The following is a 72,089-nucleotide window of genomic DNA, read 5'->3' as shown; positions in this document are numbered from 1 at the left end:
GGGGTAGCCATTGTAAAAATGGTCAACAATAGCACTGTGTATGTGGATGAAAACCAGAAATTCAGATAGCACAGTTTAATTGGGATCCAGAGACTGTGGGTCTTTTCCATGGATCTTTTCTCTGGGGTTACATTGTGACACAAATTCCAGGTGGCTTCATTTCCAACAAGTTTGCAGCAAACATGGTACAAAACTCCAACAGTCATGGATTTCTTCCTCAGGCCGAGATCAGTAGGCTTGTAGTTGTGGGTGAAGGAGATGAGTTGCACATGTGAAGGGAATCCTGAAAATTAAATGTTAAGGACTAGAAAGAGAGAAGGAGGGATAAGAAAGACTAAACTGGGGAAGATAAAGTTAGGAAAAAGGGAACTATATACAAAATATGCAAAACAGACAGACACTGAACAAGACATACACATACAGACTTCACAAAATATATGGCCACAATACTCACTCATACCAAAAAATATTTGTTGGAAAGGATCTAAAATAGAGCAAAAAAAAAAAAAAAAAAAGAATTCAGCTGAATCAACTAAAAGTGCTTTAAAATGTAAGAGCCAGCAATGTTTAGATGAATCATTTCAAATTCAAAAAAAATTTTTTTAATGGCAGAGCAGAGCAGATCTGAAAGAGAATTTCATGAATAATACAAACATGGAAAACTCTACTATAAGTATATAACAGTATATATGCAAAGTTATTGTATAACAGTAACTCTATGATAGTCAATCATAGGCGAGAAGCACTGTGAAGAAAGTCCACCTAAAAAGTATCATTATGTCAGTGTCTTAAAACCTAAATTAAGGGAAATAAAGCAATGATGTTAAAATAAAAAGAGTGAAAGTGAGTATACCTAGAAAGAAAAACAACATTAATATGATGAGAAATTTTTCTTTCAGGTGAAACTTGACTAAATTAAATTGTAAGATTTTATGATTAACTGAGACCTAGAGCAATAATGAAATTAAGACATAAATCCACCATACAAGGAAACACATTGGGGGTCCATGAATTTCAATCCTATTCATTGATCATGCTTGTGGAAAGAATCATAGAGCATTAATAGCAACTGATAAGGAAGTGAAATCATTATCTGGTGTTCATTGTAGATCTTTAAGAAGTATAAAACAGGATGTATGCTGCTATGGATTTCACCAATGTATTAGGGACTTTTTTGATCTTCTTGTCATCAAAATTGATCCAGTGTTGTTTTGCAGCAATTTTACAGTAAGAAGTACAGTGTCCATAATGAACTTTACCATAATGGTTTGATACTGATGATAAGTTTTATTTCTTAATTTTGCTTTTATTCTCTAAAGTGAATTCTACTAAGTTGAGGTCTTCTATAGGAAAATCCACATACGTGTGCAATTTTTTTTATTTGTTTGCCAGCAAAAGCAAAACGTTTCAAGTGTATTTTAAGTACTGGTGACAGTTTCCATAATTACGTTTTCTTTGAAAAATCTCTTCTAGTTTTGCAGCTGTTGCACTGAACTTTGTTGTCATCCCTTAACTCTTCTTCTTTAAAAATTTCAGAGAGGCATTCCTGTAATGTACATTTATCTATAGCTGTAACAGTCAGAGACAAATGAACAAATGTCTCAGAAACCTCAGGCTTTTGGTGGCATGTGAGACACTGTAATATAGATTTGAATTGTCCTTGAAAGAGATCATAAATAATACATTTGTGAGCCTTTTGTTGTTCTGGACTAAATTGTTTATAATTTTCACTTTCCATAAGATGTAAAGTTTTATCTGTCATTAGATTTACAGTAAGCAAGTCCTGATGTAGTCCCTCTATTAGAAACATCAGTAGTTCGTGTGGATCCTGCTGATTGTGTCCAGAAAACTGGTCATTAAGTAAACCAATTGTTACTTTGAAGCTTTCAGGGTTAATATATCTATGAAATCCATTTCCCATGGTTTTGATGAGCCGACCAAATTCTTCAGCTAATTTACCTTCATGCCCCATTGGATTTTTCTTGTTAATATCCTTTTTATAATGATCTTGATAAAAATACTGAGTCAAGTCTGAAATATTATACAAGCATTGCAATATTTAGTTCATGTAGCAAGAGTTTCCTATATTTTGGAGCCCAGTTAAGACAGTTTCCTGTCTTTCCTTTTGCATCTCAGAGTGTAATGGTTTATTACTACTGTCAGTCTCACTCAATGTATGGTGTGTGACATACATAAATCCTTGTTCCCTGCCCCAGAGACCTCAGCAATATTACTGTTGTTAGTGTCTGGAGTATTCTGTTTTTGCTCTAAAGGGAAGTTTATAGTCTGAGCCTGATCATTTGTGCTAGCGTGATTTCTAACAAGGCATAATGGAACCCAAAATTTCATGAGAAGGTTGTCATTTGTAGAAACATAGGCATAACCCTTCTTCTCAGGAGAAGATGTTCAGCTATTCCATTTTCATCCTCCTTGATCCAAATAGGTTTATGGGTTGTTTTTTGTCTCTGAATATCTTCTTTAAAATGTCTTTCCGCTGCAGTGTAACTTTCCCCTTGGGGTAAGTTTAAGTAATTAATGTGATAAGAGTCAAAGATAGCAAATCCGTTGGTGGTAAACCTCTTTTTCTATTTTTTTGTATTGAGTTTTTAAGGTTCTGTGAGTTCTTTCTACAATGGCCTGTCCCCTACAATTGTAGGGAATTCCTTTTATATGTTTTATCTGCCATTCTTTACAAAAAAAATCAAAAGTTTTGCTAACATAGGCTGGACCATTATCAGTTTTTATAGGATATGGAATACCCATCACAGAAAAACATTGTAAGAGAAAACTACAAACAGCCTTAGATTTTTGAGAAGACATAGGAATTGCCCACATAAACTGAAAATAAGTGTCCACCACAACATGAATATAAGGTTTTCTTGGAAATAAATCTGTTTGAGTTATATCCATTTGACAAAGTTCGTTAGACTGTAAGCCTCTTGGATTTGCTCCTACTATGTGAGTTTTTGTTAACGGTGCACATATGTTGCAGTTTTCTACAATTTCTCTAGCTTGCCTCCATGTAATTTGGTAATTCACATTCCAAAGGTCTTGACTGTTGCATGGAGGCCCCCGTAGGGGTTTCTATATTAGGGAAGATAAACAAAAATACCTTTTCTCTAGGGATGAATCTTAAGAGGAATAATTTTTGTAATCTGCTCAAGAAGATGTCCAATTCATTTTTGGCAGCTATTGTTAAATTTCTCAGGCTATCTAAGACTGGGTCACGCTCCAACATTTTAAACAGATTAGATAACTCTGCATTCGGGATGCCTAGTGCAGGGTGGAGCCAATTTACGTCACCTAAAAGTCTCTGAAAATCATTAAGTGTTCTGAGGTGTGTTTTTTTTTTTGATAGAAATTTTTTGTGGATGTATTGTCCAGTCCAAAATAAAAACCAAATATTGATACGGTGGCATTGTGTGTATTTTTTCTAAAGCTATTTTCAGTCCTGATGTTTGCAAACTGCTAATAACACAAGAGTATAAGTCCTGTAAATTTGTTTCATTGTTCATTGTGAGCAAGATATCATCTGTGTAGTGAAATATCATGGCTTGAGGAAATTTTTCATGATCAGGGCTCAAAACCTTATCTACAAAAAACTGACACATTGTTGGGGAATTCAACATGCCCTGGGGGAGAACGGTCTATTGGAAATGTCTGCAGGGATGGGTGTTATTGAGAGAAGGAACTGAGAATGCAAAATGTTTTTTATCATCTGTGTGAATAGGTATATGGTAGAAGCTGTCCTTAAAATCAGTTATAATTAGTGGCCATTCCTTTGGAATAACTACAGGTGATGGTAAACCAGTCTGCAATTTGCCCATAGGTATCATGGATAAATTTACAGCTCTAAGATCCATCAAAACTCTCCATTTACCAGATTTCTTTTTTATAGTAAATATAGGTGAATTTCATTTAGAAAAGATGGTTCAATATGTCCTAAGCTTAGCTGTTCCTCCACTAATTCTGTCAACACCTTTAATTTATCAGTTTTAAGGGGTCACTAACCTCTCCAAATTGGTTCATCAGATTTCCACTTTATTTTTATTGGTGCTGGTGTTTTTATGGTAGTGGCCCCTACTAAACATTTTGGGTTTTTAAATAAAAAGATGGTTCAGGCTCTTCTGGAGCTAATGGAATGTGGAATTCTGCTTTCCACTGTTTTTGTAGGTCCTGGCCCCACAGAGATGGTGAAAATAGGCCCACGTGAGGTCTGATTATTGCTTTTTGATTTTCTGGGCTGTAAAATATCATAGTCCTCGTACTCAACAGACAGGAGCTCAGGCCTCCTACTCCTTCTAGCGAATACGGGATTTTCTAAAGAGGCCAATTTTCTGGCCATTCTTTATCAGAAATTATGGTAACCTGAGCCCCCGTATCTATCATGCTGTCAAAGGGTTGCCCTTCCAAGTGAAGTTTGATCATTGGGTGTTCATCTTTAAATTTAGTAACCAGAGCCACGATTGGGTTTTGAGCAGCACCTGGATCTATGCTTCCAAAACCTCCATTTCTAGTCTTATCTGAAGTCCCAAATTTGACATAAGGCACTATTACTATCTGGGCAATTGCTTCTCCTTTTCTAAAGGTTCATGTAACTGGTACGGTAATAACTACAATGATTTCTCCCATAGAATCTGAGTCAATGACACCAGTGGTTACTGATATACCATTTATGTTGAGGGAACTTCTGCCAAGAATCAAACTCATAGTATCTGGGGGTGACGGGCCCACAATGCCAGTTTCTAACATGTAAGGGCATGCTCCTCGGTAAATTGTAATGTCCTTTGGGCATAATATGTCTAATCCGGCACTCCCTGATGTGGTTGAATTAATTTCCTTATCGTGATGAATTTTCTTGGGCTGGACTTGGAAGGATTATTGTCTGTGAACTTTGCCCCTGATTTGAAAAGGCCTGGGGGGAGGCCCTGTGGGCGTTTCCCTGCATCTTGTATGTGTGCCCTTGAGGAGCTGAATTTATAAGAAAACAGCAATTCCTTTTGATATGTATGCCCCTGTTTACCACAATGGTAGCAGACGATTTGTCTCCTGGGGATTGTGTTGAAACCTCTTCTTAGGTTATTATCAATGAGGTTTTCGGATCTGCAATGGTAACCCATTTTGTATTTAGGGCAAAGATCTGGTTTATGGAAAGGACCCTGTCCCTGAGGGGAGTAAGGCATTATTTCCTTGGTTACTGGGAAGGTTTGTACAAAGTTTAAGTGGGGTGGGGGTTGGGGTTCCCCATAGATATTCCAACAGGCATAAAGAAAATCATTCACATCTGCCTTTTCATTTAATGTATTCAATACTAATCTACAGGCCAAATTTGCATTATGATAAGCCAAAGATTTTACTAGGAAGTTTCTCATCTCTTCATCTTCGACTTGTAACTTCAGAGCATCTTTAATCTTACCTACAAACTCTGCATATGGCCCATAAGGGCCTTGGGTAATTTTTAAAAGTTTCCTCTACCAATGCTGTTAGAATTAATTTTTTCCCATGATGACAATGCAATAATCCTAATTAAATTTAAGATTTCTTTAGGTAAAGCTGCTTGTGTCTGAATATTTGCAAATTGATTTTCTGCCATCAATTATTCATATGATAGAGTAACACCTGTCACTTGTTTTTTCGTACTGTCCAGGCTATAAATTTGGCTTTTACACCTTTTGAATAGTACATTTCCCATTCAGTTTGCTGTTTAGACGATAGGCATATTTCAGTGATTCTTTTAAAATTATACAAAGTCCAATATGAGTTATGACTCCAAAGTTTTAGTAACTCCACACTATGGTAATTTTGGCCCATACTCTTTACATGCTTTTTTAAACCGATCTAATTCTTCCATCTGATATGGTTCATAGTTATAAACATTTACCTTGTGTAAAGGGGATGAGGCCGGATTAGCAAAATTACTCTGAGTAGAGCTCTGAGGCCATGCATGTGGTTCATCTCCTAAATCTGCACTGTTGTGCAATTCAATTTTGTGAATAGAATCAGGCCTCACTTCTGGAGTTAGTACCAAAGGTTGATCATTGTCTGACTCACTACTGTCATGAAATTAGCTAGAATCAGGCTTAACTTTCTGAGTTGTTTTCCTTCAGCGAAAATTTCTATATTGTTGATGGTGGGGCTGGATTCATCAGCCTGCACCTTGGTCTGAATTTTCATCAGAAAGATTTCCTTATTATCCATACTGGTGTTAGCCTCACCATTTCTACACTTTCTATTTCCTAAATACCAGCCAATACCTATGCTCACAGTAACAGCATGAGCCAATACAGAAATTCCACAAACTATGATGGCTGGAGAAAATGCAATTTTCATTTAAAATATAGACCACAACCATCCAACTGCAGTGATTGTCCTTAGATCAAAACCAATTAGTTTAAAACAAAACGGAATAATCCACTTGTATAATAGAGAACCAATGTGTAAGCAAAAAGGTGGCAGAATCCACATGACTAACCACAGAAACCATTTAATTTAAATTTCCAATGAAGTATTTCACTTAAGTTTATTGAGGGTCCCTGTTCAGGTGCCATAATGTTGCAAGTCAGCCCCTGAAGAGGTTGACTGGTGGAAGGATGGAGGATGAGGCCTTTCTCCTCCAGCTCGGACCACACATCTGTTACCCTGTTCAGTCGGCAGTTCTGAGGTGAATGCGGTGGGAAGAAAGCCAACAGGCAGTCAGGCTCACGAATAAAACAGCTCTTTATTCCGTGAAGAGGCCGAAGCCAAAAGGCCTAAGAATAGGCCCAGGAACAAAGCCTCTTGCCTTCCACAGACCCTTGCTTGTATGCCCCAGAATCAGGTACCACCCAATGGTGGGAGCAGAATCAGGTACTACCCTAGGGTGGGAGCAGAATGCCAGGTCACCAATCAGGATCAGAGTAGGGTCAGTAACATGATTATCCCATTAAAATGTTTACATACACAACACAAATGGATTAAAGATATTGATATCTGACCCAAAACTATAAGGTATATAGTATAGCACATAGGTAAATCACTCCATGACATTGAGACTAGGCAGAGATAAACAGATAGTGACTAGGATACAAAAGTCGCCCAGAGAATGGGAGAAACTATTCTCCCAATACCCTTCAAATAAGGGGATAATATCTAAGATATACAGGTACTGTCAGAACTTAACAAGAAAAACCTTATCCCTATCAAAAAATGGGGAGAATAAATAAATAGACACTGCCTCAAAGAGGAAATACAAATGGCCAAAAGACACATGAAGAAATGCTCCACATCACTAATCATCTGGGAGATGCAAATCAAAACAACAATGAGGTACCATATCAGGCCACAGAGACTGACACACATCACAAAGAACAAGAACAATCAATGCTGGTGGGGATGTGAGGAGAAAGAAACTCTCATTTACTGTGGGTGTGAATACCATCTAGTTCTACCTTTATGGAAAACAATATGAATATTCCTCAAAAAACTGCTTTTTTGACATTGTATATAACTAAATTACATTTACTTGAAATTTATAATGTAAGTAGTTCCCTTTGCTGAAAAAGACTGACTTTTGCCTAAAAAGAATCCATATATTTTGACTTTGAAAGTTTGAAAAATTCTGTGCTTAAAAATAAAGAAATTTCAAAGGATATATGAAGAAGATAGGGTTTACAAAAGAGAGGATATTGTTTTATGTACCCCTTATGGTGATGTTACCTAACTCATGAATTTGTGTTATCTCAACATTAACATGACACAGCAAAAATTTCCCCCATCTTTGTTCAAAACTGCTATTGTTTTAAATTTTTCATTATTTTCTTCGAATTTTCTATAGCCTAACCTCTTTTTTTCTCAAAATACTGAGTTAATTTTCTCTCATCAGTGTGTAACTAAATGTTCTTATATTCACAAATATATCACTTGAATTTTTCTCTTCTCAAAGTCACAAATTCACCATATATAGAAAAATATTGTTCAAAGTTTTCCTAGGAGAAACTTAAATCATTTCTTTGATGAAATAAATGGATGCTCTCTGGTTTAACACTTTCTTCATTGTTTTGAAGTCTCTTATTTACCTCACAGAGGTTTAATTCTTCCTTTCTTACAAATTTTAATGCTTATTTTATTGTCCTTTTTATAAATCCTGTATTTTTATTTTGTATCTGAAACTACTAATTACCTTCCCAGTTATGCAGATTCTGGATCTGCAGTCTTAATTTCTTCTTTTTAATAAAAACTCCATTTCATTTGTCAGCATATTGTCCACTGGTGAGACTACCTACCAAACATAGAGTTTCAGTTTCCTGTTTTTGCTTGCTGAAATATGCCCTTTGAGTAAGATCTGACCACTGAACTCTAAACGTAAAAGCTGTGTCACTTTCATATCAGTTATTTGCTTTAAATTTTATATTTTTGTAGACATTTTTTAAATCATAGAGAAGATGGACAATATGGAAATTTTATAGACATGCATATATTATACATATTTACATATGTACACACATATACACCAAGGGAAATCAAGGAGAAAAATAGAGAACCTGATTTTACTTGTAAGATTAGGGTGCTATAAATACTAGCGATATTTTTGTACAAAATTAGAGAGCAGTGTGCTTATTTGAATGCGTTTACTTTGAGTTCTATTATACAAGCTGCTAAACCTGTATACCCAAACACAAGTGATAAATTAACCCCTGAGAACTAACTAGTATAGCTAAAAAAGAAAAATCTGCTTTGGGTCTGGAACCATAGCACCATGATAGGGCATTTGCCTTGCATGCAGCCAATCCAGGACTGGAAGGTGGTTCAATCCCAGCACCCCATATGGTCCCTTATCCAGAAGAGATTCCTGAGTTTATAGCCAGAGTAAACCCTGAGCATCACTGGGTGTGGCCTAAAAGCCAACCTATCAACCAAACAAACAAAAGAGTAGTCTATTTTGTAAGAACTTTTCCAGTGATTGTCTTCATTTTTGAATGGAAAAGGCAGCATTTGGAAGTCCTGGGTATTATTCTTTCTATTCGATATCAGGGGATACTGTTCCCTCATACCTTGGAATTTGGTTTTTGAAAGCAGTGCTGATGCATCTTTCATCTAACTTTATCTTTTTTTGAAACAATCTTTATGTTTAGAATCTGCAATATAACCAAGTGATATTTGTGTTGTGTGACTGCTAGTGTTAATTTGCTGGTAATATATCTCTTCAATTCTCCAAATATAGAATATTTTAAAAATTAGATAAATTTATGAAATTCCTCTGATTACTATTTACAGTTGACCTATTATGCATTCTGCTTTCTTTTGAAAATATCTTTTACATAAATTGTATTAATATTTGCCTAGTAATTTTTGTCATTTCATTTTCATTATACACTTTTTAAAACTTTTTTGGATTTCTGAGTTTCTTTTGAATGTTTTCCTGTATATCACTAATGATATATTCTGTGATGTTCAATCTGCTAATTAATTATTCAGATTAGAGCATTCTTTTTTAATTTAATGCATGTCTGTTTATCCACAGTATTTTTTCATTTTTTTCACCTGTTTTGTTTTACAGAGATTGTGTTTTTAAGATTTTATTTTCATCTATTTTTTTAGGAATATGTGAATTTATGGATAAGATGTTCTTCATTTCTGGCCTGGAAATATTGTTTCAGGTGCTCTTATTGTTTTTTTGTTGCTAAAGGTCTTAAAAATAAATAAAAGCTTACAGTTTTCTTTGTTTTCTTTTTTAATAAAAATAAACAGAATACCCCTCTTGACCAGTGCAACATTCCCACCACCAATGTCCCCCCCCCCCTTGCCTGTATTCATGACAGCATTCTATTTCTCTCATTCTTTAACATTGTCATGCTAGTTGTGAGTGTAATTATTTCCCCAATAGCATTCACCACTCTCTGTGGTGAGCTTCAAATTATAAGCCAGTCCTTCTGGCCCTTCCAGCCTTTAACTTTATTGTCTCTGGGCCTTATTACAATAATGTCTTTAATTTTTTCTAAAACCCATAGATGAGTGAGAATATTCTGTGTCTATCTATCTACCTCTGACATATTTTACTCAACATAATAAATTCCATGTACATCCACATATAGGACAATTTCATGATTTCATCTCTCCTGATGGCTGCATAATATTCCATTGTGCATATGTACCATAGTTTCTTTAGCCATTCATCTGTTGAAGGGCATCTTGGTTGTTTCCAGAGTCTGGCTATTGTAAATAGCACTGCAATGAATATAGGTGTGAGAAAGGGATTTTGCATTATATTTTTGTGTTCCTAAGGTATATCCCTAGGAGTGGTATAGCTGGATCATATGGAAGATCAATTTCCAGTTTTTTTTTTTGAGAAATCTCCATATTGTTTTCCATAAAGGCTGAACTAGATGGTATTCTCACCAGCAGTGAATAAGGGTTCCTTTTTCTCCACATCCCCACTAGCATTGTTCTTGTTCTCTGTGATGTGTGCCAGTCTTTGTGGCAAGAGATGGTACCTCATTGTAGTTTTGATTTGCATCTCCCTGATGATTATTGATGTGGAGAATTTTTTCATGTGTCTTTTGGCCATTTGTATTTCTTCTTTGAGGAAGTGTCTGTTCATTTCTTCTTCCCATTTTTTGATGAGGCTATACATATTTTTCTTAAGTTCTGTCAGTAACTTGTATATTTTTAATAATAGCACATTGTCTGATAGGTACTGAGTAAATAGTTTCTCCCATTCTGTGGATGGTTTTTGTATCTTAGGCACTATGTCCTTTAAGGTGCAAAAGCTTTTCAGCTTAATATAGTCACATTTGTTTATCTCTTCTTTCATTTACTTCGAGAGTGCTATTTCCTCCTTGAAAATACCTTTAGTATTAATGTCATATAGTGTTTTATCTATGTGTTGTTCTATATACCTTGCTGTTTAAGGCATGCTATCAAGGTCTTTAATCCATTTGGATTTGATATTTTTGCATGGTGTTAGATGAGTGTATGTTTTCGCTATTTTACAAGTGACTAACCAATTGTGCCAACTCACTTGAAGAGGCTTTCCTTGTTCCATTTTGCACTTCTTGTCCCTTTATCAAAGATTAATTGATTGTATATCTGGGGAACATTCTCTAAATACTCGTCTTTTCCACAGATTTGAGGATCTGTCTTTATTGATATAGCATTCTGTCTTGATAACTATAGCTTTGTAATACAACTTAAAATTGAGGAAAGTAATTTCTCCCATATTCCTTTCCCCAAGAATTGCTTTGGATATTCCTGGGTGTTTATTTTTCCAAATAAATTTCAGGAGTGTTTGATCCACTAGTTTGAAGAATGCTATGGGTATCTTTAGAGGGATTGCATTAAATCTGTACAATGCTTTGGGGAACATTGTCATTTTAATGATATTAATCCTGCCAACCCATGAGCAGGGTATGTGTCTCCATTTCCTTGTGTCCTCTCATTTCTTGAAGCAGGATTTTGTAGTTTTTTTTGTATAGGTCCTTCATCTCTTTAGTTAAGTTGACCCCGAGATATTTGAGTTTATGGGGCACTAATGTGAATGGTATTCTTTTTTAATGTCCATTTCCTCTCTATCATTATTGATGTATAAAAAGGCCATTGACTTTTGTGTGTTAATTTTGTAGACTGCCACTTTGCTATATGAATATATTTTTTCTAAAATTTTTTGGCAGGGTCTTTAGGGTTTTCTAAATATAGTATAATGTCATCTGCAAAGAGAGCTTGACTTCTTCCTTACCAAACTGGATGGCCTTTATATATTTTTCTTGACTAATTGCTATGGCAAGTACTTCTAGTACTATGTTGAATATGAGTGGTGAGGGAGAATGGCCTTGTCTTGTACCAGATTTTAGGCAAAAAGCTTTGTTTATATCTATTGATAATAATATTTGAAATTGACTTGTGGTAGATGGCCTGAACTATATTGAAAAAAGTTCCTTTCATTCCCATCTTGATGAGGGTTTTATCAAGAATAAGTGTTGGACCGTATCAAATGCTTTCTCTGCATCTATTGATATGATCATATGATTTTGTTTTTGTTGTTGTTGTTGTTGTTGACACAGTGTATTATGTTGATTAACTTATGGATGTTAAACCATCCTTGCATTCCTGGGATAAAACCTACTTAGTCGTGATGAATGACCTTCTTGATGATAGGAATCAAAACAAAGAAATCAATAGACAAAATTTAAGGAGAGAATTTTGTTTTTTGATTTAAATTTTTTTGTTTAAATAGTTGTTATTTACAAAGTTATTTATAGTTGGGTTTTAGACATATAATCAATGTTTCAACAACAATCCAACCACCAGTGTTAATCACCCAGAGTCCATCCAATGCCACAAACCCTTCTCCCCCACAACCCTGGGCCAGCCATCATAACAAGTACCTTTTTAACTTTGGTTTTAAAGTTTTGGTCTCACAATTTAATTATTGTTAACTCTGGCTTGGATATTTAGTTCTATTATTTCTTTTTTAATATGATTTTATTTTAATCATAGTAGTCTACATATCATTGACAATAATATTTTAGGTACATATTAACATAAAATCAGGGGAATTCCCATTACCGAATTGTCCTCTCTCCACCTTCGTTCCCATCCTATCTCCTATATCCTCCTCCCTCACCCACGGGGCTGCCAGAATAAGTGGTTCCCTCTGTGCCTAGCTAACTACTTAGTGGTCCTACATCTGAAAGAATTCATTAGTGAACCCTTCTTGGCCTGGGTTTTTGTATTTGGGAAGATTTTCATCACCATTTTAATTTTCAATTGTAATAGGATTGCTTATATATGCTATCTCATTCTTATTCAACCATGGAAGGTTATAAGAGTCCAAGAATTGGGCCCGGAGAGATAGCACAGCGGCGTTTGCCTTGCAAGCAGCCTATCCAGGACCAAAGGTGGTTGGTTCAAATCCCGGTGTCCCATATGGTCCCCCGTGCCTGTCAGGAGCTATTTCTGAGCCGACAGCCAGGAGTAACCCCTGAGCATCTCCGGGTGTGGCCAAAAACCAAAAAAAAAAAAAAAAAAAGAGTCCAAGAATTTATCCATTTCTGCCAGATTCTCATGTTTCTTGGCATAGAGTTCCCCAAAGTAGTCTCTGATTACCCTCTGAATCTATGCAATATCTGTAGTGATCTCCCCCTTTTCATTTCTAATCTGGTTTATCGTTTCTCTCTCTCTAACTTTCTGAGATTTGCCAGTGGTTTATCAATCTTATTTATTTTTTCAAAGAACCACTCTTCTGCTTTCATTGATCATTAAGATTGCTTTTTTGGATTTCCACTTCATTGATTTCTGCTCTAAGCTTTGTTATTTTTTTCTGCCTACCTATTTTTGGTTCCATTTTTTATCATTTTCTAATTTTATAAGCTGTGCCATTAAAACATTCATGTAGGCCCCTTCTTCCTTCCTGATGTAAGCTTGAGAAGCTATAAATTTTCCTCTCACTGCCGCTTTTGCTTTGTCCCATAAGTTCTGATAATTTGTGTCTTTATTTTCATTTGTTTCTAAGAATGTTTTGATTTTCTTTTTGATTTCATCTCTGACCCATTGGTTGTAAGCTCTTTAATTTTCAGGCGTTAAAGTTTTTCGTCTGTGTCTCTTTGTAGTTCATGTCTAATTTTAGTGCCGTAGATCAGCAAAGTAGTCTGCATGATTTCTATTCTTTTAACTTTATGGAGATATGTTTTATGGGCCAGCATTTGGTCTATCCTGGAGTGTGTGCATTGAAGAAGAATGTGTATCCAGGTTTCTGGGGATAAAATGCCATAGATAGATAGATAGATAGATAGATAGATAGATAGATAGATAGATAGATAGATAGATAGAGATAGATCTCTCTCTCTCTCTCTCTCTCTCTCTCTCTATATATATATATATATATATATATATATACGAGTCCACTTTCTTCCATTTCTCTTTTCAGAGCTATTATATATTTTTTTGGATTTCAGTCTGGTTGACCTATCAAGGGGTGACATGGCAGTGTTGAGGCCTCCCACAATTATTGTGTTGCTATTGATATCTTTTTTCAGATTTGTCAACAATTGTATTAAATAATTTGTTTGTCCTTCATCGGCTGTATATATATTTAGGAATGTGATTTTTTTCTGTTGCACATATCCCTTGATTAGTACTAAATGCCCAACTTCTTCTCTTACAATTTTTCTGAGTGTAAAGTTTGTGTCATCTGATATTAGTATGGCTACTCCAACTTTTTAAAGGATGTTGCTTGCTTGTATGATTTTCCTCCAGCCATTCATTTTAAGTCTATGTTTGTTCTGACTATTCAGATGTGTTTCTTGTAGGCAGCAGAATGACGAATTTAGTTTTTTGATCTATTTAGCCACTCTGTATCTATTAACTGGTGCATTTAGTATATTGACATTGAGAGAAGTAAGTGTCATGGGTTTTAGTGTCATCTTTATTTAAAAGTTTGGTGTGTCTGTTGGTCAGTCTTGTCTTAAAGTAGACCTTTCAGTTTTTCTTTTAAGGCTGTTTTGAGTCTGCAATGTTTCTGAGCTTTATATGAAGCTATGTATACTTCATTTAAACCTGAAAGTGAGTCTTGCTGGATGCAGTATTCTAGGCGAAGCATTTATTTCATTGAGTTTTGTCACTATGTCCCACCACTGCCTTCTGGCCTTGAGGTTTCTTGTGATAGGTCTGCTGTAAATCTTAAGGATGTTCCTTGGATGTAATTTCACTTTTTGATCTTGCTGCTTTCAGTATTATATTCCTATATGTAGGATTTGTCATTGTGACTAGGATGTGTCTTGGGGAGCTTTTCCTTGGGTCTCTTTTAGCTGGTACTCTTAGGGAGTGTAGAATTTCTTTGCACTTAGTCTTTAGATCTGGTAGTTTCTCTGTAATGATGTCCTTGACTGTTGATTCTTCCTGGGGATTTTCTTCCAGAGTCTCTGGGACTCCAATGATTCTTAAGTTGTTTCTATTGAGCTAAACCAAGTCTTCTTTATTCATCTGTTCACATTTTTTAGTGCTTTTTCCATTTTTTGATCATTTGCTTTAGGCTTTTTTCCAATCTCTTTTTCTGTATGGCATTATTATGCATCTCATCTTCCAGCTCACTGATTCTATTCTTTGATACTGTTACTTTGTTGAATAGGCTTTCCATTGAGGTTTTAATTCATCTACTGAATTTTCAGATGTTATTTCAGTTTGAAGTTTTTTTTATTTCTATCTTCATATCCTCTTGATTCTTTTTAGTGTTCCATTCAACTCAATATATGATTTCTTTGAGTTCTGTGTGCATCTTCCATATTTCTTATCCAAATCTTATATCTGAGAGACTAACTAGGTGGTTAGCAGTTTTCAGGTCATCAGAGTTGCCATTTTATTTTCTATAATGCCTGGTTTGGCCTACATTTTTTCCTCATTGTCACACTTATATTGTGAATTTTTCTACATGTTGTGGTGGTATTCCTCGGGTTGAACCTGGCAGCAAAGTAAAGCAGAGTGGCCATGCTTCTCCGGCTCCACCCTTTGGGGGTGGGACAGTTCACCTCTGAAGAAGATGAGCCCTCATGAAAGAATGCTGAAGAGGAACAAAATCCCAGGTCACGGGACAGCAGAGAAGACTCAAGATATCTGCTGGGTCTCAGGGCAAACAGCTAAGACCAGCTTTACTGTCTGTGGGAGGTTCGACTCACCTCTAAAGTGACTAGCTTTCAGGTAAGAATGCCAAAGGGGAACAAAATTCCAGGTCACTAGAGAGCAGAGAGAATGTCAAGATGTCTGCCGTGCTTCTAACACACAGCAGAAATCAGCCAGCTCCACTGTCTGTTGATGGGTTCTCGCCTTTGAAGAAGAGGAGCCTTCAGGGAAGAATGCCAAAGAGGATCAAATCCCAAGCTGCAGGAGAGCATAGAGAAGCCCCAAGATATCTGCCAGGCTTCTCTGTTTTCTTTTTTAACATTTATAGAATTTCACAATGTTCTTTATTTAATATTTTCTTTTTCATTATTTTATTAATATACTTTTAATCACCATGATTATAAACCTGTTTGTAATTGGGTTTCAGTTATAAAAAAGAACACACCCAATTCTCCAGTGCAACCTTCCCACCACCAATACCTTCTAATTTCCTCCTCCCCCACACTCTGCCTGTATTTTAGACAGGCATTCTTTTTCTCACTCTCTACCATTGTCATGATAGTTGTTAGTGTAGTTATTTCTCTATCAACACTTACCACTCTTTGTGATAAGCTACTTATCCTGAGCTTACTTATTAGAATTGACTAGTAACTTAGACTTAAGATCATAATTTCCTTAAAGTGAACACAAGAGTTAACACAGTATATTCTCATCCAGTAGAAACTATAAAATGTGTTTTGAAGACAAGAAGAAATTAAAATAAACCTGTTTTATGGCCATGTTTTATAAGTCAATACTTATCCAATTCTATTATCATATATTAAATTTTTTGGGCCACACAAGGTGAGTCTCAGGGGTTACTCCTGGCTATGTGCTCAGAAATCACTCCTAGCTTGGGGGACCATATGGGATGCCAGGGGATTGAACTATGGTCCATCCTAGGCTAGTGCATGCAAGGCAGAAGCTTTACTGCTTGTGCCACTGCTCCAGCCCCTATCATAAATATATTTTATGAGCATTTATGTATTTGAGAAATATTGCTTGCATACTAAGGGAGTTATAACCCAAAGTGAAATAGATAAATTAGGAAGACAATCATTTCTTTTATTGTCATCAAACTACCTGCCACATCACACACAGAGTAATTCCAACTTGTTTATATGTACTTTACTATGTGTACTATTGAGTCAAAAATGATAACTTATTAATATACTTAAGTAATTCCCATTCTCAGGGTGTTTTCATTCTAGTGGTCCAAGATGGTTAATAAACAATACACTATACCTGTAACATTTTTATAGTGTTCTAGAAAATAATAAACAAACAGAAAAAAAGTATTTGAAGGCATTAAGGTGGAAATAGTATTTGAGTTTTAACTGAGAGTCAGGAAAGCTTCTTTGGCTACATCCTGAAGGATAAAATTGTCCATCTGGATAGCAAAAGCAAAGAACAAGTTCCAATGTTTGACTGTGGATTAGAGTTTGTTAATTTGTATAGCAAGAAGCAATCTTGTGTGTTTAAACAAAATGATTTAGGGCAATAGTAGCCATGAAATCCAGGTTGTCATTGCAATCAGCTTCAGTAGGACTTACAAACTCATTGTGAGTTTTGTACATTTATTTTGCATGGGGCAGGATGCTGGTATAACTGAGTACAGGAGCGGCAGGATCTGGTTTCTACTGTCAAATAAATACTACTTTAGTCTCTTGCTTTTATTTTCTCTTTCTGCTGTATATGTTGGCATTCCCTATATATAATTGTATATTAGAGTGCATAGTTATGTATGCCTCCTCTTCCAATTTTTAGTGTTTTTCACCCTCAGACTCTCATAGTCCCCTGAACACTGTCACGGGTCACTATAGACCATAGAATTATAAATAGGCACAAAGAAAATCCAGGTATCACACACTACCACCCATAATAACTAAAATAAATACATTTATTCTGTGGTTTTGAGATATATTTAGTGATGCTTGGGGCTACTCTCTGTTATGTCCTAAGAGATAGCTCCAGAGAGTCAGAAAAACAGATAGTGCTTAGAATAAAATGTGAACCTCCTGTAATAAAGGTATGTGTTCAGCTATTTGAGTTACCTAAAACTGCCTCTTCAACTCACAAATAGAAGAGTCTAAGCTATTCTTAGACTTATTCTTATTTTGTGCAAATAACTGTTTTCAGGGCTTTCTATAGACTCTGTGTCAGAAATCACTCATGGTGGTGCTCCAGGGATCATATGTGGTCACAGGGATAAAACCTGGGTCAGATACCCATTGTGTTCTCTCTCAAACCCCTGTTTTGCTCAGATTTATATAAATTTAAAATAATGTATTTTATTAACATCGTGGTTACAGAAATTTCTTAGATGGGTTTTAGTCATAGGATGTACACATCCCTTCTTTAGTGCAACATTCTCATGATCAATATTTCCCATTTACCTATGTATCTGGGACAGGCATTCTGCTTCTCTTTCTCACTATCATTTTCATGGTAGTTGTTGGTGCAGTTATCTGCATTCAGTGCTTTTTGTGGCAATCTTAATATTATGTTTTGAACCTCTCAGCCCTCATCTCAATTGTCTCTGGATATTATTACCATACTGTATTTATTTTTTATTTTTAAAATTAATGCATTTATTTAAGAACCATGATTACAAATATGTTTGTTGTTGGGTTTCTGTCATAAAAAGAACACCACTTCTTCACCAGTTCTTCACCATTTCCATCACTGATACCCCTATATTTCCCTCTTCCCCCAAACCCTGCCTGTCTCCCAGACAGGCATTCTATTTCTATCATTATCTACCATTGTTATGATAGTTGTTTGGTATAGTTATTTCTCTAACTGCACTCACCAATCTTTGTGGTAAGCTTCATATCATGGACTAGTCCTTTCAAATCTCATCTCTATTGTCTCTGGGTATTATTACCATATTATCTTTTATTTTTCTTAAATCTCAGAGATAAATGAGACTATTCTGTGTCTATCTCTCTCCCTCTGGATCATTTCACTCAACATAATAGTTTTCTTTTCTTAACCTTGCTAGTGCAAGGCCTCAAAAAATTGGTTTCAAAACTCAGAATTGTTTCTCTCCACAGAAATCTTTAGTAAAAGGCGAAATATTTATGTGATCTGAAGAGAAACCAGGGTAACATAATAGCTTTTATGTCCACCAAGTATAGGAAAATTTAATGACATAATTTTTCCTGAGAGCTGCATAATATTTCGTTGTGCATATGTACCATTGTTTCTTTAGCCACTCATCTGTTGTTGGGTATCTTGGTTGTTTCCAGATTCTGGCTTATTTTATTCTTTAAATATATATTTTATTTAAACATCATGGTTACAAGGTTTTCATAATACATTTACTTTTTAATACAAATAATGTTGTTCATGATTGAGTCATAGTCATCAACCTTCTCCAGTGCACAACACATTTCCCATCACCAGTGTCAACAGCTTCCCTTTCACCCTCCCCAATATCCTCTTCCATTCCATCCACCCTCCTGCCTGCCTCTGGGGAAGGCATTTTACTACTCTTTCTCTTTTATTTTCTCTCTCTCTTTTCTTTTTTGACAATGTGTTTTTCAAATGTATGGGTGCCATGAAATGCTCCACAGAACTAATCAAAAAGAACAACCAAAGCTGGCATAGATAGATATAAAGAGAAGATGATGCTCAGTCACTGTTAGTAGGAATATTGTCTAGTCCAGCCTTTCTGGAGAACAATATGGAAAACAAACTGGAAATTGAGCTTTCTTTATGATCCAGCAATACACTCTTGGAACACAAAAACACAAAACAAAAATGACCTTTGCACTTCTATGTTCATTGCAGCACTGTTTATAATAGCTATAATCTGGAAGCAACCTAGGTACACAACAAGAGATGAGTGGCTAAAGAAACTAAGGTATATCTACACAATGGAATACTATGCAGCCCTCAGGAAAGAAAATAAAGTCATTATATAAGCTTGTACATAAATCGACATGGAGAGTATTATGCTGAGCAAACTGAGTCATAGGGAGAGTGATAAACACAGAATAATCTCTCTCATTTGTGGGATATAAGGAAAATAAAAGACAGAGTGGAGATGATATACAGAGACAATAGAGATGAGGATTAGGAGAACCAGTCTATGGCTCTAACCAGTGTGAGAAGAGTGCTCTTTCAAAAAAGAGCAGAGTGCAGGGCCGGAGAGATAGTATGGAGGTAAGGCGTTTGCCTTTCATGCAGAAGGTCATCGGTTCGAATCCTGGCGTCCCATATGGTCCCCTGTGCCTGCCAGGAGCTATTTCTGAGCATGGAGCCAGGAGTAACCCCTGAGCACTGCTGGGTGTGACCCAAAAGCCACCAAAAAAAAAAAAGAGCAGAGTGCAGTTAGAGAAGATTTTAATATGAAAAGCATTATATCACTTTTAATATATATAGTAGGAACTTTGCATATAAATGACACTAAATGCACATTTGTTGGATATGTTTGATATAGCATTAAATAAGTGATATTGATAATTGAACATTAAAAATTATTTCATTGACAGTAAGATCTTATTACCTTGCATTCAGTAGTGTTATGCAAGATAGCATAATGTAAATTGGAAACTTAATTTTCTATTAAAAATCATTTTGCTTACGTGACTGGAGAGTGGTAGGGTGTTTACCTTGAACATGGCTGACCTAGAATGGACCGTGGCTCCATCCCCAGCATCTCATATAGTCCCCCAATTTAAGAGCGATTTCTGAGCACATAGCCAAAAGTAACCCCTGAGCATCACCTGGTGTGGCCCCCTCAAAAAGCCAAAAGAAAATATTTTGCTTTCTTTTGGAGCCATATGTTTCTGGCCAACTGAGTCAGGCGACATTGAGAGGGGCTTTAGGGTTACTCAATAGGAGGATGGGAGCAAGGAGTCAGTGAAGAGTGGGTACTTAGAGACCAAACACACTCAATAGTAGTTGGAATTGAGTCTATTTTATTGTGGGTTTTGCTTCATATTTAAGCAAAAAATTATCAATTGTAAGAAGTTGGGTAGATCAAGTCTAACATGTTTCTTGCTATAGAATAAACATTACATGTCAGCATAATCATTAGACAATCACCTCCACAATATATATATATATATAGTAAATTCTTTGTCATCAGTTTTATTTACCATAAACAGACATCAAAAATTACTTATTTCCTTTTGGATGATTTTGGTAGTCAATGGAAAACAGAAAAATATTTTTTTTTCCTCTTGGATCTGATTCTTGCTAGTCAACTATTAATCAACAAAGTACAATCTCATTGTCCATTTAATATTATACCAAAGAGCTGTTGTGAAAAAAGCACAGGTGTAATTAAAAGACCAAGCACACCTCTAGCCTACACAATACTAAATAACTGACTAAGATATTATTATTGATTCTACCAGCTTGAAAAAATATTATTGTAAATTATTCCATCAGCCTAGAGTAAGTAAGGTATGTTCCAGCAATTCTTGTTTTAATGCAAGGAGTAGAGGAGGAGAGATAGCACAGTGGTAGGGTTTTTGCTTTGCATGTGACTGGCCCAGGTGGGACCCAGTTTGATTCCTGGCATCCCATATGATCCTCCAGCCTGCCTGGGGCAATTTCTGAGTGCAGAGCCAGGAGTAACCCATGAGCACCACTGGGTGTGGCCCAAAAACCAATCAATCAAACAATCAGTAAATAAATAAAATTTTAAAAATAATGCAAAAAGCAAAGGCACACAGTTTGTTCGTTTATGTAGTTGGTATTTTTAATTCTCATTATACATTAGTGTTTAGTAAGTTCATTGTTGCTATTTTGCCAAGTGCTAACCTAAGGCCCAATTGGCCTTTTCTTAGCATTGTCTGCCAGGACTGCACCTCCTTTTTTAGGAGTGCAACCCACAGCAGTTCTGCTGGCATTTGGCCATCAGGCATGTAGACTGGGGGCTACAGCAGCCATACCCAGTGATGCTTCAGAGTTGCTCAGGATTTGCTCTTAGAAATCATTTCTGATTGTTCTTATAGGACCATATGGGATGGCAGGAATTAAATTCTGGTTAGCAACAGGAAAGCCAAACACCTATCCTCTGTATTATTGCTCTGGGACCCTTTTTGCCTTTTCTATATCTTTGGCTTCAGGACTGAGATTGCGTTATTTTATTTTTATCTATGAGACAATAAATAATATTCTTTACTGTTCTCTATTCATAGCAAGGTACATCTACTTGTTTATCAAATTTCTAGGTGTTGTAAAAGGTCTGAGTTCCTGTCTACTTTGTTCATTTGTGAATCCTCTGAATCTAGTTCACTGTTTGACACAAAGTTATCACTGAGATTGTTGAATGAATGTTGAACAGATGAAAATTGTGTCCTAATTATAGAACATTCTTTATATTAATATGATATCTGAAAAAATATTTAAATTATGCATTTCTCAGAGAAGCATACTGGTGGGTGAAAGACAAGTGGGTATGGAAAGGCATAGTGGAGAGAAGTGGACACCTTGTTAAGAGCTGGTGGTGAAACTTCATGTACCTGAGACCCAATCATAGGTAAGGTTTTACTCAACAGAGACCAAATTTTAAAAAAGAAAGGAGAAAGAGAGGAGAAGGAGGAAGATGATAATGAAGCAAAGGAAAGGAGGAAGGGAGGGATAAGGAAAAAACCTAATGATATAAAATTTTTCTGTAGGCAGGGTCACACAATTGGATTTGAAGCATGGAGTTGAATGTGATAAATCTCTTGACTCATGAAAGGATTTTGGAGAAAATGATTCACTTCATTGTGTTGAGTACACATTATTTTTGTTTTGTTTTGGTTTTGGACCACCCCTGTTGGTGCATTAGGTCTACACTGGCTGACTGTCCCAGCAATGACACAGTAATTGGTACTGAACTTCTAGTTTCACTGCATGCAAAGCTGTGTTCTTTCCCTTTGAGCAAGTGCTTATGTTCCTTCCATTAACTTAAAAGAAAGAGTGAATGAAAAGAGAAGAGGTGAGAGAAGATAAAAGGAAAGGAAGAACAAAAAGGGAAGAGAGGAGGGAAGAAACAGAGAGAAAATAAAGGAAGGAAAAACATTCCTTAGTACTGTTAAGGCTCCATTCTCCCCTGCTCTTAGAAGTCCCTCATCAACCAGATGTGATTTATTCTTTTGTATTTCACCTTTTTTAATGCTTTAATGGTAAAAAAAATGTACATGATAAAATAATACTGACATTGAGTGATCAATGCATTGATTGCTCAGTAGAATTTTTATTCTATAATAGAGAAAAAAAGCTCTAGTTCCTAGTCAAGGAGCTAGTCAGATATACTGAAACTCTTTTATATATTAGGGCAGTGAGCATGCAGTCCTTGAAACTCACAAATCTAGTGATTAATGTAGTTGATTATTTAAATCAACTCCAGTCAACTTATTTAATTTTAGAATTATGGAGATTAAAACACAATGAGTACATCCTCTGTTTTTATCCAATAAATCGGCTGTGTGAAAGATAAAGCCAGGCTTTGACTCATTACATCATTTGAAATATTTTAATCCAAAATATCCAAATTTACAATATCAATAATTTAGGTTTATTTGTCTTTATAAATTGTCAGACATGGTTAGTGTCCATGTTTATGGAGATAAGAGGCATGGGTTTTTTGAGCTTCTGACCACAAAAGCTATATTAATAAAGACATGGTTAGTGTCCATGTTTAGGGAGATAAGAGGCATGGGTTTTTTGAGCTTCTGACCACAAAAGCTGTATTAATAAAGCAAAGTACTATGGTCATTATCTCTTTTGCAAGGGGAAATACAGGAGTCCCCAAAACTTCAAAGAACTGAAATTTTATCCTAATAGTATTCACACCATCTTATAAAGTGTCAAAAGTATGTTATCTGTGGTTTTTGTCAGGATCTCACATGATAAATATAGCACCAGCTTTGTCTAGGAAGTAAGAAAGGAATTGTGCAGACAGACATAAAGGAGAAGTAGAAATAATGAAGTTTAAAGACCTGCTTTTCACTGAGAAAGTATATTCCAATCTTGATTAACTTAATGCCTAGAGAAGATCATGATCTTTGTTTAGTTTGCTCATAATATTAACAATTAAAAAGAAAACAAGAAAGTCCTTTAATAAGGTTTAAGCAAAATTTTCTTAATATTAACAACTTGTTTTCATTACAGTCATTTATTACAAGAATTGATCTGAGGAATTTTTGTCTACATATTCCTCAAACTCTACTTTGGCAGAAAGAGTACTAAAATATTGGGTTTATTCAGATACAGTTACTTTTATGTTCTTTGTGTCAGATTCCAAGCAAACAAATTCTTATAGTTAAAAATTTTTAGTTTATTCTAGAATCATTCATCCTGTGTTCCATAGCTGAATTCAATCCCTACCATTTTATCTTATTTATTTTGATGTCTAGTTAAGTATTTCTACTATGCACTTTATAAAGGGTATGATAAAAAAGAAATTGATATTTGAAAGTTACAAATGTTGAATAGAAAGTGAAATATAAAGCCCCCTTTTAAACTATTAATCTGCAGATATATGTTATGGTATTACTGTTATTATATGGTCAAATCTTAAGACCTAGCTATTTTTGACCCTTATACATTACATTTTATCTTTTCCTTTTAAAAAGTAGGTCATTGGTATAATTCCTAGATTATATTCAAGTCCTAAAATGAACAAAACTGATTTATTTTTGGAAAGGTTATTGAAGGAATAATTAAGAATATTAGTATAAAATCATCCTAGATTGACTATGGGCACTAATTGAACATTTTTATTTAATAATGATTAGTATTATCAGAGACAGAAAGATATTAGAATCACCAAGATATTCAAGTAGAAAGCAAAAAAGAGGAGCCAGAGATTCAAATTTTGTAGTTACAAATCAAGAAACACTAAGCATTGCTAATAATCACCTGAAGTTAGAAAAGAAAACCATAGCAAGAAATTTTTCTCAAAGCCTTAGAAGGAACTTAAGGTTAAAATACAGAGGGTAGGGCACGTGCCTTGCAGATAGTCCATTAGGGTTCTCAGATGGGACCTGAGCAACACCAGAAGTAATTCCTAAGCATCACTGGATGTATCCCCCAAAACAAACTGAAAGTATAATTGTAAGAAAATTTTTCGTTTAAGATATATATTTTGAAACATTTTATAATGGTAACCATAGACTATAAATATAAACACCATGTAAGTTATCAGTAACAAAATTATCTTACGCTCTAATTGAGCTTACTGAATATACTCAGGACTCCAAGTTCAGGATAAGCATATTTCTTTCTTTTTTTTTTTTTTTTTTGGTTTTTGGGCCACACCCCAGCGATGCTCAGGGGTTCCTCCTGGCTGTCTGCTCAGAAATAGCTCCTGGCAGGCACGGGGGACCATATGGGACACCGGGATTCGAACCAACCACCTTTGGTCCTGGATCGGCTGCTTGCAAGGCAAACACCGCTGTGCTATCTCTCCGGGCCCAGGATAAGCATATTTCATAATTAGCCAGAGACTATAAGTTTGAGTACAATATTGTAGATATTAACATTTTTCTCTTTCAAAAATCAAGTAGACAAAACATCAATTCTAAAAGTTTTATTTTCTATTCGAGATATTATTTCAGTTTTATTAGGGAAAACATTTAGGGTTTCATTAGGGGAAACATTTATCAATGTTTCTTATGTTAAGGGGTATTGAATTATCAACCACACCCAATACATCAATACATTAGCATCAGTATCCCTCAGCCCAGGCCTTTCTCAGTCTACTCCCCTCACACCCTATTAAACTCTTCTTAGTCTAAGGGATTATTTCACTGCACTTTTGTCTTTTCCTTATTTCATCTTCCTTGTTTCCTTATTTCATCTTCATATATAAGTGAAATAATTTGATGTCTGCTTACTTTCTTCTTCTGTATGGTTCTTAGCATGACCAATTCCACTTTGACCTTGATGGTAGAGCAAAAACGCATAATTTCTTCTTTACTAGTATCTGAGTATTCCATTCTCTCTGTGTGTGTATTTATATATAATGTCAGTATTATCCACTCATTGATTGTTGGGTTTGTGGGTTATTTTTAGATCTTGACCTTTGTAATTGCTGATATGAAATTTAAGTTTTTGCAATTAATTTTAGAGCCAAGAATAGATGCCTATTTTTATTTTTGATATATTTATATATCCCATATACTATATTACTTTGTTTATTTGGTATTATGTATTTGCCAGATATTTTGGATAAATATGCTTTTTGAGATTATATAATCTTAACAATAAAACTTATTTGTAATTTTTGATATTTAATTAAAGTATCTAAATATTAATGTATAAAACATATAACTTCCTAATAAATTATAATATCACTTCTACTTTTCATAAAGTTAAAGAAAAAATACATTTTCCACCTTCCATAATAAATCACCCTTCTGATTCTGTCTTAGAAAGGCCCAATAAATTTTTTTTTGGAAAAAGTAAAAGAAGAAGCAGTTTTTGATGAGTCATATGTGTTTTCCCTTTTGAACTTGGATCAACAGCCACGATGATGAAATCTCATTCTTTCTTTTTGTTCCCTGCTACATTAGAAAAGATAGAAATGAAAGAGGTTGAAAAAAATGATCATGCAAAACTTTTACCTACTCAGGCTGAAGAGATAGCTATGGGTCTGGATTTTGCACCTTACATCAAGGGACCTGAATCCAGTAACTTGTTACTACATGGGCACTCCTAGAAAGCAGCACTGGGATTGAATTAGGGCACCTACTTCCTCCAGTTGAACCTAACCAAGCACTGAACTTTCCAACCAGTTTATCAAGACTTACTGAGACTGTCTCCACTGACTTCTTGGAGTCCTCACCCTTGGCCCCAACCCCTATAATATTCTAGCTAAGATTTTGAAGTTGTCTTGACTTTCTTTAGGATGAGAAGGGGAGGTTGTATTATTACAATAAATGGAATGGAGTGAATTTATTCCAATAACGGGAAAACACAAAATCAACACCTTCCTCAGAATGGTTCTATGTGATCTTATTAACTCAGAAGATATTCTACAGAGGATGCCCTTGTGTGCTCACCAAAAGGTTCAGTTATTTACAACCATTTTTGTTCCATGTAACTGTGGCAGCCTAATGAATCCAATGGAACATGTGACATATGTGGTGGGGTATAATGGGACAGGAAAGATTGGGACCACATCCAGCAGTTCTCAGGGTTTATTTCATGATTGGGTTCAAGGGTGATCCTTGACAGTAATCAAGGGACCATAGGTGGTGCCAGGGATTCAAACCAAGGTCTGCAGGACACAAGCACTTTAGTCTCTGTATTACCTCTCTCTGGCCTTTTGGTTAACTTTTAATTTTTGATAATTATAAATTCACAAGGAGTTGCTTAAACAAAGTTTGTTCATTTTTTATTCAGCTTTCCTTAATAGTGACATCTTATATATCTAAAGCACATTTAAAACAAGGAAGTTAATATTGTAACAGTATTTCATTTTAGAACTTATTTGATTGTCAAAGATTTTAGCCATATTCATACGTGAATGTGTATGTTTCTCTATATACCATGTTATTAAGCATTGTTGATATTCTTGCCTGTGAATTTGTCTCATACGTGATCATCTTAGATCTAAATTTGTCATGAAAATACATAATATATTCATAAAATTATTGCTTCATTTTTTTAATTTTATAGAATGCTCACACTATTTTCTGATGAAGGAACAAAGAAAGTGTAAGGCAGTATGTGAACAACTATTTAGTAAATGTATACCATGCTCAATGATGCTTTGGACTAACAACTGGATCTGCATTCAGGAATCACTTCTAGTGGAACTCAGGAAGCCATATGGCATTATTGAATGAGAGCCATGTACAAGCAACCATCCTACCTGCTGTACTATTTTTCCAGTCCTTTCAGCCCTTTTGTATTTATGGAGCTCTTGATAGGTCCACAGGTTGTTTTTGTTTTGTTGGGAATTAGGAGATTAAACCTTCTTCTTTCAAATTAAAGGAAAATGTAATGACCATTGCAAAAGCCATTAAAAATAACTCACCATTAAAGGAGAGGGATGATCATAAATTTGCTATATTTATTGTTTAATCTTTGTGAATGATATTTAATAAAAATATGTCAGATCAAGTTGTTTTGACTGAAGACATGACTATAATGACTAACTTGGCTTTCCAATGTGCAATTGATCACTTGACCTCTTAGTTTTAGCACATACAGCTGCCTGAGGAGGAAGCCAGGTGCTCTACAAATATGATGTACATAAAATAATTTTTCTCATGGTGTTTGACAGGTGTTGTTAGCAAAACTATAAAACGACATTTTTCGGGATTCCACCTACCTTTAAAGTGTGCCACTTTCAACCAGCTCTAGTTTTCATTTTTTACCCACATTCAAATATCCTACTGCTTTAGACCATTAATAAGTTTACTTTTTTTTTTTTTTGGTTTTTGGGTTACACCCAGTGGTGCTCAGGGGTTACTCCTGGCTATCTGCTCAGAAATAGCTCCTGGCAGGCACGGGGGACCATATGAGACACCGGGATTCGAACCAACCACCTTTGGTCCTGGATTGGCTGCTTGCAAGGCAAACACTGCTGTGCTATCTCTCCGGGCCCTAATAAGTTTACTTTAAACATAAACTTTGTACATATTAGTATTAAACTTGTTAAGTATTTCCCAAATTGATTGCCACAAAATATTAGCAAGACAATTTGGAAAATATTTTTCTCAGTCTTTATTCTCTAGTATAAGAACATTTCTTCTATGTTACATATTTATCCCACTGGAACCATTTAGAGAAGCAATTTGATAAACGTATTTATTTAGTTCTACATGCAGTTAATTTGTTTTCAACATCTTAAGTTTCCTGGAAGGCTTGTCTCAAAACAGCAGACTTAATTTTTTGTACTTGGTATTTTATGTAAAACAACTTAAAGAATTGTGATTAGATTAGTGTTAAATTTCCTCCTATTATATTAATAGAGATTTTGTTGGCTGACAATCTGTATTATTCTACCATCTTCATTTATACATATTTAAGTATCCTAGAGATACATACATCTCACCATGACATCACTATTCTGATATTCTTTAATTGTTCAGCTAGTATAAATATTGTTCCTGCCTAAGTAATAATGGAAACAGATAAATTAGGCGTTTTCATAATCATAATCCTTAATATCTTTCTTTGCATCCATCTAGCTCGCATTGCCATACAATATTGATGACACACTTTATTTGGAACTGAGCTTTCTCTTCTAAATTAGAGATGACACTTCTGAGTTTTCTATTTAATAGGTGGGTCTAACATCTATCAGAGCAGCAGTCTAACAACACCTCAATTGTTTGTATAAAAGTTTGTCTACCTACTTTTTATCTTATCATCCACACAACTATATACTTCTTATGAAAATTTGATTTTCTGGACTCTACAGAGATATTGTATGTCCTGAGAGAAAGGAACATACTCATTATGACAAGCAAAAGGTACACTAGTGTCACAGATGCTTGAGCTGTTAGAAATTGTGCTGATAAGTGCTCTTTCATTATTTGCTCAGTTTCTCACACTCCGAACTACACAGGGCAGGTATTCTTGTCCTTTTCAGTATTTTTTGAGGCATCTACAGATATAATGATTCACAGAGCATACCTGGAACTAGTAATTTTTTCTGTTCTGACAACAAGAAACTTCTTCTGTACTGTCTTTATAATGACCCATCCTATTCAATGAAGCAATCGTGCTTTAAAAATAAATGTCAACTTTCTAAAGTGTTCAATCTATTTCAAAACATATACTCTATAGTTCCAATATAGTTCCAATGGGTCATATATTTTCGGTTTGTTTCCAGGTTATTTATTTCTCTAAATTCTTAAATTCTCTACTCCTTGCCACTATATTTTTCTCATTCAATCTCTTTAACTCATGTTTGTTTCTTTTCAAAACTAGCTGGCACTTTTGAATCTCAGGGCTTCTTCCAGATGATTATTTTTCAGGTATTTAAAATCTACTTCTTGGTAAAGTCCACTTCAACCACTTTCAAAATTGATGTTGGTATTATTGTTATTCTTTATTTTTTTTTGTTTTGGGATCACAATAGTGGTGCTAAAGACTTTCTGCTGTTCTACACTTGGGGATAATTCCAGGCTGGTTTAGGAGACCTTATAGGATGCTGAAAATTGAACTTTGATAGGCTGCATGCAAAGACAAAGTCCTACCCACTATATTTCTAGCCATTTCAAAATTATTACTCCCTCACGACTTAAATTTTGCCTAGCTATATTTACTTCCATCCATTATATTATTTGTCTTTAACACACTGTGATTTACCACTTGATGCACTTAGACTGTCTTCCCATGAATTAAGACAGTCTCCTCTATGGGGGAAATTCTGGTCTCTTTAGTTTTTTGGTGTCTCTTCAGTATCTCATGGGAGGAGGTGTCAGTAAATATCAGTTGAATTAATGAACACACAGCCTGCCAGACTACATATGTGCTGATGCCATCTTCCCTGAGAGCCAGGCTCTGGAAATCGTTCTATTTTTCCCTAAATTGGAAGGTTAATAACCTGCCCCCCCAATTCCCCTTCAAAGGAGAGCTTGGCAGAGCAACAAGCTTCCATGTGCAGCTGGAGAGAAATTCAATTTAAAAATCCACCATATTCTGTAATAGAATATAGCTTGATAAAAGATTTTGAAAGTATTTTAAAAGCTTTCTGGTCAGCATTGCTTTTATCAAGAGATATATCTCTATGTTATGGGTCTTTTTTTCAGCTTTAAAATTTAAAATCCCCCCAAGCCCCAATCAGAGGAAAACAGGATCTGAAAGCTGTTTCTCTTTAAGATAGGCTGAGCAGGTGATAGAAAAACTCACTTGTAGCATTCTAATAATCTTTTAACTTCAAGCAAAATGCAAATTATTTCCTTAATTCATGAGACTAGTTAGGAAATATTAGCAAATTTTCAATATCCTTCAATTAGATACATATGTATAGAAGCCTTTTGCTTCTTATGTGTGTGCTTGCCTATGCAACTCTATTTTTTCAATACTTTAGTATTTGTTTCAAAAGGTGGCTGTTTAAATTTTAATTACCTTTACCTTAAAAAAAAACAAATGACTTCTGTTCATAGAATATTCACACCCCTCTATAGACATCACTCAATAGTCTTTGAACCATCATAGAATAGAATTTTCCATCTTCCAGACAGTGTTTACTTTAAAATAAATGGAAATATTTTAAGGACCTCTTGCTGCTGCTTTTAAGAACTGAATGAGAGAGAAAAGATGGCGACTTAGATGCGAATCTAAGAAACACATTCCTCAAGGTCTTTCTTGCCTCTTTCATCAGTTTACACCTTAAAATGTTAGCTAGATATCTTTTGATTAGTATAAAAATGTCCAACTTTGTCCTTTATAACTTTTCTGAGTCTAACATTTGTGTTTATCTGATATTAATATGGCCACTCCAGATTTTTTAAGGAAGTTGTTTGCTTGCTTGATTTTCCTCCAGTCTTCGATTTTGAGTCTATGTTTGTTCTGACTATTAAGATATGTTTTTTGTAGGCAGCAAAATATTATATTCATCTTTTTAATCCAATTTGCTACTTTATGTCTCTTAACAGGTGCATTTACTCCATTAACATTGAGAGAATAATTGTCATGGGATTTAGTGTCATATTTGGGTGTTTGGTGTCTGTTGATTTGTACTGACTTAAAGTAGAACATTTAGTTTTACTTTTCAGGCTGGTTTTGAGTCTGCAAAGTTTCTGAGCTAATGATTAACTGTGAAGCTATACATCCTTCAAACCTGAAAATGAGTCTGGCTGGGTGCAATTTTCTGGTGAATCATTCATTTTGTTGAGTTTTGTCACTATATACCACCACTGACTTTAGGCCTTGAGGGTTTCTTGTGATAGGTCTGCTGTAAATCTTAAGGATACTCCTTTGAATGTAATTTCCCTTTTTGATCTTGCTGCTTTCATTATTATATGTTTATCTGTGAGATTCATCATTGTGACCAGGGTATGTTTTGGGGAACTTTTCTTAAGGCTTCTTTTAGCTGGTACTCTTCAGGCATGAAGGACTTTGTTGCATGTATCTTTAGCTCTGGTAGTTTCTGTGTAATGATATCCTTGACTGTTGATTCTTCTGAGAGATTATCTTTCTGAGTCTCTGGTACTCCAATGATTCTTATGTTGTTTTTCTTGAGTTTATCAAAGACTTTTATTTTATTTGTTTACATTATATGAGTAATTTTTTTATTGTCTGCTTATTTGCTTGAATCTCTTCTTTTCTTTGTTTTTGTTTTTTATATGTTTGTTTGTTTTTTGTTTTTGGGCCATACCCGGCGGTGCTCAGGGGTTGCTCCTGGCTGTCTGCTCAAAAATAGCTCCTGGCAGGCATGGGGGACCAAATGGGACACCAGGATTTGAACCAACCACCTTTGGTCCTTGATCGGCTGCTTGCAAGGCAAACACCATTGTGTTATCTCTCCTGGCCCTAATCTCTTCTGCTATATGGAGTTGTTAGACATCTCATCTTCCAGCTCACTGATTCTGTCCTCAGCTGTAGTTACTCTATTGGAGAGGCTTTCCATTGAGGTTTTTATTTTACCTACCAAGTTTTTCAGACCTGTTATTTCAGTTTTGAGTATTTTGATTTCTATCTTTGTGGTCGGTTCAACTCGATCTATGCTCTCCTTGAGGTCTGTGAATACCCTCCATATTTCTACTTTAAACTCCTTATCTGGTGGAAATGTTGCACTGGTGATGGGGTTGTCCTCTTATATGACTGAAACACAACCATAATTATGTTTGTAACCAAAGTGTTTAAATAAAAAATATTATTTAAAAATATTTATTCTAATTACAATGATACAAATTTGGATCATTTGGGATGGATGAATTCCACATCAGTTTCCTAATCAAGAACTCTTCCAAGACCTCCATGCCGCAAATTTTTACCAATCTGAAGAAGGTCGGGGGTGTGATAGAAAGATGCCTGGGAACCCACGCACCACAAGAAAAACACAAAAGACAATGGGAAAAACTTTACTTCCAACATAGGCATAAGACCTGTAATATAGCACCTCTTTACCTGTTTTCCCCCAAATGTAAGACAGTCTTTTGCACCACTTTGGTCCTTTAAAAACTTCACTAACTCATTTTATTTCTTTTCTTTTCTTTTCTTTTCTTTTCTTTCTTTTTTTTTCTTTTTTTTAATTAATTAAGTTATTTTTTTAAATGTCTGTCCTACATATACATTTGTGAGCACATACATTTTTATTCCTTTTTTTTATCATTTTTTGGGTATGTGACCTGTTTCTGTTATCCCCTCTGTCCACCCCCAAATACACCGACAATATAAGGTAGCACCATTTCTCCATGCAAAGGCACACTAAATAAAGCGGAAATCTTACATAAAAAAAAAAGAGCTCTTATCTACTAGAGATAAGAACTCATAGTTGTTCACAATACAGGGATATCTCCTACCCTGAAAATATGTCATGTGGAATCAACTTAGACCTCAGGTGATTAGATACCATTCATCCAGCCTTGAACCCTGGACCCCAGACATAGAAACGGCACAGTTCTTCACAACAGCTACAAGAAACAAATCCCAGCCGGGACAGCCTTAATACTGTGGGGTCACCAACAAGGACCAGCTCTAACATGATATCCTGACAACGAGGAAAATGTGAACAACTTGACCTTAGAACAGATTAGCCTACCTTACCAGCCAATGACAAAACAAAACCAGAAGACTTGTCACCCTTTGGTAGGTCCAAAAGCCAAGATCGTGACTTACAGATGACTGGCTACTAGAACCACGACCAGACAGTATACATCTTGGGACCAATAAAAAAGCCCTAGTTTAGGGTTTGAACTATGACCTGCACAATAATTATGATCCCCAGTTCCAAAGGTCTGGCAGAGACAATTGTAACGGAATGGGGCTTCGGGAAGCACAAAGAAAGACGCTATCCTAGGCGCCATCCCAGGTTCAACACAAAGACCAAGATCTCCAACCACAGACGATGGATTAAAATGACACTGAGGGAACAGAACCTCTAGAACCACAAAGACTGACTTCATCATAAGTCCCACCTCAGGATCCGTGCAGATACTGAGACCTCTAGACACAGAGGTCTGATTGTATCACCCAGGACAGGGCAGAAGTCTTCCACACACCACAAAAGCACCACCGGGAGAATAAATGATCCTGAACAGAGTCTATAGTTGATCCCATGACAATATACTCCAAGGACGGAGAAACCCCATATTTCATAGGCCAAGTGAATTCCTCTTTGAATGACCCCAATATCTACTGTGCCAGGGCAGGAGGGAAAAAACAAAAATACAAAAAGCACAAAACCTCGGTTATCTTTTTTTATATATTATTTATTTATCTTCATTTATTATTATTATTTTTTTTTATTTACCTACCTATCTTTGGTAGATTTCTCTGTTTGGGTGTGATTATTAAAATTGTTGTCCCCAGTTATACTTATTTTTTTTCTCTTCTTTTCTTTTCTTTCTTTATGTGCTATGCCATGTTTCTTATTTCAAGACCATGGCGGTTTTCGTTTTGATTTGTTTTTGTTTGTTTCTTTTTGTTTTTGTTTGTCTGTTTTTCTTTGTTTTTTTTTTTTGTTTTTTTTTTGTTGCTTGTTTTTTTGTGGTGCTAATCGATATAGCTGGAATCCTCACTGGATATTTGACACTTCTTTTGGTACTGGGGGATTGTTTCACCTTCTTTATCTCCTTCATCTCTCAAAGCATTGATGAGAGCCCCTAGAAGGATTCCGCCCATTTTCGGCATATTAGTCTCTTACCCCAGCATCTTGAACTAGCTAGTCCTGCCTCCAGTTAGAGGGGGAAATAAGGGAGACATCAAGACCAAACAGGTGCAAGACTACTAAGTAGTAGGTCAGATACAGAGAGGACCACATATTCTAGCCGCCCTGAGGGTGAGGGAAGAGGAAATGGGAGGAAGGACAAAAATGGAGGTATAGGGAAGACAATCTGGTGATGGGAATCCCCCTTGATTTTATGTAAATATGTACCTAAAATAATATTGTCAACAATATGTAAGCCATGATGATCAAAATAAAAATTATATTAAAAAAATGAATCACAACTATCAGTACTCTGTGTAGTTTCAAAAGGAGAAGCAGATCATTGATATGGCAGCAATAAGGTTTTCACTGTACAAAGTAGTGATAAGAAATCTGACAATACTTATTGATCATTAAATCCAGAATCTAAGAGAAAAATAAGTAAATGTAGCTTAACATTTTTAGAAGTTAGTTTTCTCCTTTAAGTTTTACTTAGCATGGCCCCCTATAATCTCATCTATGTTGTAATAAAGACAAACCTTTCTTTTCTGATGGTTGGATTATATTCCATTGTGTAGACAAAACTCTCATCTTTACTTGCTTTGTCAATGGCTCTTGAATTGTTTGTAAATACTTGAGATATGCATTTATTTTCAAATGAACAACATGTGTTCCTTGAAAGAAATATATTGGGAATATAGTAAAACCAGGCAAGTAAAAAGACAAAACCAAGTAAGAATTAAAAACAAACAAACAAAAAACAAAAAATAGTCCCAATTGAATTCCTTCCATATAGCTGAGATTGCCAGCATGAGATGGGGTAGAGAAGGAAGTGTGGATGATTTCTCTGGTGGAGGGATGCTGGCAACTTAGGACTTGTGCAACATGGCAACATTAAAGAGGTATAAAATTGTACCTCTAAAAACATATTTGTGTACATGAACTTTAACTCAATAAAAATAAAGTAGCATCTGGATTAAAAAATGTTTTGAGTAGTTTTCTGCGTATTACAGTCGTTATGGGAAAAAACAGTCAATGAAAGGAGTAAGAAGATGAGTGAAGGACAGTTTAAAAGCCATGATTTTCTTAATTGGTTATTTGATTTTTTCTGTTTTATGTACACACTCTCTCTATGACATACAATCAATTTTTTATTAAATTTAATTTTATTGGGGTTATAACGAGATGTACTCCCAACTTGGTGCTCAGGGGCTAGTCCTGGTGGTTATCGTGAGACAAGAACTCAACCCAAAGCTCACAGATGCAAGGCAAAATCTCTTCTAATGAGTCACATCTGAAGCCCCAAAACTGAGTATTTTACAATTAAATTTGAAATATATACTAGGCATAACTTTCCAGATAAGTGTGTTGGAAAAAGGTATATGCTTTGAATTGGAGATAAAACTATTGATGAAAAGTAAGGATACTATAGACAAAGAAAATCAATTAGTACTATGGGAACAAAACAGAGAGAATAAGTTAAAAATCTACAATATCTTAAATTACAGGATAAACTTGGGCTTAATATATGACATATAATCCCATCATAACCTGTAGGAGTAAAGACAGGAAAACTGAGGTATAAGAATGTTAAAAACTATAAAGTGGTTATTTTTGTTTTGTTTGGTTTTAGGTTTTGGTTTTTGGTTCACACCCAGCAGCACTTAGGGGTTGCTCCTGGCTCTATGCTCAGAAATAGCTCCTAGCAGGCTCAGGGGACTATATGGGACACTGGGATTCGAACCACCTTCCTTCAACATGTGAGGCAAACTCTCTACCTTCATGTTATCTCTCCAGTCCCGGTCATTTTGTTATTCTATCTATACCCCTTGCTTTTATCATGATATTCAATTGTCTTCTGAGTAAGGAAGTAATCATGCCAGGAATCGTGCCAGTAATCATGCCAGTAATACAGCCAGGAATAAAATGAGAAGTAAAAACAGAAGAAGAAAAAAAGAATGCTAAAATATTGGTAACTCTTACTTCCTATATGGACATATACATTGGGTGGGAATCTATGTTCCACAAGGAATAAAGATGAGTTATTTCAGCGTATTCCTTAGTGATGGATCTATTGAATAATATTTGAATTTTCAAATAAAGTAACCAGTATAGACAAACAAAACAAATCCCACAAAGCTAAAGGACAAGACCCAGATTTTGAGGCTGAAAATTAAACCGTTTATCCATCATGAAATCCTATAATTCTCTAATTATATATTTGTGGAATCATGTGAATAATACTTGCCTCTTCCACAAAATTTTAAGTCATCTGAGGACAGGATTTTTTTCTGCTTTATAACTCCAGGCTGTAACATACTGTCAGATATATTTTAAACCATCCTGTCATACATATCAATTGAATTTATGAATGCAAAAGAATGTGATAAAATTCATTTTAGAGTGCTTGGATTCTTTTTATTACTGGTATTGTCTTTCCTTATGAAGAAATTCTGTCTATATATTTTTTCATTATTGACAGTTTCAAGTCTACAAAGAGAGAAGCAATGAATATTTCATTTTAATTTGTAACTATGAATGATAACATTAACAGAAACACATTTACTAAAAGCTTTTTGCATATTCTTTAATCTCAAAAATAAATATTTAATTATTATTATACATTTGACTCTTATTTTTCCATAAAATGAAGGTTTGGTTTAACTCTCATTAGATTTTTTTGGGGGGGGGTCACATCACACAGCGCTCAGGGGTTACTTCTGGCTCTATGCTCAGAAATCACCCCTGGCAGGCACAGGGGGCCATATGGGATGCCAGGATTTGAACCACCGTCCTCCTTCATGAAAGGCAAACACCTTACCTCCATGCTATCTCTCTGGCCCCTCATGAGATTTTTCTTAGTGAAATAACTTACCTAAATATCTCAGTTAATATCATACAATGATATATTTAGATATGGTTCTGAAATGAACAAAAGCTACAAAGTAATAACAGCTTTTATAAAAAAAACAATCAAACAACAACAACAAAAAAAAACAAAAAATAGTTGCGGAGCCAGATGGATAGAACAGCAGTAGGGCATTTGCCTTGCATGCAGCTGACCCAGAATGGACCTGGGTTTGTTTCCCAGCATCCCATATGGTACCCCAAGCCAGGAGTGATTTCTGAGTGTGTAGCCAGGAATAACCCCTGAGCATCACCTGGTGTATCACAAAAACAAGACAAAAAGGTCAATTACTGCTATAGAATCTATGTTAGTTTTTCTTTCTTTCTTTCTTCTTTCTTTCTTTCTTTCTTTCTTTCTTTCTTTCTTTCTTTCTTTCTTTCTTTCTTTCTTTCTTTCTTTCTTTCTTTCTTTCTTTCTTTCTTTCTTTCTTTCTTTCTTTCTTTCTTTCTTTCTTTCTTCTTTCTTTCTTTCTTCTTTCTTTCTTTTCTTTCTTTCTTTCTTTCTTTCTTTCTTTCTTTCTTTCTTTCTTTCTTCTTTCTTTCTTTCTTTCTTTCTTCTTTCTTTCTTTCTTTCTTTCTTTCTTTCTTTCTTTCTTTCTTTTCTTTCTTTTTTCTTTCTTTCTTTCTTTCTTTCTTTCTTTCTTTCTTTCTTTCTTTCTTTCTTTCTTTCTTTCTTTCTTTCTTTCTTTCTTTCTTTCTTTCTTTCTTTTAAATTTATTTAAACACCTTAAGTACATACATGATTGTGTTTGGGTTTCAGTCATGTAAAGAACACCACCCATCACCAGTGCAACATTCCCATCACCAATGTCCCAAGTCTCCCTCCTCCCCACCTGACCCCCGCCTGTACTCTAGACAGGCTCTCCATTTTCCTCATACATTCTCGTTATTAGGACAGTTCAAAATGTAGTTATTTCCCTAACTAAACTCATCACTATTTGTGGTGAGCTTCCTGAGGTGAGCTGGAACTTCTAGCTCTTTTCTCTTTTGTGTCTAAAAATTATTATTACAAGGGTGTCTTTCATTTTTCTTAAAACCCATAGATGAGTGAGACCATTTTTGCGTTTTTCTCTCTCTCTCTCTGACTTATTTCACTCAGCATAATAGATTCCGTGTACATCCATGTATAGGAAAATTTCATGACTTCATCTCTCCTGACAGCTGCATAATATTCCATTGTGTATATGTACCACAGTTTCTTTAGCCATTCATCTGTTGAAGGGCATCTTGGTTGTTTCCAGAGTCTTGCTATGGTAAATAGTGCTGCAATGAATATAGATGTAAGGAAGGGTTTTTTGTATTGTATTTTTGTGTTCCTAGGGTATATTCCTAGGAGTGGTATAGCTGGATCGTATGGGAGCTCGATTTCCAGTTTTTGGAGGAATCTCCATATCGCTTTCCATAAAGGTTGAACTAGACGGCATTCCCACCAGCAGTGGATAAGAGTTCCTTTCTCTCCACCCCTATATTGTAAGGATGATCTTGGTGCTTGAGGAGTTGAGACTTCTTTTGATCTTCCAGAGTTGCCTTCTTGTATTGAATTCTCCTAGACATAAAATAAAGCAAAAGTTTGAATATAAGTTATTCAAAAACCAAGTGTAACTGTGAGAGGACAGCATGGGTCTCGCAGTCTTGTTAGTAGAGGAAGGAAAAATGGCTTTTCAAAGCCCAGCAGTGGCTACAAAATATTTGACCTACTGTTTCAGCCTGCAACTTTAGATGTGGGGCTGACTTTGATGGAATATAACCCTACCAAACGAACAGTTACTTGCTGAACCTTGCCTCTTGCTGATAGACTATAAAGTGTAATACGAAAGAAAATCTTAAGTTGAGATTTAAGCCTCAAAAGACAAAACATATAGGTTGCTTCTTAGCAGGAGGGAAATGTATATATTTCAGCAGGAAAATGGGGAGCCAGAGGTCCTAATTGTTGTGCAACAGGTTTTCAAATTGAAACAATATTAAAATGATCATTAAAAGTACTATTCCAAGCACAGTGGGTGAAAGAATAATGCTTTAATAAAGCAGAGATGAAAGATTGAATGTTCTCTGTCTGCCGGTAAATGTACTTGCGTTTTATATTTCTATAAATTTTACACTCAAAAAGCCAAACTGATAGTATATCATGTAGCCCTTGCATGTTGCTGACCCTGATTTAATCTCCAATACCCATACGGAGCCTTCCAGGAGTAAGCCCTGAGCATCACCAGGTGTGTTCCCAAAACTATATATTTATACATATATATGATCCCCATATAACACTCAAATATAAAGAACCAAAATCTACCAGCTGGAAAATATTTTAACTAAAATTATAAAATAGGAACTAGAAATATGAAAATTATTTCTTGTATCACATGGCATAATTGGAAAATGAAATTTATTTCAAAATAATAATTTGGGAACTTATTTTTGTGAGATATTAGAGGAGGAATAAAGTATGATGATATTCTGACTTTGGTAAGGGTTAGTTGAGGATGTCATTCACTGAATTAGCAATTATTGGGGAAGAAATTAATTCAGGTGAAAAATAAGTATTGGGAGGAGCTTATGCTAGTTAGTATTGGCTTCATTCATCATTTGCTAGAATACTACTTCTTTTCAGTTGCTTTAAAACCAGTTCAAAGCAGACTTTAAACACAGTTTTCTTACCAAAAAATAGCTTATTTTTCTATAATAATTACAAAGCAGACCTTTGTTGCCTGTACTTTTGATCTTTAAATAAAGTCTAAAAATAATGTTTTAGATGTGTAGACAATCATACATGTGGTTTGCAATAAGCTACTGAATTTAACAGTTAAGTGGAACCTGGTTTAGTTCTGACAGGAAATGTTCACACACAGATGACAGCTACTTAAAGGGATTCATTTAGTTAATTTAAGTTGCTTGCATATTGTGTAAAAAAAACCTCTATCATCTTTTAAGCAATAAGTTGAAACATAAGATATGTAAGACAGAAAAATTCTATTTCCAATAGTAGCCTCAATGAACTTTAACTTCTGCATATTATGTTTAGAGCTTTCAAAAGTAAACAAGGTAGTTTTTAAATTAGACTTGTTCTAACCATTTCAATTTGTTTACAATACTTTTTGATAGTGGTAATAAGATGAAAATTTATAGTTTTGCAAGCACACATTAGGAAGAAGGAAGGCCATACATAAATAGCTTAATGACACAGCTTTTACAATTAGAAAATTATCAATAAAATATAGCAAAAATAAGTAGGCAGAAGGAAATAACAAAGCCTAGCACAGAAATCAATAAAGTGGAAATAAAAAAAAATTGAAAAGATAAAAAAAAAAAGTTGGTTCTTTGAAAAAATAAACAAGATTGAAAACCACTAGCAAAACTTAGGACAAAAGTGAGAGAGAGAGAGAGAGAGAGAGAGAGAGAGAGAGAGAGAGAGAGAGAGAAAGTTAATAAACCAGATTAGATATAAAAAGGGGGAGATCACTACAGATACTACAGAGATTCAAAGGTTAATCAGAGACTACTTTGAGAAACTCTATGCCAAAAAAACATGAGAACCTAGAAGAAATGGATATATTCATAGATTCTCATAATCTTCCACAGTTGAATCAGGATATTTAAACATACCCATCACTATTGAGGAAATTAAAAAGGTAACCAAAAGTCTTACCAAAAGGAAAAGCTCAGACCTAGATGGATTCACTAGGAATTCTTTCAAATCTTTCAAGAGGAAATACTACCAATCCTTTTCAGACTCTTTCAGAAATTTAAAAAACATAAATATTCTCTAATAATTATTTATAAATCTAACATCACCATGATACCAAAAACAGACAGATATGCTCCAAAAAAGAAAATAACAGTCTAATATTTATGATGAATACAGAATAAGATCCTCAATAAAATTCTAGCATATAAGATCCAGTGCCTTGGGGCCAGAGAGATAGCACAGCGGTGTTTGCCTTGCAAGCAGCCGATCCAGGACCTAAGGTGGTTGGTTCGAATCCCGACATCCCATCTGGTCCCTCGTGCCTGCCAGTTTCTGAGGAGATTGCCAGGAGTAACCCCTGAGCACCGCTGGGTGTGGCCCAAAAATCAAAAAAACAAACAACAACAACAACAAAAAAGATCCAGTGCCTCATCAAGAAGGTCATACACCATAACCAAGTAGGTCTCAATTAGGAAAGCAAGGATGGGTTAACATATGTAAAACAATAATACACCATATCAACAAAAGAAAAATAAAAACCATATGATCATATCAATAGATGCAGAAAAAGCATTTGATAAGGTCCAGCACCCATTCATGATAAAAGCTTTCAACAAGATGGTAATGGAAGAAACTTCCCTCAATATAATCAAAGCCACCTACCACAAATCAATGGCACATATTATTCTCAATGAAGATAAATTAAAAGCTTTTCCTCTAAAATAAAAGAAAAGGCTGCCCTCTCTCATCACTCCTATTTAATATAGTACTTGCCATAGCAATTAGACAAAAAAAAAAATATCAAGGGCATCCAGATAGGAAATGAAGAAGTCAAGCTTTCCCTGTTTGCAGATGACATAATACTATATTTAGAAAACCATAAAGACTCTACCAAAAAGCTCCTAGAAACAATAGCAAAGTGGCAGGCTACACAATAAACACAATAAAATCATTGGTCTTCTTATACACAAATAAAGATAGAGAGGAAATGGACATTTAAAAAGTCCCATTCACATTTATGCCAAACAAACTCAAATAACTTGGAGTCAACTTAACTAAAGAGGTGAAGGATCTATAAAAAAGAAAACATTCTGCCTTATGAATTGAGGGGGAAAATAAAAATGGTTGGTACCAGGACCAAACAGCTGTATGAACATTGAGTAGAAATGAAAAACTGATCAGACTTAAACACCAAATCCAAAATCAAAAACAACAGAATCAATACGCTATTTACAACAAGCTATAAAAGAGGGGAATAGTTACGCTAGCACTCCAAGGGGCAAAGAAGGGAGATATGGAACACATACTGGGAAATAGGTAAAGGGAGGACAATCCTGGTGGTAGAAATGGCCCTGATTCTTTGTCACTATGTACCTTAAATATTACTGTGAAAGATTTGCTATTCACTTTGTTACAATAAAAATTGTTAAAAAAAAAAAAGCAATCGTTAAAAAAATAAAACAAGGGTTGGGCCCGGAGAGATAGCACAGCGACGTTTGCCTTGCAAGCAGCCGATCCAGAACCAAAGGTGGTGGTTTGAATCCCGGTGTCCCTGTCCCATATGGTCCCCCGTGCCTGCCAGGAGTTATTTCTGAGCAGACAGCCAGGAGTAACCCCTGAGCACTGCCGGGTGTGACCTAAAAACCAAAATAAATAAATAAATAAAAATAAAATAAAATAAAACAAGGGGCCAGCATGGTGACGCTAGAGGTAAGGTGTCTGCCTTGCTAGAGCTAGCCTAGAACAGACCACAGTTTGATCCCCTGGTGTCCCATATGGCTTCCCAAGCCAGGAGCGACTTCTGAGCGCATAGCCAGGAGTAATCCCTGCGCGTCACTGGGTGTGGCCCAAAAAACAAACAAAAAAACAAAAAACAAACAAACAAAAACACTACTTCAAGAAATAAAAGAAAATGGAGACACATACCTATTCATGGGTTGGGAAGATGAACAGTAATAAGATGGCAATACTCTCTCCAAATAATTCTACAGATTTCTTTAAGGATAGCATTGACACTTTTTCAAAGAAGTGGATCAAACACTACTGAAATTCATTTGGAATGATATACAAACCATGAATAGCTAAAGAAATCATTAGGAAAAAGGAATTGGGAGGCATAACCTTCCTCAAATTTTAAATTGCACTGCAAAGCAATAGTCATTAAAACAGCATGGTGTTGTAATAAAGTTAGACCCTCAGATTAATGGAATAGACTTGAGTATGCAGAGAATGATACCCAGACATACAATCAATTAATACTTGATAAAGGGGCAAGAAACACAAAATGAAGCAAGGAAAGCCTCTTCATCAAGTTGGGTGGGAATAATCAGTCATACATATGAAAAAAAGCGAACTTAGACTTCTTTCTAACACCCTGCACAAAGGTCATATCCAAATGACTTAAAGACCTCGATATCAGGTCCAGAACCATAAGGTATACAGAAAAAATACATAGCTAAAAATGTCCATGACATTGAGACTACAGGCATCTTCATGGAGGTAACAGTACTCTCCAAACAAGTGGAAGCAGAGATAAACAAATGGGACTACATTAAGCTGAGAAGCTTCTGTACCTTCAAGGGAATAATGACTGGGATACAAAAGCCACCCACAGAATGGGAGAAACTATTTACCAAATACCCACCATCTAAGGGCCTATTATCTAAGATATACAAGTTACTAACAAAACTTAACAAGAAAAAAAAAATCTAACCCCATCCAAAAATGGGTAGAAGAAATAAACAGACAATTCCTCAAAAAAGAAATATAAAAGGACAAAAGGCACATAAAATCGCTCCACATCACTAATCATCAATGAGATGCAAATCAAAACAACAATGACATATCATCTTATGCCACAGAGACTAGCACACATCACAAAAGATAACAAGAACAATCAGTGCTGGAGGGGTCATGGTGAGAAAAGAACTCTCTTTCACTGCTGGTGGGAATGCTGTCTAGTCCAGCCTTTATGGAAAACATTATGGAGATTCTTCAAAATACTGGAGATTGAGCTCCCATATGATCCAGCTGTATCACTACTAGGGTTAGACCCTAGGAACACAAAAACATAATACAAAAATGCCTTCTGCACATGTATATTCATTGGAATGCTATTTACAATAGCCAGAATCTGAAAACAACCCAGATGCCCAATAACAGATGAGTAGCTAAAGAAACAGTGTTACATATACACAATGGAATACTATGCAGCCATCAGAAAAAATTATGTCATCAAATTTTTCTACACATGGATGGACACAGAAATAAATAAGTGAGAGTGAAAGAGATAGTCATAGAATAGTCTCTAGTCAGAATAATTTTACACAACTATGGGATTCAAGGAAAATAAAAGACATTATTGTAATAATACCCAGACACAATAGAGATGAGGGCTGGACAGGCCGGCCCGTGACATGAAGCTTACCACAAAGAGTAGTGACTTTAGAGAAATAACTGCAATGTAACTATCATGACAATGGAAGTGATTGAGAGAAATAAAATTCCTGTTGCAAATACAGGCAAAGGGTGGGGGAAGGAAGTAGATAGGGAGCATTGGTGGTGGGAATGTTGCACTGGTGAAGGGGGTGTTCTTTTTTTTTTTTTCGTTCTTTTTTTCTTTTTCTTTTTTTCTTTTTTTATTTTTAGGCCACATCCGGTGACTCTCAGGGCTTACTCCTGGTTATGTGCTCAGAAATAACTCCTGGCTTGGGGGACCATATGGGACACTGGGAGATCTAACCACAGTCCTTACTAGGCTAATGCAGAAAAGGCAAGATAAGACACCTTACTGCTGCTGCGCCTTTGCTCTAGACCCAATTGGGGTGAGGTGTGTTCTTTTGTATAACTAAAACCCAACTAGTAACATGTTTGTAAAAATGGTGCTTAAATAAAGATATTATAAAATATACCTTTTGCTGAAAATTCTATCAAGCAATAATTAAAGATATGTTAAGAGTAAAAATGAAATAATAGGAACATTTTAGTTTCAGAATCACTTTGCTTTTCAAGTCTCATTGAATACCCTCTTACAAATTTCTGCTGTAATAGCAATGACAGTAGCACAAACTCACAATTTTAATTAACAGTGCATTAATTAGCTGCACATACATTAAAATCCCAGAAAATATATGCTGATGTGTTTATGTGAGGATGCATTAAGGCAAGGGTCTCAGCGTTTCTGTAGTTTTAATGATTAAAGAAAGATTTATTTTCTACTAATTTCACATTTACAAACACTAAGATTTATTTATTTAGGGAAACTGTGCTATCTGAAAATATCTCTAAAAGCAGGACCAGAAGTGTTTATCAGTATTGACTTTAGGAACAATGAAAGACAAAAATTCCAGAAGTAGGACCAACTTCTCTACTATGGTTCTCTACTATTATACTAAGCTTCAGAAGCCCAATGGTCCTCCAAATGAATGATTTAATATTGAATTTCTCCTCTTGAACTTAGTTTAGCTCAATCTGCCATCTTATTTATTCTTTCTATTTAAACACCATGGTTACAAATATGTTCGTGATTAAGTTTAAGTTTTTACAATATACATCCATAAACATTTCCTCATGCTAATGTCCCAGTTTCCCTCTCAGAAGCTGCCATCTTATTTTTTTAATCTGCTGTCAATCTCTCCTTATTTCAGTAGTCTACTAGCAAAATTTCTTTTTGGAGTCCATAACTTGTTTCTGATGCTTCAGGTTCTGTTTCTCCTTGGAATTTTATAACAAGGGCATCAACCTCTTTCAAAACAGGATCATGGGTCCGGAGCGATAACACAGTGGTAAGGCGTTTTTGCCTTGTACGTGACTGAGCCAGAATGGACCTGGATTCTATCCCTGGCGTCCCGGTCCCCCAATCCAGGAGCGATTTCTGAGCACATAGTTGGTAGTAACCCCTGAACGTCACCAGGTGTGCCCCCCAAACCAGCAAAAAACAAACAAGCAAAACAGGATCGACATTGAACCCCAGAATGAGTGGTATAGCTACAGTAGCAACACTCCTATTATGTTTTGGGTTGACCAAGGAAGGATTGGTGCTGAAAGTTTGATAGCAGCCTGGACACTTGACATGATCTTGGGAGAGTTTTGGAAACTGGACACTTTTATTTTGTTTTGATTAAAACTGGAAATGAATGCAGCTCTCTCTCTCCCATTTTTCTTGCCATTTGGGTGAAGCTTTAGCTAACAGGACCAGGGAGAAAATCTTACAGGCCAAAAACATGAATATGGTGAATATTGTTGCTACCAAAGCTCTTCAAATGTGATATTTATTTGATAATTCTGTCCGTGCAAACAAGTGGACTGTCATAGCTATAATCTATGTACAGTGGGAACTACTTAGCACAACATTCAAAATCTTCATGTAGGTTTCAACACTTTTTTATTAGCATTACTCTGTTTAGTAGCCTTACAAACTACTGCTCAGAAAGGCAATACTTTCCCTCCTTTTAATAGTATTTAATTTGTGTACTTGATAAACTGCTTATCATTGATCAAATCGAATATATTTCCCAGTAGCATTTTCCCAAACTCCACACTGATCAATTCTCTTCTTTTGATTCTCAAAGTATTTTACATATCTATCTCTCTTAAAATATTTTCTTCTACTTAGAGAGGTAACAACTTCATTATTTTGATATCACTGTAGCCTAGTTAGTTGCTGGGAAAACCCAATGTGGTTCTGTGGAACTGTGTGATACATCAATGTCCAAATGATCTAAAACTATCATCTAAATTTTGGGGTTTTACCAGAGTGTCCTATCCAAATGCAAAAAAAATTCTGAAGAATACTGATCTACTATTAATAATCCTCTGGATTTATTCTTTAAGATTTCAGTTTCTTTCAGCTTATTGATGAGAACTCTTGTTTTCTCAAGACCTAATTATTACATCTACATAATCAGGGAGACTTTTTCATGAAGAAGCATAATCTTTCATCTATTCTGAACATTTACAGTGATACATATCTATGTATGTATTTGAAAAGACATCTAGATGATTCTGAAATATATCAATGAAACATATAAATAAATTTAGGAAATGCCATTTTTTACATTGGGACAAACAATGAAAATGTGATAGTCAAGAAAATATTGGCATATGAGTTGATTACGTATGGGAGAGAGGAACAGAGACAGACTATTACTGGCTTTTTAGATAACGTTACATACTCCTGTATATTTATGTTTATTGGTACATACCAATACAGATATTATCATAATGATATTTTTATATTTTTATAAATATTGACAATATTAAAAATATTTATATCTAAAAAGTTGCTTAATTACTTTTGGAATTGTATTATTAATATATTATATATGTTTAAGTAGCAGGAAACTTAAATTGTGAACTAAACTCAACCTTTTCCTTACTTAAAATTTAGCTGTTTAATACAACTTTAATTCTCTTACCGTTTATATGACATAATATATATGTAAGGTATACAGCGTGATTTTAGATATTGTGAAATAAGCATAAGTTATGTACATCATTTATCTCACAAGTTATTGTTATAATATCTACAATTAGGGGTGAGATTTTAAGACATTTTATATCAAATTTCTTTAATTTACAATATATTTCTGTTAATTAACAGTCATAATCTTGAATATTAGATTCTCAGAATCTCATTTTATAACTGGAAGTTTTCTATCCTTGGAAAAATATCTCTATTTTTCCCTACGTTTGTTAACCACCAGTGAATTGTTCCTAGAAACTTGGCTTTCATACAGTATCTCTGTTTCACTTATTACTCTTATTATTAAGCATGTTAGATTCTCCCATGTTGTTTTGATTAATATTTATTTCTTTTTGATCAATATTTTATAGTTCATATATACTACATTTTCTTATCTATTAATGAACACTTAGGTTAGCAGTGGTGAAGTTGAAGCTCCTTGTCATTTTATTTGAGATGTGGTTAGACACAGTGATTATAAAAACACTGCTGTCCAAATGTCTTCTTGTGAGGAATGCCAATTTAGATAATTTTATTTCTTAATTTTTAATTTTTAAATTTGAGTTCTATTAAGTCTTCATCTCTTTGGGATATTAAACAGCATCACATAAATGACTTGCAAATATTTCTGCATTATTAGGCATTATGTAATGCCCTACTTTATTATTTACAAAGCACTCATTTTACAAAATATAAAGTTTACTTATTTATTTATAACATGAACTAATTTTAATTTTAATATTTTTCATGAGTCTAAATAAATATTTGTCAATTGTCTTTAGAAAACCCCTTTGGCTATATTGATTTTTCTCTATTTCTTGTTAGTCTCTATTTTATAATTTTTTTCTTATCTTTAATTTTGCCTTTTCTTCTGTTTTGCTTAGTTAAAACTTTCTTACCAATTATTTTGGAGTTAAAAAAGGTCAATTATTATTTTTCTTAATGCATACATATATGGCTATGAACTTCCCTCTCATGACTGTTTAGGATGCTTTCGGCATGCTGTTTTTACATTTATATTTTTCTCAATATGCTTTCTTATTTACATTTTAAGTTCTTTATTGACCCTATTGTTGTTTAATAGTGTATTGTTTGGCTTCCACATTTCTGTGAGTTTTCCAAAAATTTAAAATTTTTGTTTTCTGTTCTTTTGGGCTATAGCAGCAGTACTTAGGGGTTACTCCTGCCTCTGTGCTCAGAAATCACCCCTGGATTGGGGGACTATATGGGATGCCAGGAATCAACCTGCATCCATCCTGAGTCAACCGCATGCAAGGCAAACACCCTTCTACTGTGCTACCACTCCGGCCTCTCCAATTTTTTATTCCTTCTTTAATTCCACTATGCTGAAAAAAAATTCTCCATTTGAAGTTAATATTCTTAAATTTGTTAAGATGTTTATGATCAGTTCTGAAGAAAATCCAATTAAGTACTTAAAAAGAATGCATAGTGTGGTGAATGGAATATTCTCTTAAAAGTTCCTCTTGTAATTCTGTTAGTATTTATTCCTCCCTTTATATATTTTCTCATAATATGTTTGTTTAAGCACCATGATTGCAAACATGTTTGTAATTGGGTTTAAATTATATAAAAGAACGGCCCCTTCACCAATGTAACTTTCCCACCACCCAACTTCCTCTTCCCCACCACCTGTCTGTTGTATTCAAGACAGATATTCAATTTCTCTCATTTATTGCCATTGTTACGATAGTTGGTAATGTAGTTATTTTTATTATTTCATGGCATAGAGTTTCTCAAAGTAGTCTTTGATTACCCTTTGAATCTTTGTAATATCTATAGAGATCTCTTCCTTTTCATTTCTAATTTGGTTCATTAAGTTTCTCTTTCTTTGTGAGTTTTGCTAGTGGTTTATCGATATTGTTGTGGTTTTCAAAGAGCCAACTATGTAGATAGTAGTAGGCTCTAAGCTCATCTTGACTATAGTAGGTCCTACGCCTTCCAATTTTCTTTCAGCCATGATGTAATTTGTTAATTTGTGCTCTGGGCTGACCCAGTCTAACCATCTCACAATTTCCTACTCAAGATGTTTGTTAACCTCTGCTGTAAATATTAAGGATGCTGGGGCCGGGCGGTGGCGCTGGAGGTAAGGTGCCTGCCTTGCCTGCGCTAGCCTAGGACGGACCGCGGTTCGATCCCCCGGCATCCCATATGGTCCCCCAAGAAGCCAGGAGCAACTTCTGAGCGCATAGCCAGGAGTAACCCCTGAGCGTCACAGGGTGTGGCCCAAAAAAAAAAACCAAAAAAAAAAAAAAATATTAAGGATGCTTCAGGGAATGTAATTTCCCTTTTTTGATCTTGCTGTTTTCAGTATTCTATCCCTATCTGCGGGATTTGTCATTGTGACAAAGGTGGGTCTTGGGGTGCTTTTCCTTTGGATCTCTTTTAGCTGGTACTATGGAGGCATGCAGGATTTTGTTGCCTGCACTCTTTAGCTCTAGGAGTTTCTCTGCAATGATTTTCTTGACTGTTAATTCTCCATTGAGATTTTTCTTCCTGGGTTTCTGGGACTCCAATATATATATATATATATATATATATATATATATATATATATATATATTGGGCCACACTCAGTGACACTCAGGTGTTACTCCTGGATATGCACTAAAAATCACTCCTGGTTTGGAGGAACCTATGGGATGCAGGGGAATCAAACCACAGTCTGTCCTAGGCTAGTACATACAAGGCAGATGCCTTACTGCTTATGCCACCACTCTGGCTCCAATTCTTGCTTTTCTGTTGAGTATATCAAAGACTTCTATTTTCATCTGTTCACATTTTTTAGTTTTTTTTTATTGTCTGATTATTTGTTTTAAGGTTCTTTTCCATTCTCTTTTATTGTATAGAGTTGTTATCCATCTCATCTTCCAGCTCACTGATTCTGTCCTCAGCTGCTGTTACTCTGTTGGAGAGGCTGTCTAGTGAGGGTTTCATTTTACCTCCCTAATTTTTCAGTCCTGTTATTTTAGTTCTGAGTTTTCTGATTTCTAGTATCATATCCTCTTGATTCTTATTTGTGGATCATTCAGCATGATCCATGCTTTCTTTGAGTTCTATGAGGATATCTATATTTCTTCACTAAACCCCTTATCTGAGAGGCTAAATAGGTGATTGGCACTTTTTGGGTCACCAGAACTGCCATTTTTATTCTCTATGCATGGTATTGGCCTGTGTTGTTTCCTCATTGTTAATTCTTTAGTATGATGTTTTCTGCTTGTTGTGCTAGCTAGGATTCTTTGAGTAGGAGATATGTGTGACCATGAAGTAAAGTGGAGTTACCAGGCTCCACTGGCTCCACCCTTCTTGGGCAATACCTACAGCTTATCTACAATAACATGGCTTCTGCAGACGCTTCTAGGCAGGGTTGGTCCCCAAAACCCAGAGGAGGGTCAGGGCAGCAGCCACTTGAAAGATGTTCAACTGTGATCCCATTTATTTATTTATTTATTGGTTTTTGGGCCACACCCATTTGACGCTCAGGGTTTACTCCTGGTTATGCCCTCAGAAATCGCCCCTGGCTTGGGGGGACCATATGGGACGCCGGGGGATCAAACCGCTGTTCGTCCTATGCTAGCGCTTGCAAGGCAGACACCTTACCTCTAGCGCCACCTTCCCGGCCCCCCATTTGTGTTTATTAATATTAAGTATAAAGAAAACTTTTGTTGAATATGTCATAGTCAATGATTGGAAACTTTTTGTCAGCAGTTAGAATGTGCTTGGATATTACTCCTTTGCCAACTTCCTGCCTATCTCACCTGGATGATGGGACCCTCCCACAGCAGGGAGGGGATCTGTGGTTGATAATAAAGGGGTTGCCTGAGGGGTAGAGAGAAGCAGATGCAGCAAGGGGAGAGATCATATACAGGAGGGATGCAAAACAAAGGAAGAAGGCTGCTTAGCTTAGAGGCCAGGTGAAAATAGCATATGGTGATGAGGGCCTTGTAATAAAATAAAATTTCTCCTGAAACTTCATTTGAGTTGCTGTGGAACATTTCTCCGCCATCACCCTACACCTACAGACCCATGAGCTGATGGGGCACAGGTGCTGGGCTGAGCCAGGAAAGGCCTCACCACCATCCACCACACTAGGATTCATTAATATATAATTAATTCAAAACTTGGCTTCCATCTTGACTGTATGTGGTCATAACTGACTCCCAGGGGCTTGTTCAATAGGGAGCCCTAGGACAGGGAGTCACTTCAGGCTTCATTGTTAGGTACTCAGATGAGCTTGTTATTCATTTGAGTTGAAAGCATTTTGGTTCCTTCTAGGAATCTGGAAATTTTCCTGCCAAGCCATTGTAAATGCTGTTGGTAGAGATCACTAGATCTTGATCACATCTGTAATAAAAGCTTGTACTGTGAGAGTAGTTACTTTGGACTCATTATGAAGACTGTAATATGAATACCTTACTCTAGACACATAGATAAAATATATATGAATGGAGGAATGGATAGATGGACAGATGGATAGATGAATGAATGAATGAATTAATGGATGAATGGTTGGATAAATGAATGGATGGACACTGCCCACTCCCTTTACCTGATTTTCAAATGGGGAGGACTTACTTGACTATATCTAGGCAGGTATTGAGTGAATTTAAAGAGCATTTTGAGAAAGATGGACAGAGTTTAGAAGATTAATATCCAAGGATACACATGGTGTCTCTTAGATGGGTTAAGTTATCAGTGGACCATGTCTCACTCAAAATGTACAGGACCATTCCAAGATCTCTAGAGCCCAAAGGCGCATGTCTCTAGCATCATCCCTGTGCTAACAGAATTTCTTATAGGCTGACTATCTAGTAAAACTTTTAACCACATTCTAACAAATTATTCTCGATTAGACTCTATGTCACATTAATGCGATAATTGTAGTATTAATAAGATAAGAGAATTAAAGCTCTTATTGTTTAAGTTGTATATAGAGCACATTAGAAGTGGAGATGCTACATTTTATTTCATCTCTTCTTTTTCTTACACACTTGCTTCACAATACCCAGGCATAACCTAATTTAATTTGAAGGGGCAGCATATTTCTTTATTTTCTAGTTCAATAATGGCTTTTCTAGTTAAGTAGATTTGTAACTGAGTGCATACATATATGAGTAAAATAAAGGCAACAAAGTAGTAATAGAAATATTACCATGTATTCTTTTATGGCTGTCAATAAAAGCATTGCTGCAATAATCAGTGGTGCTTCTAAATTGACCTTTCAGTCAGGGAACAATTGAATTATGGAATTGAAAGCCTGACTCAGGATGTTTTTTTTTTGTCTCTGCCTTTGATCTAGAAACCAGTTGTCTAACATGTTGAACTTCAACTGACCAAATCTGAAAAGATGTATTAAATCATGAGAACATTGCCTTTCAGGGACAGTAAATTGCTTTTAAAATACAAATCTGGAAAGATAGAAAGACAAATAAAAATTATTCAAGAAATTTTCTAAAAGTGCAATAGGTTAATAGGTTCTGGATTTTATTTAGAACATTTTTATTAATTTTAGCTACATTAATGATAGTATCCTGGAATAATACAAGGTAAGACATATTATTATGAATGTTTTACCTGAAGAATGGTAGTTAGTTCCTGTATTATAAATGAAACAGAAATAATTAAAATATTTTCTATTTAGTCATGACAATAAAATATAAGTTCCTAACATATGTTCAGTGGAATATAAATATCCTAAAAGTTTGCTAATAGAATCGACTTAAAACAAATGGGTTGTAATCAAATTCACTTTAAAATGTGAAATCTTAAATAGAAAGGTTTTGGTATTGGGTTCAAATAAAATGTATTACTATGCAAAAGTTGGATATCTCATTTTACATTTATATGGTTTGGGTTTGTTCACCTTTTAAAATTTATATCCTCAAATGCAAAAGTTAGACACTTTTATTTTTAGAATACAGAACCCAACTAAATCTTTCACAAAAATGATAAGTTATGCACTATTGCTGGCCAGGTGAGCTAGTACTGCACTGAGGGAAAAGACCAGGAAAAAACCTCTGCCTCTTGGTGCACAGAACCCTGTGCTGGTCAAATGAGTTAAGCCAGAGGAGTGTGGCTGCTTCACTTTTCTCTGTAACAGTGCACTTCTGCTAATCAATGAACCCTAGTACAGCACGCTGAAAACACACTCTGAAAAATGGGGAGAAGAAATGAGCAGACACTTCCTCAAAGAAGAAATACAGATGGCCAAAGGGTATATAAAATGTTCTCCACATCATTAATCATCAAGGAGATGCAAATAAAAACAACAATGATATACCATCTCATGCCAAAGAGAATGGCACACATCACAAATAAACAAAAACAATTAGTGCTGACAGGAATGTGGGGGAAAAGGAGCTTTCATTCACTACTGATAGGAATGCTGTCTAGGTCAGCCTTTATTGAAAATAATATAGAAATTACTCAAAAAAGTGGAAATTGAGCTCCCATGTGACCTAGCTTTATCACTCAGGGATATAGCCTAAGTACAAAAACACAATACAAAATTGCCTTCTGCTTGGTCTAGGTGCCTCCCTTATTTCCCCCTCTAATTGGGAGGCAGGACTAGCTAGTTCAATTTGCATAGTTTTGTTTGAAGAAGAGAAAAGTAATAAACTGGGGTAAAAGTCTAATACTCCGAAAGTGGGCGGAATCCTTCTAGAGGCCCTCATCATCGATTTGAGAGGTGAAGGAGAAAAAGAAGATGAAACGCTCCATCAGTACAAAAAGAAGTGTCCAATATCCAGTGAGGACTCCAACAATAATGATAAACACCACAAAACAAAACAAAACAAAACAAACAGACAAACAAAAAATAAACGCCATGATCTTGAGATAAGAAACATGGCATAGCACATAAAGAAAGAAAAGAAAAGAAGAGAAAAAAATAGGTATAATTGGGGACAACAGCTTCAATAACCACACCCAAACAGAGAAATCGACCAAAAATAGATAGGTAAGTAAAAATAATAATAATAATAATAATAATAAATGAAGGTAAAAAATAATATATAAAAAATAAACAATGTTTTGTGCTTTTTTTGTTTGTTTGTTTTTTGTTTTTTCCCTTCTACCTTGGCACAGTAAATATTGGGGTCATTCGAAAAGGAATTCACTTGGCCTAAGAGTTATGAGGTTTCTCCATCCTTGGAGTATATTGTCATGGGATTAACTATAGACTCTGTTCAGGATCATTTACTCTCCCGGTGGTGCTTTTGTCGTGTTTGGAAGACTTCTGTTCTGTCCTGGGTGGTACAATCAGACCTCTGTGTCTAGAGATCTCAGTATCTGCACAGATCCAGGGTTGGGACTTATGATGAAGTCAGTCTTTGTGGTTCGGAAGTTCTGTTCCCTCAGTGTCATTTTAATCCATCTTCTGTGGTTGGTGGTCTTGGTCTTTACACTGTACCTAGGATGGCACCTAGGATAGCGTCTTTCTTTGTGCTTCCAGAAGCCAGTCCTCTTCAAGATCTTCCAGAAAACCAAAGAAGCAAAAACAGTCCCATGGGCCCGGAGAGATAGCACAGCGGCATTTGCCTTGCAAGCAGCCGATCCAGGACCAAAGGTGGTTGGTTCGAATCCCGGTGTCCCATATGGTCCCCGTGCCTACCAGGAGCTATTTCTGAGCAGACAGCCAGGAGTAACCCCTGAGCACTGCCGGGTGTGGCCCAAAAACAAAACAAAACAAAAACAAACAAACAAAATAAACAGTCCCATATAGTTTCTATGAAGCCAACATCACCCTGATACAAAAAGCAGACAAAGACACCACAATTAAAAGAGAATTTTGACCTATATTCTTGACGAATATGGGTGGAAGGATCTTCAACAAAATACTAGCAAACAGAATCCAGCAACTTAATCAAGAAGCTTATATGCCATGACTGAGCAGGATTTATTTCAGGGATGCACACATATGCAATTTTATTAATATGATATACCATATCAATAAAAGAAGAAACAAAAACTATATGATCATATCAATAGATACTGATAATGTATTTGACAAGATCCAAACCATTCATGATAAAATGTTTCAATAAAATGGGAATGGAAGGAACTTTCCTCAATATGGTCAAAGCTATTTAGTACAAACTCATTGCAAACATTATACTCAATGGGGGGGAAACTAAGAGCCGTTCCACTAAGATCTTGCCACTTCTATTCAATATATTACTGTAAGTATTGTCATAGCAATTGGGCAAATAAAAACTTCAAGGTCATTGACATAGAAAAGGAAGAAGAAAATTTCTTGTTTTCAGATGACATGATACTGTATAAAGAAAACCCTAAAAGCTTCTAGAAAAATGGACTTGTAGAATAAAATGCCAGGCTACAAATATGCAAAAATCGATGGATTTTCTATACACAAATAATGAAAAATAAGAAAAGATATTAAAAACACAATTTCATTCACAGTTGTGCCTCAGAAAATTAAATACTTTGGAGTGAACTAAAGAGGTGAAATAGCTATATAAAAAAAACTATAAAACACTGCTTCAAAAATAAAAGTGGACACAAAGAAATGGAGACATATACCCTCCTCATAGATTGGGAGTATTAACATAATTAAAATATCAATACTTCTAAAGTATCGTACAGAAATAAATGTCCATAAATAGCTAACACAATCGTTGGCAAGAATGAAAAAGATGGAAGGAATTACTCTACCCAAATTTAAATGTTAATATAAAAGCAATAGGCATTAAATAGCATTGTATTGTATTAAAAAGACCTTGAGATCAATGGACTAGACTTGAATTCCAAATGTAGACCCACGAGTTTATGAAAAATTAATTTTTGATAAAGGAGTAAGAAATACAAAGTGGAACAAGGAAAGTGGTGATGAGAAAACTTATCAACTATACGCAAAATAAATAAAATAAAATAAACCCAGACAGCTCCATAACACCATGCACAAAGATCAAATCAAAATGGATTAAAGATATCAGACCTGAAATCATAAGTTACATAGAGAAAATGATTGCAGAATACTCAATGACATTGAAGCTAAAGACATCATTCAAGATAAAATACCACTGGCCAAGCAAGTGGAAGCAAAAATAAGCAAATGGGACAACATTAAACACAGAAGCTTTTGCTCCTCATAGAAAATTGTGGCTATGATAAAAAAAAAGGCTACCCATGGTAACCACCTACATAGGTAGACCTCACCACATTTCTTAGTACTCGATATGCAAAAACTATGTGTATCCTAAAATGTTCCAGCCATTACCGAACTCTGAAACCTTCATTTAGCAAGCCCAATACCATCACTGATGAAGTGCCTAGAAACTGGGAAACCCCCCCCCCCAACTCCGACGCACAGGCCCAATCTCTATTATTTGACTTACATAATTTTATTTTTTAATTTATTTTTACTATATTTAATTATTTTTATGTTATTCTCTCTCTTATCTTTTGTTTTCCCTTCCTAAGATATACCTAAGCTAATTATTTATCTTAATTTAACCAGTCCTTAAGTGCTCAGACCCATTCTATTAGGGTCAGACCTCTAGCAACAACTTACAAATAGATCACTAATTTATGTCTTTATGTGGGCATGAGTACATAGACAGAGGACTCCTCTCTGAGTGCCAAACCTAAATTAGAAACAATCATGTTTATAGTGTATATAGCCCCTCCTATATACTATCCCTCTTTCCCCCTTCACAACTCCTACTATCCCTTTATCTCCACCCAGTCCCAATCCAATACCCCTCCTTTTTTTCAGATCTGAAAATGTCTTTATTTTTTAGAAAATGATTTCCAAGGTTAAAAAGCAATACCAGAGGGTGTAGATGCAGAATTGGATGTAGTCATTTGAATCATTCAATTAAGAATACGACAATATAAATACCTGAAAAGAATCTCTTAGGTGTTCAAAACAAAACATTTAAGTCATTCCTAACTAATTTGAGCTTTATGGCATTTTTTAGGAGTGGGGAGAGGGGAAGGATGGACAGTTAAATTTCAAAAGTCCTGAAAGCTTTTTCCTTGGTTAATTATGTTAGATGGTTTGCCTTTGATCAAATTCCTTTTTTAAACACATGGATAAAAGTATTATATTGTTCCACTGCTAAACAGACAAGTTGCAAATTAAGTCTGGTATAATGTGTTCCAACAAAGCTTAGAAAATAAAAGATGTTTTGGTGGCTTTGGACTAAGTTTTAATAGTCATCTCCTCTGCTGACATCTTCTTTATATATTGGGCGTAACAATATGGTATGTTCAAACTGCACTGTGTATGATCCTTTAATGTCATACAATGGCGGATATGGATCTACTATGCCCAGGTCACACAGATTCTTCAGAGCCATCAAGTATTTACTTTCTTCCAAGCAATCTAGCCATCTGCAGCAGAAGGCCAGGGTTCCAAAGTTTTCATTGATGACATTTAGCAAGTGTTTTGCTCTTGAAACCCTTAGTGGCACATGTCCATGTCCAACATCAAAATTTTTCATGTAATGTGAACATTCCATATCATCATGAACAACACCTCTTCCTGTGCTACCAAAGGTTTCAATAGCATAAACTTCTTCCTCCATTCTTGTTGCCTCTCCTCCTTTCACAATGGGCACTCTTTTCCCTGCATGTATTCTATAAGGCCCAATTGAATGTCCATTTAGATAACGGATTGGCTTCACTTGATATGTTTTCCCATCTATTTCAACTGCATATGACTCCATAACTTCTTGGATGGCTTCACCAACATCACATAAACGGACATCAATTCCAGCACACTTTATTCCAGTATTAGTGGCATCTTTTTACAGCTTTTAATAATGTATCATACTTGGGATTAAAAGTGATAGTAAAAGTACAGTCAATAATTCTACCACTTATATGTGTTCCAAAGTCTATCTTACAAATGTCATCATACTGTAATACTGTTGTGTCACCAGCATTAGGAGTGTAATGGGCAGCACAGTTATTGAGAGAGCACCCAGTAGGAAATGCCAGGCCTGCATTTAAGCCATTCTTTTTTATTAGCTTCCGTGAACAATCTTCCATTTTTTTCAGATTTCTGTCATTGTCATTCCGGGTTTGATCCAGCTCATAACATATTTTCTAACTTTGCAATGTGCTTCTGCATCTTCTCGAAAATCATTCCAAATCTCTTCACTGGCTTGATCTAATGCTTTCTTTTTTTCACTTGTAGTTCTCCAAGAAACTGTCCTCCCATCTTGTGTGGACGGTACTCGCGTTCTTGTCCTTTGGGAAATATACCATTAGGATACAGGTCACATATTGAAATTTAGGGTGGATCTGTTTGAACTTTTGGTCCTTTCTTCTTTTTCTTCTTTTTTTTTTCTTTCCAGCTACTCCATCACCATCTCCATCCTCATCCTCATCATCTCTTTCTTTCTCTTCCAAAGCTTGTCTTTCCAATTGTCCTGTAACCTTATCAACTGAGATTCCTGATTCCTTATCAGGTTCTTGTTGCCCTGGTGCCTTTAGCCTTCATCTTCTTCCGTTTCTTCTTCTCGGCTGCCTTCTCTGCCATGGAGGCCGCTCCCTCCTCCTTGTCCTCAAGATCTAAGTTACCATTCAAGTGGCTCCCGGAGGACACGGCCTCCTCCATGCCTGCCATGTTGACCGAGAACCCCTCCTTATTAACGCTTTTCACTCTCAGTTCTTAACCCATTAGGTATCAAAACCGACCTCCTGTTCCAATAAGCCATCACTCAGCTCCCAAGCAAATGGACACCCACCAAGTCCACATCCCGTCCCCCAGTAAGAAACTACAACCAACACTCCTGCTGACTCATGCTCTGTGGCTCTCCTTCTCAACCCCCTCCAATATGTGGACTGTTGCTTGACACCGGATTCAGCTCCAGAAAGACCCCCAGTGCAAGAACACAACCCAAGCTCTTTCTGCCACAAATCATTTCTCAAACTCAACTAGACCAGGGTGTGTGATGAAAATGTGCCCTGTATTCCACCCCCCCCACAAGAATATCTCAAAAGACAATGAGGAAGCTTATATTTTCTTTATATTTTTAATACCTCTATAATACTACCTTTTAACCTGTTTATCCCTAAATGTAAAATAGTCTACTGCATTACATTTTACCCTTAATTACTTTTTAAAATTCATTTTGATTTATTTCTTCATATATATATATATATATGTGTGTGTGTGTGTGAGTGTGTGTGTGTGTCTGTGTGTGTATTGTCTTGCTTTTGTTTTCTTCTCTTCCTTAACTTCACTTGTTTTGGTTCTGCTTGGTACAAAAACCTACAAGAAAAAGTCTTGCCTGGGATAGAAGCTCAGATCAAAACTAGGGCACATAGATGATGCAGTTTGACACTCTCACATCCAAATGCACCAGCAATATAATATGGCACTATTTTTTTCTGCAATACACTTAAACACTGGTGGTGGAAATGCCTCAGTTTTAATGCCATTATGTACCTAAAATATTACTGTGGAAGATTTGTAATCCACTTTGATAACAATAAAAATTATTAATAAAAAAGGCTACCCATGGAATAAGAGAAACTTTTCACCAAGTACCCATCATATAAGGAGTTAATATCTAAGTTACACAAGGCATTTATTTAACTTTACAAGAAAAAAATCTAACCACATCAAAAATGGGGAGAAGAAGTGAACATTTTCTCAAAGAAATACAGATGGTCAAAAGCACATAAAAATGCTGCTCATCACTAATTATCAGTGAGATTCAAATAAAAACAACAATGAAATATCACCTCACACTACAGAGACTATACCACATCACAAAAAAAAAAAAAAAAAAAAAAGAACAATCAGTGCTGGCATGGCTGCAGGGAGAAAAGGACTCATTCACTGCTGGTGGGAATGCAGACTGTTCTAGTCTCTTTGGAATACAATAGGAAAATTCCTAAAAAGGCTAGACGTTGAGTTTCTATTTGACCCAGCAAATGGAATATACCCCAGGAACACAAAAATACAATATGAAAATGCCCTCTGCACTCCTATGTCCAACGCAGCACTATTTACAATAGCTAGAATCTGGAAACAACCCAGGTGTCTGACAACACAAGAGTGATTAAAGAAACTGTGGTAAATAAATATACACAATGAAATACTCTGCAGCCATTAGGAAAATTCAAGTCATGAAATTTGCTTATATATAGATGAGCATGAAGACTATAATGCTGAGTAAAATGAGCCAGACGAGAAAGGATAGACAGAATAATTTCACTCATTTTAGGAATATAAAAAAAAGAGATAGTATGGTAATAATACCCAGAGACAATAGAGATAAAGGTCAGGAGGTCCAGCCCAGGGTAGAAAGCTCACCAAAAAGAGTGATGAGTGTAGCTGGAGTAGAGAATGATTTACTAGAATAGTAATAGTTTGAACTGATCACTCAGGGCAAGAATTAGAAGTTGAATGGGAAGAAACTAACAGCAAGGGACCTCTCCATTAACAATAGCGCAAACAATAATGTCAAAAAAGAGAGAGAGGGATGGAGGTAGAGAGAAAGTGAGAGAAGTAATTTGCCTTCCCAGGAGAAAGGTAGGGGTGGGGCTGGGTGTGGGATGGAAATGGGAGACATCGGTAATTGTGACAGAAGGGGCACACTCATGAAGGATGGTGTATATTTCATGACTAAACCCCAACAATGAATACGTTTGTAATCATGGTGCTTAAATAACGCAAAAACAAAGGAAAGTACCCCCCCAAAAAAGAAAAAATTCATTTAAATAAAACTTTAAATTACCAGAAAAATGATAAATTATTATGAATTACATTTTCTTACAATAGAAAGTATAGAGAATGTTCATTATGTGTTTATTTCTATTATAAAAATATTCTTGTGCAAATAATGATAGAATAGATATGTGTAATCACCTTTCAGAAATCAATGATAACATTATTGTCTTCCTCTATTCCATTTCTATGCCTCATGCACTATCTCCAAGCCTCTCTTGAATGTCAAACTGCAATTACAGGTTGTTATTTTTCCATAAATATTGAATGGGAATGGTATGATACCATTTTATTGGTATTGATGTTATTTTTATTCTTTTGTTTTCTACCTTAGTAAGAAAACCTTGTAAGCTCTTCTCTAGTAATACTTTTAAAGTCACCATGAAAAAAAACAAATAAATACAGCAAATGAGGCTTAATATCAACTCTCAATTTCCTGTGTTGGGGCCATTCTTTTGGCTTAATTTATTGTATTTTCCGACATATAAAATGACTTTTGAAATAAACAAACAAAAAAAGTCAACCAAAAATCTGGGGTCGTCTTATACACCGAGTATATCCCGAAAAACATTTCGATATGCCGTTAAACGAAAATCGTCTGGATATTGCCACGAAAAGAATGTTCCAACTTGATCCTGCACCAATCACTGCAAGGCTGCCCGGACCGCCTCTCTAACTCAGCCAATCCAAGCAAGCTTTTTATGCATGCAAATTATACAATGTTCTGTACCTGAACCTACACTGTAAAAAGCCTGCTCAGATTGGCCAGAGTCAGAGAGGAAGTCTATTACAGTGTAACCTCTGCCTAGGAAAACCTCTTACCATCCCAGTCAGTCACAAACAAGCGTTTTCTGCAAGTTCTGCATGTAATTTTCTTTCTAGATGATGCCATCATTGTTAATATTCTTTTTTGGATTTCTTGTTTCTAGGTCAAGTTCATGGTAGTGCCATTTGTGAAGAGACCTTCCATTTATCATATCAATGTACGGTATGTTACGGTATGTTCATTAAAATTTAATTTTAAAAAAAGGAACTGGTGTTGCCTCAGAAGTAGGGGGGTAATCTTATACTGCGAACATGGGCCTAAACCTATGTTTTAACTGTAAAATTAGGGGGTCATTTTATACACCAGTCATCTTATATGCTGGAAAATACGGTAAATTCTAACATGAGGTTAATTGTCATCAAAGTTTTCTTTTCATTTTCTGAAGCACATACATTCTTTAATTTTTGTGGATTGCACTTTTGTGTGATATTTGTTTTATCTTATGTGACAATTTTTTTTAGATACTCACACTATAATATTATCTACCAATCTGACAATTCTTCAGAGACATGTGGATGTAGTTGCTGAGGCTTTGGGCAGTAGAAAGAGTGGGGAGAGACTGCTCACACCCACTCAGGAAGACTCCAGATATCTCAGCACTCGAATCTGATATCCTTAGCTTAGCGCCCCCTCAGAGATCAGTACTGAAACAGCCAAATTGTGCTATAGGGTGTGGGGTGGCTGTCAGGGAGCAGCAGAGCAGAGAATCGTCCTGCCTCCTCCCAAGGGAGCCCCAGAATTTTCGGTCTAAAGACCTGTGTACCCATGAATCTTATCTTTTGGCTTGCCATCTCTTCCCAGATTAGTCATGAAGCTGTGAAGCTGAGCTGTGTATATGGAGTCAGCTGTGAGAATTGGGTCTGATGCTCCTGCAATAGTCAGTTTTTGTTGTAGATTTTATTCTTCTTTGAACATTTAAACCTATGTACTTTGCTATTTTTTGTAACTATAAATAATATTATTGCTTGACTTTTTTTCTCTTTCAACTTGTTGCTGCTTGTATTTAGAAATAGAGTTGATGATTGTGTGTTGCCAGATTGTTCTATTAATTTTTAATTCTAATACTGTTTCAATAAACTCTAGGATTTCCTATGTACATTATCATTTCATATGGAAATTATCAGTTTTGCCTTTCTTTTAATAATTTGAATCTCTTATTTCATATGCTTGCCCAATTGCTGTGACTAGGATTTACTAACCTGTGCTGAATAAAAGTGTTGCAAATGGACAGCCTAATCTTGTATATGATCTTGTATATATCATTCAGCTTTTCATTATTGAATGTTACTAACTGCTAATAGATTTGTGCATATTCCCTTTAGTATGTTGAATTATGTTCCTTCCATCCTCATTTGTTCCAGAGATTTTTATTAGAAACAGATGTTTGATCTTGTCAAATGCTTTTTCTGTTTTTATTTATTTGCTATTGTGATTTATATCCTTGCTTTTGTTGATGTTGTATTTTCTAATGATTTGTTTGCATATGCTGAGCTATCCTTCTATATTTGGAATAAATTCCACTTGGTTATTTATAATGTATGACTCTTTTCATACATTGAATTTGGTTCACAAAGATTTTGTTTAGGGACATTGTATTTAAGCTCATTAGGAACATTTTTTGTAGGATTTCTTTTTTTGTGATGCTCCTATCTCTTTTGGTATCCAGATGATGTTAAAATCTATTTGTAAGAACTCAGTTTTTATCAATTTTTTTGAGAACATGTGGACAGATAATAAAATATTCTTGAAATTCTAATATAATTATTAATAAAGCCTAGAACATTCCATTCCAGAGGAGAGGTTTAGATCACTGTTTTAATTTTCATGATTGTATTGGCCTGGTCTTTTATAATTTTTCTCCTGACTCAATCTTAAGAGGTTATAAGACTCTAGAAATTTCCATTCTGTTCAGGATCTTTTATAGTGCAAAAATGTTGTTCATTGTAATCTCTTAGGATCTTTTATATTTTTGTCTTAACTTATCTCTTTTATTTCTAATCCTATTTACTATAGTTTTCCTCCTTTATTTAAATTACTTGAAACATTTACAGTAAAAGTGTTTAAATCTAAACCCTTTGTTTACTTGAAGAATCATCATTCTTTCTTAGGATAGGACTCATCAATAATATAGAATTTCAACCTAGGTCAAAAGATCACTGCTGCCTTTTAAAATATGTATTTAATTAGACAATGGGGAAGCTATAGGAAGGAATTAATTAGAATTTTATAATTGTAATATATGCATAAGTTATGCATTGACTTTTGAATTATTATGTACTAATAGAGTCTGGAGAATAGAATAACTGTAAAACCCAGTAATATTGCATTTTTAATCATTACTGAATTGGGCCAACTTACATTTCTAAAATATGCAATGTCATTTTGATCCTGCACTACTCTAAACTCTTATTATTATTTCTAAAACAATTGTGTATAAAGAGAGATTTGAGGGGTTGATTTTAAAGTTTCCCTTTTATTTCTGCCCATATGAAGAACACACAAGGTTTGCATCAAGTCCATCTAGTGAATAAAATTTTGTTTTTGTTTTTCTATTGTTGTAACTATAACCATTCAGGACAGTAATATCTCACAGTAACATCTCTTCTTGAAAGGGGAGCTAGATACCAACAGTGGATCTCAGGCTAATTTTAGGCCAGATAGGAGCAGAATTCATCCTCCACTAAGTCAGATTTATCTCTGATAAAAGTGGAAATGAAGATCTCATGCTTGCAGCACATGACATCCCCAAACCCTAAAAGCGACAGCTCCTTTTTAGCTTTGCCCATCATTTCCTTCATATGAGCAAGACCTTTTCTTAGTATTTCCCACCTTGGGTGGCCATAATTTCTTGAATGTGTTTTTTACTTCCCTCACTAACACAGAAGCTACAAGCTTCTGATTTCTGTAGGTAACATTCACCTGTTTTTTTGATTTGCTTTAGTTGGAACCTTTGTATAAATGGAGAGACCATTTTATTCCTAGAATGGAGGCCCAAGGTCATTGTTTCTGAACTGTTTTTTCTCTTAAGCCATAGCATCTATTTTAACCTGATCATGCAGAATTTTTAACCTTCAATTATATTTCTACATTATTTGCCTTTCTTTAGTTCATTTTAAAAATTGTTTACCTTTGTTTCTTGTTATCCGAATTATTGGGGAGAGATTAAATCTGGGTCACTAAATAGTACTTATTCTATACTTCTTTATTTTGTTTCATTATTTTTTATGATATTTGCCATTGTTTTTATTCTCTGAGACATGCGACTCCTTACATTCTCTTCAATAACTAGATGACATTTACTGAATAAAAGACTTCTTTAACACCAAATGATGTTTTCTCAAGTGCATGAGAATTTTATTATGCACATCAAAAAATAAATGAAATTTGATGGAAATCGCCAAAAGTCAAATTACCAAAGTCAATCAGCTCAATTCTATAATATATCAATAAAAAAGTAGATATTGTTATATAGATATATATATAAGAGACCCTAAAAGAATGAGTTAATAATTTAAAATTTTTAAAAATACATCTTGGACGATTTCTTTTTTTTCATAGACTGATAAGTCTTTGATTGAAATTTTATGGCCCATTTTCAAAATAAAAAATGATTCATGAAAATTATACACAATGTTCTTAACTGTATGTAGTTTTTGTTACTGGAACCATTGCCACCCACCCTCACATCTTGTCTCCACATCCAGAAAAGAGAATGTTCTTGCTTTTAGAAATGTGAGATTGAACTATAAAGAAGAAATATGCAGAACATTTAATTTTTATATAAAAATGAAAACAAATTGCATTCTGAATGTCTTATTCAGACAAAACCCACTATATTATCATTGATATTTTAAGCAAGCATAAAGCTGTCTAAATGATACTGCCATTTCAAAGTAATACTTTAGAAAAATTAAATATATAATTAATTATTATTATTAATTAGGGATAATGACAAAGAATGCTGGGGTCAATGTCTATTGTGTTATTTGGACTCTCAGTGATACATGAAAACAGATGGTAGCAGTGATGGATGTGGCCATGACTTCCTACATGCACAACATACATTCAGCCTATGAAGCAAGCTCTCTGGAGCTAAAATAAATAATTTATAAGAATATTTCTTTTGGTATACATTTTCAGAATGGGTTATTTTCAAATTTTTCAAAAAAAATTTTTTGTGTGTGGTTTTTGGGTCACACCCGGCAGTGCTCAGGGGTTACTCCTGGCTCCATGCTCAGAAATTGCTCCTGGCAGGCACGGGGGACCATATGGGACGCCGGGATTCTAACTGATGACCTTCTGCATGAAAGGCAAACGCCTTACCTCCATGCTATCTCTCCGGCCCCAAATTTTTCAAATTTTTTATGTTGGATTCTATATTAAAGGGCAGAGAGAAGATAGAAACAGCATATAAATTAAATACAACTTTCTTTTTTTTGTTTTGTTTTGGTTTGGTTTTTGGGTCACACCTGGCAGTGCTCAGGGGTTACTCCTGGCTCTACACTCAGAAATCACTCCTGGAAGGCTTGGGGACCATATGGGATGTTGGGATTCGAACCACTGACCTTCTGCATGCAAGCCAAATGCTTTACCTCTATGCTATCTCTCCGGCCCAATACTCCCAGCTATTCCCTTCCAAAGATGGCTATTGAAAGATGCTATTTAGAATTTTCTGGAGGAGAATCAGTTTCTGATTTTTTTTTAAAAAAAAAAGTGAGTAAACAAGTTAAAAAATCAAAATGAATACCCTAACTCCTAGACAAAACATTACAGGATAAATGAATTTGTTACATTTTATTAAGTTACATTGAAGTTGGAGAAGTGTGTAGGAGGACTTAGGTTTCTATAAAGGTTAAAGTGTTGTGTGTTTTTATAAGAATGAATTATAATTGTACAAAGGTGAATAATGATAGTATAATTAAATATATGAATTCTTGTATCTTACTGAAATTGACTTCAAATCCTAACTATTTTTTTATTTTGGTTTGTGGGTCACACCCGGCCATGCTTAGGGGATTACTCCTGGCTCTACACTCAGAAATCGCTCTTGGCTCAGGGCACCATAAGGGATGCCTGGAATTGAACCACTGTTCATCTTGGGTCAGCTGCCTGCAAGGCAAATTCCCTACCACTGTGCTATCTCTCCAGCCCCAAATCCTAACTCTTGCCATTTACCTAAGTGTTGGAAAGTTTCATAATAATTACTATATTTTCTCCATATATTTATGTAACAAGCTATTTATTAGACAAAAGTTAGGATGAGATCAATTCCTGTAAGATGCAGTAAAATTAATAAATTCAGCACAATACCTGGCATATATGTATTTATCAGAAAAATACTTTTCTTATTATTTTAATATAGTATTTCTATAATGAGGCAATAGGACATCATACTTGAAATACCCAAATTTGGATTTAAGCTTTCCTCAATTTTATAATTGGTTATTATTACTTTATTTTATGGGGTATTATTAACTTTGAAAAAATGTGTATTTTTAAAAAATAATGTGAATATTAACTCCGCTTTATCCCTTTCTCTGATTATTCATAAGATTTGAACATATCTTCTGAAAGTAAGTACTTGTCATTCTCCTAATGGCCTCCTAGGAGAGAGATGTCAAGAAATTCATTTGAAGCCTATTTTGGTGGTTAAGCCTGCTGGGCTTATGTCTCTACAATTTGACATTCAGTGGAAGCAATAAATGATGAACATATCATCAGAAAATTAGATCTATCCTCAAAACATATCAGTGTTCCATCGTTTTTATATTTCTACCTGAAATAAAATCAAACAATAGTTGGTTATGCATGTGTGTGCATATTCATGCATATTTCAAATATAAGCCTGATATTTTTGGTGGTCTTAGTTGAATCTTCTCTTGGGAGATTATTACTAAAATAATTTTAATTTAAAATTATTTTTAAACTATTTGCCAAATTACCGTTTAATCAAACACCATGATGTATTTTATCTGTCTTCTAACACATCAGAAAAAGCCAATACTTTTACTTATTTGATAACATGAGATAAAGGAGAAACTTATCTGATAGGTAATCTATTTAATTAGATATAAAATTTTTTATTATTCTAGATTTTTACTTCCCTCAATATTTGTAAGAACAAAAGTTTATATGTAACTATTCGATTTGAACAAGCTTATAAATGTGGGATATTAATGACAAAAAAAAATGTGTAAATCAATGACATCAGATGAGCACAAAGATAGAACTCATTTTAAAAAGAGATCTCATGGGGCCAGAACAATAGTAAAGCAGGTCAGACTTGCATGTTGATACTGGGTTCTGTCCACATCTTCACATATGGTCTCCAAACCACCTCCAAGATTGCTTTTATAGTGCAAAGTCAGGAGTAACCTCTGGGCACTAGTTGGGTGTGACCTAACAAAGAAATAAACAAACAGGAGGAACTCTCTCACAAGTAGGTTAGTCTCTGGAAATGTTTTAGATTACTGATGTACAACTGCAGTTTTTTCCTACCATATCTTGACATTACTAGGGTGTCTGTACTCAATATATAAAAATATAACAATCTAATTTGACAAAATATATCAATCTAATTCGACAAAAGTATTTCTTGTTCATCATATATAGACATATTAGGGAGGAGGAAACTTATGTGAAGAAAATTAGGTCAAGTATCCAAAGTTCAATAAAGTTTCTAATTGCTGTTTTTTAGTATATTTGAGGAGTGATCATGATAAGCTTGACTGATGACATTAAGTAAGGCTTTTATTTTTACTTCTCATCACTATATCAAATAAAGAGATGAGTCTTAGATATTGTAGGATATCTGGTATCCAGTTCACATAGAATTTCACTCCCCTCCTTCAGTTTTCTTAACTAATTTGCTTTTATAGTTTTTTCATATTTATAACTAACAAAAATCTATTGATATTTTTAAATGTGACTACTTTAAAAATTAACCATGACTACTGAATTTTTTAATATATTTGTTTGGTTGTATATTTATTCCTGGATATTATATTATTACTGATTTTGATTATATTTTATATATTTTAATATTTAAAATATTTATAATATCTCTGACTCAGGTTTTAGAATATTACTCTTTAAATCTTCTGGAACAGATACACAAATGCTCAGTTATAACTTATTGGGTAGTACCAATTGTGTTTTTCAAATAATATAATCAAAGGGGAGAGACAGAGAATTCTTGTGCGTATGTGTTCAATGGCATATAGTTTATGTAGCTGGGTTCAAACATGGAAGAAATATTAACTCTTCTAATATACACACTAAAGGCATATTAGGAAAATAAGATGATATATACATTACTTGAGCTCTTTAGGAACTTGCATAGTTTTTAAAATACTAAATCAACTGAAATGATAGAGGCATTATCTATCACAATGTCTTTTTGAGCAGTTTTAAGCTGAGATTTCTTTCCCAGATTCTATCAATTTGTTTGACATACTCTTTTCTGATTGTAAAAAGTTTCTTATTGCCTCTTTCAATAAACTTCCTATTTAACAAAAGCTGCTTGTCGCTGTGCAGTTGGAGCTGGTGGGACTCCCAAGATGACTCATAAAAGCCTGCTGCAGTTAATCTTTCCCTTCACTTCTTAAGATTTAGTCCCTTCTCCACCACCCTACACTTTTCTTTTCTTTTCTTTTCTTTTCTTTTCTTTTCTTTTCTTTTCTTTTCTTTTCTTTTCTTTCTTTTCTTTTCTTTTCTTTTCTTTTTTCTTCTCTTCTTGTCTTTTCATTTCTATTTTGGCCAATGTGAATTACAAGTCTTTCGCAGTTATATTTAAGGTACAAAGTGACAGTGAATTAGGGCCATTCCCACCACTAGTGTTGTTCTCCCTCCACCCATACCAGACATTCCATAGCTCCCCAATTTGCACCCTGGACTGATAGCGTAGCCAGTACCTTTTGTATATAACTTGATGTAGATTGGTTATCTTGATTCTGTTGTTGATGACTTTGGGTGTGGTGTTTGGGTATGATCATTTTTTATTTCTATTCAATGTTCATATGACTGTTTGCTACTGGTAACATCCACTTTTTTCTCCCCCTCCATTTATGAGGCAAAACAAGATGATTCAAACCCTATGGTTCTGTTGGGAATAAGGGGGGGGGGAGAGAAAGACAAAAAGAATGCTGGGGGGTTGACTAGGAGTTATCAATATCAATTTAAATGGAGAAAACAGAAAAAGAAAAAGAAAAAAAAAGAAAACAGCCAGGCACGGACAAGAAACACTACAGCAAAAATAAACACCAGCTAAAATGACTACACCAAGAAAAGGGAATAAGGGGGGGGGGTGTTGGAGGAGGGTTGGTGTGCCAAGGTTTAGTCTTTTTTGTTTGTTTGTTTTTTCATAAGCACAGTAAGTATTGGGGAAATTAGAAAGGGACTTCTTTTGGCCTAAAAGATACCCAGTTTCTCCACTCTTGAAGCGCATAATGTCATGGGAACAACTACAGGCTCCAGACATGCTCATTGACGAACTCTGAGGTCCTTTTCTGATGCTCATTTGTGGTTGACAAAATCAGTCCTCTGTAATTAGAGATCTTGGTATTTGTACAGGTCATAGGACAAAGTCTAGGATCAGTCTTTCTTTATAGTTCTAAGAGTACTGCTCCTTTATGGTTGTTATAGTCAGTCTTCATTTTTTTTTTCAAAGAAAAATAATAAGTAAATAAAAATAATAAATAATATTAATAGTTAATAATTATTAAATAATATTATTTAATAATAAATAATTTAATACAATCTTTAAGCACCATTATTACAAGCATGTATGTAGTTGGGTTTCAGTCATGAACAGAACATTCCCCTTCACCAGTGCAACATTCCTACCACCAAAGCCCCCACTCCAGTCTTCTGTAATTAGTGATCTTAGTTTTTGCACAGATCCTAGGACAAAGCCTAGGGTATAGTCTTTCCTTATAGTTCCAGAAGTTCTGCTCAGCGGTAGTCAAAGTCTGGAATTAGAGATCTTGGTTTTTGTATAAATCCTAGGCCTAAGCCTAGGCTAGGGTTTCTCTTATTGGTCCCAAGAGAAATTCTCCTCAGTAGTGGTTGTCAAAGACAACCTTGATCTTGGTTTTTGTGCATATCAAGGACACAGTGTCTTCTGATTTTATCTTACATTAGGTGATGAGGTAGGACAACCTGGTCTTAGATCAAATTGTTATTTTCTCATAGTCAGAATGTCATATCAATGTGGTACAAGCTGGTGCCATAGCAGTATTAGGGACTCCTCAGAGGGAGTTTGATTCCTGGTGCTGTTGCAGGGAATTGTGGTGGTTTTACGGTTGGGATTTGGGGTTTGGGGTTGGACAGTCACTGTCCGATCACATAGAAAGAGAAAGAGAGGGGGGGGGAGGGAGTACAAAAATATAAAAATATAGTAATAGTATATAATAAGGATGGAGGATAGGCCAGAGAGATAGCATGGAGGTAGGGTGTTTGTGTTGCATGCAGAAAGACTGTGGTTTGAATTCCAACATGTCATATGGTCCCCCGAGCCTGCCAGGAGTGATTTCTGAGTGTAGAGCCAGGAGTAACCCGTGGGTGTAATCCAAAAACAAACAAACAAAAAAAGATGAAGGAAGTTACTTTTACCCTTGGTAATAAATACACTAAGAGGTATAATTATTTTTTTCAGTGGTTTTTTTTTTTTTTTTGAATTTTGGGCCATACCCAGTGATGCTCAGCTAGATGCTCCTAGTTCTATGCTCCTGGCTGGGGGTCCATATGGGATGCCGGGAGGATCAAACCACAGTCTGTTCTGAGTCAGCTGCATGTGCCCAATTGCTGCACCATCACTCTGATCCCTGAAAGGTATAACTTTTGAGGTATTAAACATACAAGGAAAGTATATATATATATATATATATATATAGATAGATAGATAGATATAGATATATAGATATAGATATATATATATGTATGTATGTATATATATCCCCATTAAGTCTTTTGAGATATTCTTGGGAGAGTGGTGATATCCAGAGCATATTTTCATCCCATACCATAGTCTTATTGGATTTGAGTGATGGCTTGCAGCAGTTAAGGGATCAGGTAGTA

At 35.2% G+C, this 72,089-nt stretch overlaps 1 non-coding gene and 1 pseudogene across 1 annotated transcript; both read right to left on the bottom strand.

Annotated features, from left to right (window-relative positions):
• Positions 1-18,620: 18,620 nt before the first annotated feature.
• Positions 18,621-18,737, bottom strand: LOC126023389 (U5 spliceosomal RNA). Its single transcript, XR_007500516.1, has one exon. It is a non-coding gene; the product is annotated as a U5 spliceosomal RNA (small nuclear RNA).
• Positions 18,738-57,205: 38,468 nt separating this feature from the next.
• On the bottom strand, positions 57,206-59,074 carry LOC126022518 (methionine aminopeptidase 2-like; annotated as a pseudogene).
• Between the last annotated feature and the right edge of the window lie 13,015 nt (positions 59,075-72,089).

This window comes from Suncus etruscus, chromosome 11, assembly GCF_024139225.1.
Source record: "Suncus etruscus isolate mSunEtr1 chromosome 11, mSunEtr1.pri.cur, whole genome shotgun sequence".
NCBI lineage: Eukaryota > Metazoa > Chordata > Mammalia > Eulipotyphla > Soricidae > Suncus > Suncus etruscus.
This window is presented reverse-complemented; position numbering and strand designations above follow the sequence as displayed.